The 72,089-nt window shown below is 42.7% G+C and overlaps 3 protein-coding genes across 3 annotated transcripts; 2 read left to right on the top strand and 1 right to left on the bottom strand.

The window, feature by feature from the left end:
- Window positions 1-12,141: 12,141 nt before the first annotated feature.
- On the bottom strand, window positions 12,142-26,139 carry LOC117462603 (adhesion G-protein coupled receptor G5-like). Its single transcript, XM_071206156.1, has 13 exons — window positions 25,619-26,139; window positions 25,477-25,534; window positions 25,157-25,298; window positions 24,490-24,612; window positions 21,376-21,495; window positions 21,236-21,281; window positions 21,020-21,114; window positions 20,758-20,876; window positions 19,389-19,657; window positions 16,619-16,715; window positions 15,212-15,341; window positions 13,801-13,957; window positions 12,142-13,521 (listed from the first exon to the last, which is right to left on the bottom strand). The coding sequence occupies exons 2-13, from the start codon at window positions 25,518-25,520 to the stop codon at window positions 13,430-13,432; spliced, it is 1,434 nt and encodes a 477-aa protein (XP_071062257.1). The 5' UTR covers window positions 25,521-25,534; window positions 25,619-26,139; the 3' UTR covers window positions 12,142-13,429.
- On the top strand, window positions 26,067-27,065 carry LOC139433540 (fap1 adhesin-like; the record flags this gene model as incomplete). The annotated part of the gene is made up of 1 exon (XM_071202583.1): window positions 26,067-27,065. A coding segment is annotated over one exon (999 nt), but the record flags the coding sequence as incomplete, so codon positions are not given.
- A 2,802-nt stretch (window positions 27,066-29,867) lies between these two features.
- On the top strand, window positions 29,868-68,878 carry mmp15b (matrix metallopeptidase 15b). The gene is made up of 10 exons (XM_034104868.2): window positions 29,868-30,900; window positions 39,622-39,770; window positions 40,518-40,640; window positions 40,736-41,043; window positions 44,363-44,524; window positions 45,507-45,703; window positions 56,577-56,715; window positions 60,524-60,674; window positions 66,015-66,133; window positions 67,623-68,878. The coding sequence occupies exons 1-10, from the start codon at window positions 30,778-30,780 to the stop codon at window positions 68,129-68,131; spliced, it is 1,980 nt and encodes a 659-aa protein (XP_033960759.1). The 5' UTR covers window positions 29,868-30,777; the 3' UTR covers window positions 68,132-68,878.
- Window positions 68,879-72,089: the final 3,211 nt, after the last annotated feature.

The following is a 72,089-nucleotide window of genomic DNA, read 5'->3' as shown; positions in this document are numbered from 1 at the left end:
AGTAGTCGAGAGTCCTGAGATCCTGAGGGAAGAAGAGACCAAGAGTCTGACTCAGGAAGTAAAGGCGGAGACCAGGGATACAACTGCAACGAGGAGAGAAGTTCTCGAGTGGTGGAAGTGGGACAGCATCGGTGCAGCCTGTGAACCCATGTGTGGTGGGTGTCGCTGCGTCACATGCCAGCCAGGAGGAAAGGAAATGACCCTGGCAGAAGAAAGGGAGCTGGACGTGATTAAAGAGGGGCTGTCCTACATGGCCAAAGATGAATACTGCCTGACTCCGCACTGGGACGCATCTTACCCATGGACCGAGGACCCAGCCTCACTTCCAAACAACAGAAGAGGAGTGGAGGCCACCTTCCTGAAAACAGAGAAGCAGCCCAGTTTCGCGCACATGGTGGAAGATCGCAGGGTCCTGGAGGAGGACAGTTATGTGGACGACATCTTAACGTCCCACAATGACCCAAAGAGACTGGAGGAAATCACAGAGGGGGTAGAAGAGATCCTGAGCACCGGAGGCTCCTCCCTCAAACCATGGGTCGGGTCAGGCCAAAGTGGGAGGCAGAGGACTGCGGAGCAGGTCCAAGCTGGAGCAGTAGCAGAGCCAGGGGTCAGGTTGGTGGAGTCAAAGGCAAAGCTAACACCTCTCGACCAAAAGGGAGACGTAGTCAAAGCTGAGATGTGCGGTGCGGTCTTTGCAGCTCGATTAAAGACTTACATCGTAACAAGAGGAACAACTCCTGAAGACCAGGGAGAGGGCTCAGAGTGGCAGAGGGGACCTGAGTTCCTGGTGAGGCAGCTAGAGGAATGGCCCATGAAGTCGGCCGCGGAGGTGGCAACCGGTGCCAGAGAGAGTGTGGGCAAGCGTCAAAGAAAGGCATTCTCTGTAATACTCACCAGAGTCCAGTCAAACAAAACCCCTATCCATGACGACACCAGTGGAAAGGACGCAGAGGCTGAGGAGTCCCTAGTTAAGGTTGGCGGATCCCCAGAAACCTCAGAAAGGGAAGAATCTTCAGTCTTGACAGAGAGAAGACCGGAAAGGAAGTTTCGGAGCATTGCTGTTCTGAACCTGGTGAAACTAGAGAGGTTCAGCAGTCTGGCTAGGCTATGTGGAGTGGTCGCATGGGTCAGGCGAGCTGCAGAGAAATGGCTGACTAGAAGAGGCCGAGCGGCGGGTCAAGCAAAGTGGGAGGCAAGAGTCCTGGACAACAGAAAAGTCAAACCTGTACCTCTGCAGAGGAACCTGGCTTCGGGGTTGTTGAAGATTCCGAAGTGGAGAACTAAGAAGAAGGAACCTCTTCAGACACCACCACCAGAGCAAGGTTATTTAGGTTGGTGGCCACCTTGGGTCATCCGACCAGGAGGCCAAGTGGGAGGTGTGCTGTAAATTCATGGGTTTGTGTTGGGTGTATGAGGGTTAAATTAATGGGGTTCATTTTATGTGAGTGTGACTTTAAATCTGGATGGAGATTCGCGGGGGTTTATTGAGATGTATAAATAGAGGGGAAACATACATTAACGTCATTGAGATTGAGGAATCAGGAGAGGCCACTAGTAAGTGTGATTATTATATTGAATGTGATTTAATGTGTATGGGATATGTGTGATCCTAATTGGTGTATTGTTGTTGTCCTTTTTCTTCTAAGGTTAACAACCTATTTGGATTTTGATTAAATAATCAAAACTAGGAGTTGTTTCCGTCCATCTTGATTCCACCCATACTGTCGGGAGATAGACAGTACAGTTACTATAGGACGAGTTGGGAGTGAGAATGTGTTGTACTGGATGACCAACTGTACAACATCAGGAGACTAGTCCTCTACTGACCCAGAAGGCAACGCAGGTCCTGGTCCAAGTTCTTGTCATTTAATGCCTTGACTACTGCAACTCCCTCCTGGAGCGGATCGATTGGTTTTCAACCTACCCTACCTAAGTTCTCTAACACTAGATCCTTCCCCTCCTCCCTTCACTGATTACCAGTAGCTGCCCGGATCCACTTCAAGACAGCGGTACTGGCGTTCCAGTTCTACCTGCAACCAGAATATGTTTAAGCTATACATTCCAGCAAGTTCACCTCTTTCTGCATTGGCCAATCAGCTTGTCACCCCTTCACTGCCAGTTAGAACCAGGTATAGCTCAACAAATACATTCATGTTTGCGAACCTGGCACCAAAATTGTGGATCGAGCTCCCCATTTCAGCCTGTCCTCCTGCAAAAAACGACCATATAGGCCGATTGTTCATGCTCTTATTACGACCCAGAGACACATTTTAAAGGGTATGTGGTCGTGTAAGAAACAACATGCTCCCGGCCCGTTCATTGCAAACGCTCCGGAGGGACGTTTATTCACAAATAACCCTCTCTGGAAAACCCTAAATTGTGGAATAGTTTGGTCATTAAAATGCTTTTTGATTCGATTTCTGGCGAGTAGTGTATATTGTACTCTTAGAAACCACATCCAGTCGATGTGTAGGATCTATAGTTTGATAGATATTACGAAGATGATTTGAGGTCTCGCCAGGAGAACGTTTATGCGGCTTCCATGTAAAGTTAGCGTGGGTGAAAACAGTTTTTCCGGTCTCGAAGTTTTCATAATAAAACCAGATATATTCCCCTCACTGTCAAATGATTACACAGTGATATCTGCATTACTCATCCACTAAAAAACATCAGTTTATCCTTGTTAATTACACAATATTGATTGGTTTAAATTGTGTACAATGCTTTTGTGTTTTTAACCTTCGATTCAGAGAAATAAATAGTTTTTTCGGAGTTAAGACACTTCAGTTTCCGAAGACACTACACTACCCAGAATCCCCAGCTATCGTTTGGGACTACAACATCCACCTTGCTTTACAATCCCCGTGATTAGTCATCAAGCCCTGTGATTGGATGTTGGAGTGGCAGTACGACAAGGTTACGCTGAGCGTCAAACAGCTCTATGAAATGGAATGGAACCACGGCAGACTTTCCAAAACTGGAATTGGACGGGTCCAACCCCCGGCTCCAGCCCCCCCCCACCCCAGAACCACTGGCTATTGTGTGTTTTGCAACATGTTCTATGGTACGTCTCTTTCTAAGATGTTTTCGTATTTCCCACAAATAGAAGTTGCCAGTATTAAACTGTGTACACCCTGGAGGTTTAGGGGATACGAAACACAGTGGTGTTATCAAATTTAAAACATATAATTAATAAATGGGTGAATTAATATACCCACATGAAACCTAAGGTCAGAAGAGCTTTATTTAACAGCTGGTCTTATGTCTGTGACCCCTCCTGTTGTTCATTGATAAGCCTGACACATGCACTTGTCAAGGTTCAGAGGCACATTTTGCAAATATGGCAGTAGCCATCGATCATCTTAAGATAAGATAAGATAAGATATACTTTATTGATCCCAAGTTGGGAAATGTTTTTGTTACAGCAGCATGTACTACTTTGTTCTACTCCACTACAATTCAGAGGTTAACCTGGTATTTTTACTCCACTACATTTATTTTAATTTACTTTGCAGATTCTGATTAATGATGTGAAATATAAACACCTGAGTCAAATTTAGGGAAGGTGATTGTCAAGTGCCAAAATAAACTATGTAATATATTGGACGTTAAGTACTTTGTCAGACTTCATATTTATCTGTGGATAACCACAACGTTTTTTTCTTATTCAAAAGAAGACCTTAACTTAAACTATTCTTTAATGTTTAAATAAAGCCTTATTCGTTTGTCTGTTTTGCACATCCTCCTGTTTTGACATCCTGCACTAAACTGTTTTATTGTAGAGATCACTACAGTATCTTATTGATATTTTATATTCTATATTTCTATCATGACTTCTACTTCCCCCCAATTTTGTATGGGTACTCTTAATATTTAAATGTTTTCATCAAATAAAACGTATTCAACAACAAAATTCAATAACGTGCTTTAACCATAAAGCCATAGCTCGATTGAGCCTTCTATTCCCATAGCACTCAGTCGTAATGTGCTTTTTTAACGATAAAATTGTTTCTCTTAGAAACAAAATTAATGACCTCTTGCCTTTGACCAGTATAGTGTTATCAACAGCTCCCGGAAACACAAGTTCTAATATTACACTAGATAGTAAATTAGAAAGCTTTTCAGCCATAAACCTTGAACAATTCAATTCAATGATTCTCTCTTCTAAACCATCAACGTGTATGTTAGACCCAATTCCAACTACGCTGTTGAAAGAAGTTTTTCCATTAATTAGCACTTCTTTATTAAATATTATGAATATGTCTTTATTATCAGGCTATGTTCCACAATCATTCAAAGTAGCAGTGATAAAACTGCTTCTTAAAAAGCACAACCTCGATCCAGAGGTTTTAGCCAACTATAGACCTATTTCTAATCTTCCGTTCCTCTCAAAAATTCTTGAGAAAGCGGTCGCAAAACAGCTGTGTGATTACTTAATAAACAATAATTTATTTGAAGATTTTCAGTCTGGCTTTAGAACACATCATAGCACAGAAACAGCTCTGGTTAAAGTCACAAATGACATTCGAATAGCCTCAGACAAGGGATTTGTCTCTATTCTTGTCTTGCTCGATCTTAGTGAGCTGCATTTGATACTATCGACCATGATATCCTATTGCAAAGACTAGAGCACCTAGTTGGCATACAGGGAACTGCTTTAGGCTGGTTTAGGTCCTATCTATCTGAACGCTCTCAGTTTGTACGTGGCAACGATGAATCTTCCATGCAAACCAAAGTTAGCCATGGAGTGCCACAGGGCTCAGTGCTCGGACCTATTTTGTTCACATTATAAATGCTTCCGTTAGGCAATATTATAAGGAATAATTCTGTACATTTTTATTGTTATGCGGATGATACTCAACTATATTTTATCAATCAAGCCTGATGAAATGAATCATCTAAATAAAATTCAAGACTGCCTTAAGGACTTAAAAATGTGGATGAGCTTACATTTTTTGATGTTAAACACGACCAAAACTGAAGTTATTGTACTTGGCCCGAAGAATCTACGAAACAAATTATCTAAAGATATACTAACTATGGATGGCATTAATTTGGCCTCCAGTGAGACTGTAAGGAATCTTGGTGTTATATTTGATCAGGATTTATCCTTTAACGCCCACATACAATCAATTTCAAGGACCGCCTACTTCCATTTACGTAACATTGTAAAAATCAGGTATATCTTGCCTCAAAACAATGCAGAGAAACTAGTCCATGCATTTGTTACGTCCAGGCTTGATTATTGTAACTCCTTATTATCAGGGTGTACCAAGAAGTCAGTCAAGTCGCTTCAGCTGATTCAAAATGCTGCAGCTCGTGTACTAACCAGAGTTAGGAAAAGGGACCACATTACCTCTATTCTGGCTGCCTTACACTGGCTCCCTTTAGAACACAGGATAGAATTTAAAATTCTTCTTCTCGCCTACAAAGCCCTTAATGGGCAGGCGCCATCTTACCTTAAATAACTCATTATACCCTACTGTCCTACTAGGGCAGGGGTCTGCAACCTTTTTGACCAAAAGAGCCATTTCGCTTCTTTTTCCAAAACATTTTTTTGTGTGGAGCCGCAAAACATATTTCATAGTTTTTTATTGTTATATCAGACAAAAACTACAGTTTTTTGCATTTATTATGCTATTTATTACATGATATAAAACTGTTAACCTCTAATAAGAAACAAAGAACTCTTATAAGGAGAATTAAAAATACTACACAGGCCTACTTTAAAATAAATTAAACACAGCACTTGGGGAGTCCTCTGCACATTTGAAGGGAAAAAAAGCGTAGGTAAGAATGGAGAAACCAGCTTGAGTGCGCTAGAATTTGAAAATACACAACCGGAAAATACACAACCTCTTCCTTCACGGAGCGTCCACACTACAGCTCCAAAAATAGCTTGGAGCTGGGCGTGTCTGGAGCTTGGGGATTTTATTCAAGCAACACGGCCAACAACCAATCACATGAATCTCCCGCCCCCAACATACAAAGCAAAAACCCCCGGGGATTGTATGGGAGCAATATATATATAAACTCCCCAAACAGGCGAAAACCTACCAGTTTCCCCCACTGTCTCTGCCACCTCCCTCCATGCCTGGTTCCTCCGGTTTGTATCCCGGTAGGTGAAGAGGGTCTGGTCATACAAAACCGGGTGATTCGCTACAGCGATAGTTAGTTTCTCCTCCGACTTTTTTTGAAATATAGAAATGAACGGCGGGATATCTCTCCGAGCTTAGACGCGGTTTGATTGGCTACAGCTGTCAGATTTTGGGAAACGGGATTTGATTGGCTGGCGCTGGCTACTCCGGCGTCCAGGCGACCAGAAGTTGAACAATGTTCAACTTCTGGTCGCCTGGGACGCCTGAGACGCCTCGCTCTGCTACCCACAATTCAGTTCGGCGAAAAAGCGCGGCTACGTGACGTCACCCCATTGAAAGTGAATGGGCAGCTTGGAGCAGCTTGGAGCTTTCGACGCTGTCGACGCTGTAGTGTAGACGGGCCGTCAGACTTTCTTACAGAGTCCCTCCTCCAACACACACGAACGCGCACATGACCAATGAGGGCACGAGATAAGTTTGTGCACAGATGGAAGGCTGACAGGCAGGTAGGCCATCCAGTTATTTTAGCCGGGCTGAGGCAGATGATTGGTCGTGCTTTGTACAGTGCTACGGCTTCCACAGATTCATTTTTGTATGTATTTATTGTCAAAGCATTTCATATATTCATTGCTATCGGGACGTTAAGAGTATTCCATGGAATATAACAAAAAGTGTTTTCTCAAATAAATTACATACCCCATTGAATTATGACTGACGATCGTCAGCTGTCTTCCTCTCCCTCGTAAAGGCTGCACCACCGTTGACAACTTCTCTCTACATATCAGACATACCGGTAAACCAGCATCGTTTGCTGTGAAAGCAGATAACTCTGTCCACGCAGAATTAAATCCTGTGTTCCTCCGGTACTTTTCTTTTATTTAGCCATAGTTCTCTCATCGAGCCGGGGGTTATTCGCCTCCAAGAAAAGGCGCTCGCGCGGGACCGGAGCAGGATGTGACGCATATTTTAGTTGACCTAATTAAAACCGTTTTGTTTTTTATTTATGTGTCACAGTATCACCTCAAAATACAAGATACGAAACATTTTCAACCATGCAACAAAATATAAATAGTCCTACAAATACTTTTATTTTATTTCCTTCTTATTTTTGTCTAAACTCAAGGGAGCCAGAGCAGAGGGCTTAAAGGGCCGCATGCGGCCCGTGGGCCGCGGGTTGCCGACCCCTGTACTAGGGCATTGCGTTCCAATAATTCAGGGTTGTTGGTTGTTCCTAGAGTCTCTAAAAGTACAATGGGAGCCAGAGCCTTTTCTTATCAAGCTCCACATTTGTGGAATCAGCTTCCAGTTTGTGTTCGGGCGGCAGACACCCTATCCGTTTTTAAGAGTGCGCTTAAGACCTTCCTTTTTGATAAAGCTTATAGTTAGGGCTGATTAGATTCAGCCCCTAGTTTTGCTGATATAGGCTTAGTTTGTCGGGGGACATCTTACTTCTTCCTTCTCTCTGTCTATACCTGTGTACTCTCATGTTCCAATTAACCCAGCTTCCCCAAATGTCTTTCTTTTTGGTGTCTATATACGCCGGGATCCGGAGTCATGGATGATCGAAAGATGCAGCGTGTCCGTGAGGCCCCGCCCCCGCACGCAGATGAGAGAGAGAGAGAGAGAGTTCTCTTTCAAAATATATTGAAAGATAGAAACGGAGATGGTTAGATAAAATGTGGAAGATAACGTTTATGTAGCATTTATTTATTGTCGAAATGATGACATTTATAACGGGATCAAATCAAAGTGAATGGCCTGCTGAATGCATGGGGCAAGTGACTGAAAAAAAGTTATTACATCGTTTCAGATAATAAATAATAATGATAATTCATTCTATTTAGGGGCGCTTTTCAAAGCACCCAAGGACACCTTACAATGCATAACATATTCCAAGGAAAGGTTTTAAGACTGTACAAGAATGCAGTATGGGTGAGTTTTACGTGTGGTGCAGATGAGAGCTGTCCAGAATGACACTAAGATGTCGTGTTGTGCTCTTGATAAAACAGTAAAATACGTGTCTCCCGTTCACCAAAACATACCCATCGTTATGGAAAAGAAAGTATTCCAAAGAAAAAGAAGAAGAAGAAGAAGAAGAAGAAGAAGAAGAAGAAGAAGAAGAAGAAGAAGAAGAAGAAGAAGAAGAAGAAGAAGAAGAAGGAAAGAAAAGAAAAAAGAAGAAGAAAGAAAGAAGAGGAAAGAGAAGAAAGGAACTTGGAAGTATTCTAAAAGTAATCTGCCAAAAATCTGGCCCACCCTATATTTTTACAGGCCCACCCTAAAGTACATTTCTGCCTACGCTACTGTTTTTTTTTTTTGCGAGCAACGTGACCAACAACCAATCACATGAATCTCTTGCCCCCGAGATACAATAGCAATAGCAATGTTAAAAAAATTTTTTTTTAAAAATTGAACATTGCTCAACTTTTGAAGCGAGCAACACCAGCAACGCTCCACGTCGCTTTCCAAAATACAGTTCTGCTAAAAGTGACGTCACCCTATTCAAAGTGAATGGGCAGGAGCGTTGGAAGCTTTAACGCACGCCACCGTGTGGACGGGCCGTCACAGTAGCACTGCGCCAGAAACCTTGCGGAGGGGGAAAGAAACAAAAATAAATAAATTGGAATATCACTCCTCCACTCCCATTATCATCCCTCAGCTAGCAGCTGCGCTATCTACTCACCCAGATTCCGTGTTTGTTGACTATCTCCTGTCAGGGCTCTCCCAAGGCTTCAGGGTAGGGGTCCTCTCATCCGCCACAGTGACTTTCATAGCAAGAAACGTACAGTCAGCCGCTAAAGAACCCAACATAGTTTCCCAGCTCATCGACAAAGAACTTCTCAAAGGATATATAATCGGCCCTTTTAGCTCCTCCCCCTTCTCAGTGTTCCGTTCAAATTCCATCGGAATAAGCCACACGTAAATAAAAGGCTGATTTTCGATCTGTCCGCTCCCCGCTCCGGCCATTCGGCAGCGTCAATAGCATCATCCCTCCAGATCAGTTCTCCCTTCACCATGCCTCAGTGGATAATGCAATAAAGATGATCAAGTTCACAGGGCACGGAGCTCGGCTCTCCAAAGCGGATATTACCGATGCCTTCAAAATCATCCTCATTCATCCGTCTCAGTGGAATTCGTTCGGTATTAAGTGGGAGTCCAAACTCTATTTTCACCGTTCGCAGAAGCAGCCCCTGCATCTTCAATTCCTTCTCGGAAGCGCTCTGCTGGATCCTGCTGAACATCGTCAGAATCCCCTCCGTCCTTCACCTACTGGACGACTCCTCCCCATAGACCCGCCACAGGACAGCTCAGGGACCTCACTGGCCAAGCTTAAACACTGCTTCAGGAGTTAGGTGTCCCTCTCTCCGAAGAGAAAATGTTAGGTCCCGACACACGCTTAGAGTTCTTAGGCATCATCCTCGACTCCATAGACATGAAGGCGTCTCTCCCCTCCGACAAATTGCAGCGCATCCGGGACATCACCAAGTCATACTGCGAGCAACAAGTTATCACAAAACAACAGTTGCTCTCCCTTCCCGGACACCTCAACTTCGCCATGCACGTCATCCCCCAGGGGCGCTCGTTCATCCCCCGCCTCCTGGACGCAGCATCAGCGGTCGACAAACTCCATGACTGCGTTTTCTTAGACGAAGGCTGCCGCTCAGACCTACGTTTCTGGTCCCTCCTACTCTGGTCCACTGGAACGGAGTTACTTTCTTTTACGATGACCTCGTGCGTTCCTCTGACTCAATGAGGTTCTTCACGGATGCCGCCCCATCCGTGGGTTTTGGGGGTTTCTTCCAGGGAGAGTGGTTTGCAGGGTCATGGCCCCTGTCAATTTCTACCTCAAGCAAGTTCTCATTAAATTCGGCCTATCACCTATATCATACCCGGGACATTCCTTCAGGATAGGTGCAGCCACCTCTGCTGCTAATCAAGGTCTCTCTACCTCATCCCTACAACAACTAGGACAGTGGTCCTCCTCCGCCTTCACAACCTACATTCGCCCGGACATCAGCGCCGTACTGGCTCCCCAAAGATCTCTCAGACCCTAACTATGGTATCTATGCATATAACTGGTGGTGGCTCATAAACATATTCACAAGTATACATGTCTCACTAAGGTACCTGATATTCAAACTGCATTCCTGTCCGAATTCCGCAGGCCCCGCCCACAGGGAATAATGTCTCGTCTCACGCTGCAACTACATGTAACGGGCTTCATCTCCGGCACACAGGTATTTCATTCCCAGGCCTTGCTCAAACGTATCAGTGTAAAATGTATTTCCTGCAGTCAGGCGTGGACTCGGGCCACCGTACACCCCCGTGGCAGTTACAAAACAAATAAAATAAAGAAAGAGTAAAGAAGGAAAAGAAAGAGATATCCTGTGAAGTCAGGCATGGACTCAGGCCACCGTACACTCCGGTGCCAGTTACAAAACTAAGGAAAAAGAAAGAAAGAGAAAAGAGTAAAGAAAAAGAGATATATATATATATATATATATATAGCCTGTGAAGTCATGCGTGGCGGAAGGCCACCGTACACTTCGGTGTCAGTTACAAAACAAAGGAAAGAAAGAAAGAGAAAAGAGTAAAGAAAAAAATATATATATAGCCTGCGAAGTCAGGCGTGGCGGAAGGCCACCGTACACTTCGGTGTCGTAGCTTCGGGCTACCGTACACTTCGGTGTCAGTTACAAAACAAAGGAGAAAGAGAAAAGAGTAAAGAAAAAAGATATATGTATATATAGCCTGCGAAGTCAGGCGTGGCGGAAGGCCACCGTACACTTCGGTGTCAGTTACAAAAGAAACAAAGAGAAAAGATATATATATATATATATATATATATAGCCTGCGAATTTCAGGCGTGGCGGAAGGCCACCGTACACTTCGGTGTCGTAGCTGCAGGCTACCGTACACTTCGGTGTCGTGGACGTTGGGCCACCGTTACAAAACGAAACCGCTCGCTCCTCGGTGTAGTCAAGCCCTGCTGGCCAGGCATGCGACCCGCAGGTCGTTTTCAGGTAAGACCGGCACTGATTTCGGCAGTCAGAGTCTCAGCATGACCCATAAGCTCCGGCAGTGATTCCGGCACTATGTCGCTCATATATGTGTTAATCTATTATCTTTCCTTCCCAGATCACCAGTCACCCCACAAGGTAAGCAACTCAGTTCATCTCAGTATTTCATACTTCACTGGTTTTGGGGATTTCATCGGAGCGGTGCTTTCCCTCCTGAATGATGATCCTGCAAACCGGGGCCTAATCGCCAAACACCATTACATTCTCCTGTTGTATTATCATGGCAATCATTTTATTCATATGACGTGTAAACAATAAATATGTAATTCTTACATCACGTCTCTCCGGTTTGAACTGATATTCTGTACAAACTGTGAAGACCACTGGGACAAATGTAACATTTGTGATATTGGGCTATATAAATAAACATTGATTGATTGATTGATTGATTGATAACCACTAGGTGGTGCGGGTTAAAAAAACAGTGGTGTAGTTAATAAAACATAATAATATCAAACACAATATGACTATTAACTTTATTGTGAAATTAAAACAAAACGGTAAAGGAAAATACAGTTTCAGTCTCTCGATTTGAAGCTTATGCATTGTACCATGAACCTGTATAAACCTGCAACAGTCAACTGCATGAGGAGTTGGAAAGGTAGTAAATAATATCTTTAAAAACTAAAAAAAAAATCTCTTTCCATCAGCTGTGCACCGTTATGGTGTAAATACAGCCTATCTACCAATTGGATCAAATATAAAAGTCAGCCAAATTAGTGTTGATACTGCAAGGAGATGTATTGTGTGAAAATAAATGGAAGATGTTGTTTAATTGCTAATATATTTATGATCCACGTCACGTATTCAGTTTTGGCGGCATTTCTTACAGTTCGTCAAAAGGTCTTCTGATCAGGGCTCTATAAATAAATATCTACGGCAGATATGTAATATTTAATGCAGCCGAACCGTGTATTACAATGTCGTTATGTGATGACTTCCAAAGAGAAAAGCAAGAACACTCGGAATAAAGTATTATTTTATTTTTTTTTAAAAATCCCGATTTCATATCATATAAACACCATCTCCCAACATGCATTGCGGCTAAAACAATCGATGTTTTAGCCTATCAAAACCTCTGAAAAAAGAAAGGTGTCTCTCAGAATCGAAAGAGAAAATCCTATGGGAAAAACACAAAAGCATTGTACACAATTCAAACCAATAAATGTTGTATAATTAAAAGATAAACTGATGTTTTTTAGTGGATGAGTACTGCAGATATCACTGTTATACCATTTGATCATTGGTTTTATTATGAAAACGTCGAGACCGGAAATACTGTTTTCAACTTTTCATGGAGGCTGCCGCATACCTCAAATCATCTTCGCTAGAAATCTAATCAAAAAGCGTTTTAATGGCCAAACTATCCTACAATTTAGGATTTTACAGAGAGGGTTATTTGTGAATAAACGACCATCTGTAACGTTAGCATTCAACGGGAGCACTAGAGGGTGAAAACTTTAAAACGTAATTATAGGACGTATTAAGCGCTTGAACAAACAACCTATTTGGTCGTAATAAGGGCCTGAACAATCAGCCCATTCGGTCGTATGAGTTGGAGGACTTGTTGCCCCATTTACATCAGGACAGGAGAAATTCCACAAACCCTCAATCGCACACTAAAAACCCATCTGTTTTGCTTGCACTGTGGTCATTAAATAAAAAAATAAAAATTAAATAACAAAGGAAGAAGTAATATTGCTTCACCATCCTATGCAAGTGTGCTTTAAGGGTGGTAATTGGTAATGTCAAAATATGTTACAATGAATATCTACAACTTAAGTTACCCTAAGCAATAAAGTGTAGTTGGTACAGTAGCAAAACCTCAAACCAGACATGTGTAATCGTCTAGACTTCTATTCTGAATGTCCTTCGTACACTAAGACATGTTGTGGTTCAAATCTGGATTTGTTTATCTGTGCCAAAGTAGTTTGCATGTTTTTTCCTGTTTAATTATGTGTGCACAGAATTGAAGTATGAATAATGGCTTTTGCCAGGTATGGACGATGAAATTAAACACCAATACATTCATTTATTAAAACACCAGGGTATGACAATGACAACACTTAAAAAAGGGCACTTAACCAGTTATCTGCCCAAGTTAACCCCTTTCTACTTGTGTGTAAATGCAATTAATGATTTAAAGAAAAAAAGAATAGTATCAAACTTTACAGCATTGCTCTATAAATCCACACAACACACACACATACATGCACGCACACAATCACAAAAAAGTCTCTGGTGTGGTGCTTAGGTGTTGGTGCTGCGTGTTGCACTACTCTTAGTAGATGGATCTCCTTTCTTTCTCAAAGACATCACGAACCACAGGAAGATGAAGAAACCTGCGTTGAAGGAGTGACACGAAAAGTGTTAGAGAGAGCGAAGGAGGTCGTGTTTCCATCAGACATTCACAGTGGTCTGGCTTGGATCAAGTATTAAAGTCCCTGCTCTCAACCACCTTTGTTTTGTATCAGCTTTCTGTATTTATGAAAGTGTCATACTGTTGTGCCCCATCCTAAATGTAAACCCAAGAGGACCAACTTTGCATACAAGTGTCAATCAAATATACAGCCAATATTAACGTCATCACATAGAGCTGAACACGATCAGGTGGAGCAGACCTTGCAGTGAGTTGAGGATGCAGAAGAGGTAGAGGCCAGGCGTGGTCAGGTAGCCAAAGGAGAAGAAGACCAGGCCCCAGGTAATGCCCAGCAGCGCGGTGACTCCCAGCAGCGTACAGATGTCCTTCTTGGCTCTGTTACCGTCACTCTGCCCAAACTGACTCACAAAACAAAGTACACAAGGACACATCAGCAGGTCATAGAACATTGGAGAGTACGTACCATGAAGTTCATATTGTTGAGTAGAGGGGAAATCATAACTGTTTTTAAGTACAATACACAAGAAAATATTGCTTTCTTTAATTTCTTTAAAACTGTGCCCCAAGGAGTCATGACATGTTTTCTTCTAGAAGGTGTGTATACAAGAGAAAACAATGTTTAGGTTGCATGCAAATGATCAGAAATAAATACAGTGTGTGTTGATTGTAATAAAGGAACATGTCATCCACTGCAAGAGTGGGGCTCATCGAGTGTTTTGAATAGCTTTTGGACATCAATGTAGCTCTTTGACACAGAGGACTCAATGATGTCAGGCTTTAAATGTACACACAATGTTTGGAAGAACATCGATTCAATAGAATTGTGCAGGAATGAGTCTTCCACCTAAACAACAAGTTAGAATTTTACCAGCGGAGGGACTTTTACCTTTTGTCCTAGGATGTTAAAGTTGTCAGTAAATACCCCACTGGTGAATGTCTGATGCTTCTATGTTACATCAACATTAAGGTTGCTAACAAGTGACTAAAATGACTACTAAATGTGGTCACGTTGAACAGCAGCTGCTCTTAGCTTAGCGAAGGTAACAGGAAGCCTTGCGACTGTGGAAAGATTCAAATGTATTTTTGGCGTGGGAGCCCTTACATGCTAACTTCTGGGTCGGCCTCCAGAAATACATACAATACAGCTTTATTTATAAAGCAATTTAAACCTCCGCACCAAAGTGCTGTACAGTCAAATAAACAAAACAAAACATAAAATACAGCTCACACACCATAAAATAAGTACAAGTAAAAACAATAGACAATTTAAAAGCAATAACAGCAACACTCTAAAAGATGTCAATACGCTATGGAGAAGAGGTGGGTTTTAAGAAGCGATTTAAAAAGCAGGCAGTTTGGAGGCCTGTCTGATGTGCAGGGGCAGATCGTTCCAGTGTGGGAGCCGCCACAGAGAAGCAACGGTCCCCTCTGAGCTTTGACTTGGTTCTGGGCACATTCAGGAGCAGTTGATCAGCTGACCTGAGAGCGTGTTGATTCAGTAGTGCAGATCAACACTGCACTACTGTAATGGTTGTTGGTTTGGATGGGATACACCAACAGCTAAAGCTTTATGGAATTAACTGGATTCCTCCTTTAAGAGCATATTTACAGACGAGTAGAGTAGAATGCAAAGAGTGCAGGTTGAGTCCTACCTTTTTGCTGTGGTGAAGTCTCACAACGCTTCTTACTGTCACCCCCAACATGATCGCGTTAAAGAGGAAAACCAAGCCAAACACTCCCAATGTAGTCACCAGCTTCACTGTGGTGTTCCCGATATAGCATCTGCAAAGAGAAAGAAAGAGTGTAGATGAAGGTTTTCTCTAATAAATCGATAAAAAAAAGCATATATTCAGGTGACTAATAATTCTGGACCTCCTCCTTGTCGGCTAACTTATAGATGTCGCTGATAAGGCCAACCATATTGGTGTCATCTGCAAACTTAATAATGGCGTTGGAAATATGCACAGGAATGCAGTCATGGGGAGAAGAGGAATGAGCCGAGCACACAACCCTGTGGAACGCCGGTGTTCAGGGTCAGAATGGAAGAAGTGAGGTTGTTTAACTTCAAAGACTGGGGTCTGTTGGTCAGGATGTCCACTGTCTAGTTGCAGAGGGAAGTGCTGATGCCAAGATTCCCACCTTTGATACACTATATGAACTGTCGGGGATGAATATGTTGATTGTGGATCTAAAATCAATAAATAACATCTTAGTAATAATACATTGTATTTCTTAAGCGCTTTATCAGGTGCTGAAAGACACTTTACCGTGGTAAAAATAATATAATTTAAAAAAGATAAAATACTGATGGTTATCCTCTTCAGGCACGTGGGACAGAGATATTTACGTACTGTACGAATAACGACTTTGGATAACCTCACACAAAACGTGTGAGGTTATGTAAAGACGTAATTTGTCCAGTTTATTTACCAAGGACTGAAAGTTGGCAAGTTGAATGCTAGGCAGAGGTTGTTTGTGGGGGTTTAGCTTTAACCTAGCCTAGCCCGTGGGACTGCTTTGCCTTTGCCTTTGTTCCAGTCTTGTCGCCACCGTTTTCTTCCCGTCAGCGAGACTGGTTCACTGGGCTTTGGTGCCCTGGCTTACTCCGGTGGTAGCTGAACGTTGTTTACAAAATGTAAGTTACACAGAGAACTAAGGTTCAAGAGTTATTGTCAGCGTAGCTGTCTGAAAAAACTTGAAACTAGTAAGAGGTAACTACTAATTCTTAGAAACTGGAGAGACTCAGAGCCTCATGTAGTGCACGCGCCATCCTAAGTATATTTTATGTGAGAGGAGGCTGGAATGTAAAAGCAACAACTACACTGTACAATCAAGCCTTAACATATTGAATCCACTGTTAAGGAAATAGAACATATCAGTATCCAAGCTATTATTTCCTTACATTCATTATAACTGTATGTCACTGTAAATGGTGTTTTTGCAACCTTTCCCATTACATTCTAATAGACAGAAATGCTAACGCATATTCAAAACAATTAATATAATTAGTTACCTATTAGTTGAAATTGTTCATGCTTGAAAATGTGCTTCTCCCTTACATTTGTGTGCTGTTGGGGTTAGAAGAGACCAGAGGGACGCGTCCATACGAGCTTATGTCGATGATGACCACCAGGGCCACAATGACTGCAGGGAGACCTGAAACACAAGCATTAGACAAGACCTTGGAACGTTTTTAAAGTATTATACTTGAAATAATATTATTTAAATAATTATTTAAACAAAGTATGATGGATAACTAATTTTATCAGAATCATCAAATGCGAATACTTTATTTATCCACAGGGTAATTGTGACACCATCTTAGAATGAAATTGTGACAATGGTGAGGATATCAGAAGATAAATGCAAAATTGGGGGATGGGAGGCAGGTATAGATGTATACAAAATAAGCAAACTATATTAAATATGCTGGCACAAAAAATTGAAGAGCAGGCAAGGTAAAACCAAAGGAAACTTAGCAAAACAAACCAGCAAGACACAGGAGGGAGGAAAATACGAGAGGGGTTCTTATTATACATCCATGGGGTCTGCCTGCAGACCTCCACTCTCAGGACAGTTCCGGTGCAGACCTCCACTCTCAGGACACCTCCACTGTCAGTACAGGAAGTGCACGCTAAGAATTCCAAAATAAAATCACCACTATCAGTACAGTGCCACTTTTCAAACAGGAAATGCACGCAAATACAAAATAAAATCGGATCGTGACACTTATTATATACATATGTATATATCTATATATATATATATATATAGATATATACGGACACCTTGTATTGTAGTTACTATCAGTACAGCCGCAGCGCCACTTTCCGAACAGGAAATGCACGCAAATACAAAATAAAATCGTACTGACACTTATTATATACATAAAGTATATATAGATATTAGGGCTGTCAAACGATTACAATTTTTAATCAGATTAATCACAGCTTAAAAATTAATTAATCATGATTAATCACCATTCGAACTATGTCCAAAATATGCCATTTATTTATGTATATTGTTGTGGGAATGGAAAGATAAATGAAAGCAGGCGGATATATCCATTTAACATACAGTATCTATGTTTATTATAAAAAAATTCTGCTTGTCAAAATGAAAGACAACCCACACACCTATCAATCATCAAACCGTGGGGTCTTAATTCATTACGTGTTGATTTCTATCAACGGGGGAGTACTTCAGGAAAGTCGACAGAGGGGGGGGGGGGCTAGTGGAGTACTTCGTGACCCGCTGTTTTAGCGCAGTTCTCCAGTGATGGGGGGAGTCTCCCTCCGCAGCCGGTTGGCGTAGTTTTGGCACAGTTCCGTTGTACAGACCGACGTTAACAGCAGCCCTGTCTGTGCACACGGAGACCGACTCTGTCGTCCGGTGATCCGCCTTCTGGAAAAGCTTCACAAGTACGTCGGTACGCAAATGCGCTTTGTGACACAAGTGATGGTACGCATTTCAGATTACGCACATAACCTGCGTACCAGTTATGTGCACCCCTGTACCAGAGCCATATTATTACTATTATATGGCTCTGCCCTGTACTACAGCAAAAGTATTCTGCGTCGGGACTTCCTGCAACAACACCACGCCGTTATCAAAGATGTTCTATTGAGAAGACGATCACTACGTGACAAAAGTTTTCAAAACCGTGGCTACTGAAATCAATCTTACTAACTGCTGTCTGTGCAATTTACTCCGCGCGACTTGGCAGACTTTATTTGGCTTACTTTAACATTATTTTTCATGGTGGGGCTAAGCCATTTCTTGGTATGGGTGTAGCCTACCCCAGCCATACCCTGGCGCTGCCACTGGTGGCACGTATGGGGCGGGCCATTCTGCACATGCGTTAAATGCGTTAAATATTTTAACGCAATTAATTCAAAAAATTAATTACCGCCGTTAACGCGATAATTTTGACAGCACTAATAGATATATATAAAAATAGGGACACCACACCTTGTATTGTTTACTCTCAGTACAGCACCTCTTTCCGAACAGGAAATGCACGCTAATACAACATAAAATAGCACTGACACTTATTATCTATATATATATATATCACACAGGCCGTGGGGGGACACCCGAGACCGGGCAATGTCCCCGGTAGAAACCGGGTGAAATAGCCAAAAAAATAATAAAACCGGGGAAAAGTGAAAGAAAGTGTCCGAAAATAGGCACTCGTGAGGAGGGCAGAGTCCCCTGTCAACTCCCGTTACATTCCTCCATGGTGTCATTTGAGCGAAAAACTTTTACGAGAACCAGGCTGGGGGGGTCAAAAGGGCTTGACCAAGGCCGACCCAAAGTGCACGGTGGTCGGACTCATCACCTCCGTGATGAGTCTCCATTGTGATTTGAAAACTTCCATCAAACGAGTCCTTGGGTGGGCGGGAAAAAAACGCTTCAGAATCGTCACTTCCTGTACTGACAGTGGAGGTGTCCTGAGAGTGGAGGTCTGCAGGCAGGCTCCCATGGAAAATACAGAATACAGACAGGAAACCAGGAACTGTGATAGGCTGAACCGAACCGGGGAAACATTGATGACAAACTGTCAGAGAACACAAGGGAAGACGGGCATATATATTCTCACAAGACTAATCACAAAGACAAGACACAGCTGGGGAGGGCATGCAAACACAAGGGATAGCAGGAAAGAATAATTGGACAATCAAATAGGCGGGTAATCACAGAGACAGGAAGTAAAAACAAGACACAATGACAAAATACGTTTAAAAATAAAACAGGAAACAAAATAAAAGCAGAATCAGATGTTGCCACCTGTTGATACCTGGCCTTTGCGTTTGCGACTCTACTCACCCCATCCCACCAAGCTGAGCTTGAGCAAGTATTTCCGGATATAAATGTTGAAGACTCTGACTAAGAGAAGGTAGAGGTGTAAGCCCTCCAGGCCCATCCAGCTGAAAGTGGCCAGCAGAGAGTAGTGAAGAGAGACGGCCATGTAGAAGCAGAGCCCGGTGGAGGACGATGCTGCCACAGTCTGGCAGGGGAGGAAGTGCAGGTTGAGGAGGATCAGGGCAATGGCCAGGTTGATGTGGACCCTCATAGAGATATCTGCTCGGACTTTTCTGGAGGAGAATTGTTCCGTGGTAAGTGTTACATTTGTATTTTGTTAAAGGATTTCATGACATATAAGGGAAGAAAAGGGACAACATATGATAATAAAGGAGTGAGAAAAGAACATTGCATTTAAAAGTAGAAATAAGGCTCAAATTTACAAGTTAAAGGGCCCATGTCTTGGCCATTTCTACTGATCATAATTTCATTGTTGAGGTCTACTAGAATAGATTTACATTGTTCAATGTTCCAAACTCACATTGGTTTCTCATACAGCATCTCTGTATAGTATGTTCACCCTCTGTCCTACACACCTTGTTGGAGCTCCTGCCCCCCCCTCCCTATGAGCCCACTGTGCTCTGATTGGTCAGCTCGCCCACTCTGTTCTGATGAGTCCAACACCGTTACGGCGGAACATCAGTGGTTATGTGTTACAATGGCATTTGTTAGCAACCAGGAAATGACACCAGTAACGACAAACAGATGAGAATGCTGCGTTGGGTCTGGGTGCCGTGTTTGCGGGACGTTGCGGGGCTCGCTGCTCCGCCCTTTGGGGCTCGAGGAGCCGACAGTGTGAGGCGGATTACTGGTGTCGTTTCCTGGTTGCTGGGTGACGTGGGGTCTGAGCACCGCGGCTGAGAAAAGATAAGGCTGAGTGAGTGTGTGTGTGTGTGTGCGGAGCTCCGCGGACCAATTGGTCCATTTGGACTCAGTGACGTCAACCTGCCCCGCAAGAAAAAAATGGAAAAAGAAAAATCTCCAACGATGCGTTCTGGGGCAGCAGACAGGTCTTTTCTGTGTTAGAGTTTTACTCGCTACAGGGTGTACTTTGAGGGTTTGTGACTTTGCAGACCGTTTACATGCAGAAAAAGCTACATAACACACAAGGGGACGGGTAATAACCGGAAATGCATATGATTGGACCTTTAAGAAACAACAGCAAGAAGTTGTCATACAAGGGAGGAAAAGGGAGCCCAGGAGCAGAACAAATGATGGAAGCAAAGACAGAAGCATGCTGCTGGATCTGAGCGTTATGTTAGATGGTGGACTGAAGGTAAAGATGGATGAAAGACAAATATCATCAACATGGGAAGACATTTATTTTTTGTACCTTTTTGCGATGAAGAGCAGAACAGTGATGATCAGGGCAAACAGAGAAAGACTACAACCAATCAGAGTGATGTATGTCAGAATCTGCAGGTCGTTTTGAGAGAGGGAGTCAGAAGATACCTGAGGAGAAAGGACAACATTACAAACATTGTTACTGATTAAACGAGACCCTACTCTAAACCAAAATATCATGTATGTCGACTATCCACTATATTTACACACAGTACACTGCTTTCTTTGCATTATGACAAGGACAAGCCTACCACGAGCACGCCAAAGTATGTGAGGTGGTCACAGGAGCAGATGATGTTTCTCTGCCCAGGTTCCCACAGAGTCAGACAGCCATCAGTGCTAAAGTCTGCCAGGTCGAACAAACGTAGACAGACAGATCCATTATGAGAGATCCTGACACATGTGTAAACTTTTCATATTCATTATCAAAATTAAATAAAAAACTTGTCTTTGTTCTTCACACTCACCTTTTGTGAAAACATTTAAGAACACACAGCTGGGCTTTTGCGTATCCTGTGACACAACACAAGAAACAGTTTACACTATTGTTTGTTCATGTGTGTGTTCCTCTCTACTTAAAATATTTGAGATGAGAAGTTGTAGTTACATTCACACTAACAGCCAATGTGATGTTGACACGCTCCTGAAGTCCTGAGATATTCTTTCCCCGCACACTCAGGCCAACCAGTCTGCTCTCATGTAATTCAGCCGAGGCTTCACGTATGGTCTACACAGCATACAATAAAGTATTAGTTTAACAGTTTAGACAAGTAAAGTGAAAGTTTCCTGAAGTTCCTTTACTGTGTTTAAAGTAAAAGTCACACTGCTTCATAATATCAGTTTGGGTGTGCCCACTCTTCTTCATACAACTATATTTAACTAACAATTAGGTTGCGAGCACCGACATCAGGTTGTCAAAGAACCCATTGAAATCATAAAAGGGTAATTAGTATACAGTATTTCTTCTGGCAAAGGAATCATAGATTTGAGGGCTGAAACATTTTTCTCAAACACAATTTTTTTTTGCCAAAAACATAAATCATTGGCATGGCAAAATGACCCAACCTAGAATGCGGCCCCATTATTTGCAAATGTCCTATATGTATGACATTTGCTGGGTATATGTAACTCACGGAAAAGACAAAAACAGAGAAAGACCGTAAAACCAACAGGAAGTCGGCCATTCTACATTTTATTGCTTTTTATTGCTCCCTACTGCTAAGAGGAAATAAGGAGATTTGTACTTTTAATTTCTCGTCCTCCCATACTTTTCTAAACTATCTTAAATGTTGCGAAAAACGCCTCAAGACATGGGGGAAGCTCTATAGATAAACTTTTGCATCTGCATTTTTCCCCATGAGCAAAGAGTCAAAAGCAAAAAGGCTTGGAAAAGCAGCAGAATATTTGAACTGCAAACTTTTGAACTAACTTGATGGTGAATGATCTGTCGCCATGCCAACGGCATTTGATGACATCCCATAATACGCTTAGATGCGTTGATGGCTGCATCGTTACCAAACCTGTGAAGTCTTGGGCCATTTGGAGCATTTTCACTGAAGTTATGAGAAAACCGTGTTTCATGGCAACGGCATGTCCCATAGATGTCTGCACGGCTGGACTGTTATCACACATGTGAAGTTTGAGCACTTTTTGAACATTTTCATAGGAGTTATAGCGACATCGTATTTTATGGCGAGGGATGCGTTTCCATGGAAACGGCATATGGTGAGATCTCAGATTTGGCGTAGAGCTGTTGAGGCATAGACCGGTGATATACAAGTGAAGATTGGGGGACGATTGGACCGTGTCCATTGGACTTACAGCGACATCGTGTTTCATGGCGAGTGGTCTGTCATGGCAACAGCATTTGATGACACCCCATAATATGCTTAGATACGTTGATGGCTGCATCATTACCAAACCTGTGAAGTTTTGGGCCGTTTGGAGCATTTTCACTGAAGTTATGAGAAAACAGTGTGTCATGGCGAGCATTGTGTTGCCATGGCAACAACATTTGAAGAAATCTCAAAACTGTCCTGTAGATGTCTTGACGGCAGATGACGGCTGGACTGTTAGCACACATGTGAAGTTTGAGCACTTTTTGAACATTTTCATATGAGTTAATGTATAGCGACATCGTCTTTTATAGCGAGGGAAACGGAAACGGAATATGATGACACCCCATAATTGACGTAGAGCTGTTGAGGGCAGGACCATTAACCATTATCTGAAGTCTGCTGCTCTGATTATGTCAGTTGGAGTTATGACATCATCGTGTTCCATGACACAGGTGTTTATATTTGAGCTAACGATGTGTCCAGAGATCAAAGGTTTCTATTGTTCTGAATGAGAGATAAACCTGTTACATGTGAACGTTTTGTTGAAGAACCGTAACAGAGTAATGTAATGTCGACTCAATTGGTCCAGTTTCCAACGGTCAGGGCAACAACACTACTGCGTCAACCTACGTCCCACAACTATCCCGACACACATATAGGGGGCGATAGGACCCATTCAATTCTGCTTTCAGCCATAATGTTTTGCATGTTACAGCAGGTGGCAATGGTGAAAAGCAAAAGAGCAACAACTCTGTTTCAGTTGTACCATAACATTTGAGGATATTGTATGTTGTCAGAAACGAACATCACTTCCTCTTTGTGAAGCATTTCTGTTGTTGAGCATTTGTAACTAAAAAGCTGACCGTGGGAGACTTTTTGGGGGTTAGAAAAAAAAGAAGAAGAATAAACACATCTAGAGTTTATGGGAAAAATAATTACAATAGTTTTCCTTTTAATATACAAAAGCAGCTGTTCTTATTGTTTGTGTAAGCTATATAATCTAAATGTAATAACATAGGAACAGGAATACAAAAAAAGTTAAGATCAAAGGGTGAATGTGGTTTGTAGTACACTAGCTCTACTAGCTGAGAACTGTTTGATACAAATAAATGAAAGAAACCAAACCTGGTCATATTATTGGTCATATTGTTATACTTAAATTAACTTTTAACATTTGAAGCAATGTGGCTGGTTATGACAGACCAAGTTAGCATTCTGTACCTCCTGATCCAAGGTGGATTTTTTGTTTATCTGCTTTAATTTAGATTGTGTGACAATTGACTTTGAGCTGCACCTTGTGTCTGTGATGTGCTATATAAATAAAGCTTATCAGCATTTTCAAAAGTTTGAGTTGGTGGTCAGTTGTAGAAGAAACCATGTGGCCATTCCAAAATCTAAGAATTGGAAAATATTAGGGCATTTAGTTTGGAAAATGACCACATGCCAGCAACACATGCAGATTTTCAAAATCTCATAGTGTTAGTCTTTTAATCTACTGCGCTCAAACCTTACTCACTCCTGTGAACCACACCCAACCCACTTCCTAAATCATGCAGCAGGTTTAGGGAAGCTCTTACTGGCAACACAATCAACGTTATATACTTCCAAGAAATGTAACATGACACCACTAAAATGTTACTGACAAAAAAACTTGCAAAAAGAAAAACATGAATTCTTTAGGTTTATGGTTTGAACTGGGAGTTTAAAATGTGATTTAAAGTGTTGTTCTACTTAGCAGTCATTTTTGTAAACCTTAAAGGGGCTTAAACATGCTAAACTTTAATACAACATTTAAATACAATGCAAAGTGACTAATATAAAATTGGACCATAGATATTCAGATTGTTTATTACAAGATTTGACATAAAAGCAATGTCTCTCACCCAGTTTGCGTCAGGCCAGCTAAGCATGCAGAACACAATGGTGTTTTCTGATCCAGCATCCAGCTCTCTCGGCAGTTGAACGCTCACTTTGTCACTATCGTTGACAGAATTGCCTGATCTTACCTATATCAGAGGCACAGAGTGAAGAACGGAAACCTTACATTTTAAATACCTGTAACATAATAACAGAACTCTCAGACATTTGTATCGAAGAGTAGTTTCACAGAATGGTCAACTACCCAACTATCAGGAGCAACTGTCGTGAATTGAGGGTTTTATAATTAGATGTGTCCAGGGATATTAAGACTTAGAGTAGGTCCTTAGTTAAATAAAATAAGAAGTATTCAAGAAGAAAAAGGGCCCATTCAACCATGCTAGCAGCTCATTTGAGATTGTACATAAGCATGTCAGAGTATTGAGCAAAATGCTAATGTTGGCATTATGTGATCTTTGAAGTTGGTTTTGAAATGATTATATGTTTGTTTAGTTTTCATCTAACCATGCTAACATTTGCTAATCATGACTTATGATGGGAGTAAATGTGCTGGTAGAAAAGTCAGGGATCACAAAAGTGATAACAGTTGGATCAAGGGAACATGGATGTGCCTTCAACATTTCTCCATTCATTTCAGACATTGCTATGCCATACCCTAATACTATTACTTACCTTTTTATCACTAGCATGAATTTCAAGGCCTTTGAAGGGGACCTTTGGTTTGTACAGGAAGGCCACCGAATTGTTGAAAGACAGTGATATAGACTCATTCACCTCTATTTCCTCCAGAAGCCGTTCAAGGGTCTCAATGGCTCTTGTTGACATTAAAGGACAAACTATTTTAAATAGCATTCTGATTTTACAACTGTTTCCCTTAAATCATATCTGGTGAACTATTAGTTTTGTACATATCACTCTACCTAGATGCAAACACAAACATAACCCCTCAACAAATATAAAATGTTTTCTTATAAATAAATTGAGATGTTTACTCGATAGGGTTGCCGTGGTGTCTGTGTTCCATAATTCCTTCCATGGTGTCTTGATACCCTGTAGAGTAAAACAAATATTTATTGAAATATAATATATTCTCAAGAAGTGTATTTAAAATAAAATAAATATTTGAGATCTTACTTTGTATCTTTTTTTTGGGACGTGAACCTGTATTGGAACCCTCATCTGAACTTGTATTGGAACCTTTATTGGAACCCTTATTGGAACCTTTATTGGAACCCTTATTGGAACCTTTATCGGAACCCTTATTGGAACCTTTATTGGAACCCTCATCTGAACCTTTATTGGAACCCTCATCTGAACTTGTATTGGAACCTTTATTGGAACCCTTATTGGAACCTTTATTGGAACCCTTATTGGAACCTTTATCGGAACCCTTATTGGAACCTTTATTGGAACCCTTATTGGAACCTTTATCGGAACCCTTATTGGAACCCTTATTGGAACCTTTATTGGAACCCTCATCTGAACTTTTATTGGAACCCTCATCTGAACCTTTATTGGAACCCTCATCTGAACCTTTATTGGAACCCTCATCTGAACTTTTATTGGAACCCTCATCTGAACTTGTATTGGAACCTTTATCGGAACCCTTATTGGAACCTTATTGGAACCCTTATTGGAACCTTTATCGGAACCCTTATTGGAACCTTTATTGGAACCCTCATCTGAACTTTTATTGGAACCCTCATCTGAACCTTTATTGGAACCCTCATCTGAACCTTTATTGGAACCCTCATCTGAACTTTTATTGGAACCCTCATCTGAACTTGTATTGGAACCTTTATCGGAACCCTTATTGGAACCTTTATTGGAACCCTTATTGGAACCTTTATCGGAACCCTTATTGGAACCTTTATTGGAACCCTCATCTGAACTTTTATTGGAACCCTCATCTGAACCTTTATTGGAACCCTCATCTGAACCTTTATTGGAACCCTCATCTGAACTTTTATTGGAACCCTCATCTGAACCCTCATCTGAACCTTTATTGGAACCCTCATCTGAACTTTTATTGGAACCCTCATCTGAACCTTTATTGGAACCCTCATCTGAACTTTTATTGGAACCCTCATCTGAACCTTTATTGGAACCCTCATCTGAACTTTTATTGGAACCCTCATCTGAACTTTTATTGGAACCCTCATCTGAACCCTCATCTGAACCTTTATTGGAACCCTCATCTGAACCTTTATTGGAACCCTCATCTGAACCTTTATTGGAACCCTCATCTGAACCTTTATTGGAACCCTCATCTGAACCCTTATTGGAACCCTCATCTGAACCCTTATTGGAACCCTCATCTGAACCTTTATTGGAACCCTCATCTGAACCTTTATTGGAACCCTCATCTGAACCTTTATTGGAACCCTCATCTGAACTTTTATTGGAACCCCCATCTGAACCTTTATTGGAACCCTCATCTGAACCTTTATTGGAACCCTCATCTGAACCTTTATTGGAACCCTTATTGGAACCTTTATTGGAACCCTCATCTGAACCTTTATTGGAACCATATAGCAAAGACAAGACCAGCCAACAGAGGAACCAACTCTTCATTCTGTGAAAGGAAGAGGATTCATTTAGAACAACAACCTCTCTGGGCTTTTCAAAAACACACGTCATAAATGAACGACAAATGAATAGTCATTCAGTAGAATAGTCCCCCACACTCACACAACTTAAGACACCACTGTATAGTAATACCAAAGTGCAATAACATTACAAACAAGACTACGACAAATACTGTTGTGCAATAACACATGTGTAATTTGTAAGTTAGTAGATTGTACTTTGAATGTAACTTGACCATTTTAGTCACTTTTAAAATTGTCTTTTTATTTGATCTTGATTGATGTTGATATTTTTTTGTCTCTATCTTCACTTTTGTTGTAACAATTAAAATGTCCCCTCTGTAGGATGGATAAAGGTATTCTGATTCTGACTAAATATTGACCTCTGTGATTTCCTTTACTTGAGCCTTACAAAGGCAAAGAGGGAAGTTCCAAAAATCATTAAGACTTTTATCAGCACAAAAAGCTAAATGTTATGGTTCTGAAGTAAGAGTATCAAAACAAAGCCTACCTTTTCATGTTGCTGGATCAGTGTAGAAATGGTTTTGCCGTAAGGATATTCAGAATACAGCAGATGTGACTACAGGACAAAAGCAAGTGAGGAAAGCTAAATGTTGGGGCTTTATGGGAAGTAAAGCAACAAAAAAAACATAACAACATGTAAATGGTATTCTATATTAAAGAGGAAGCAGCCACAAACCAATGCAAAAAATACCTATTGTGTCACTTACTTCTGTTACCTCCAAATATGGGCTTACATTAAATAATTGAGGGAAGATTGTACTTAGCATTGAACACTTGTCTTGCATTCTGTACACACATTAGGCCCTAACTCACAGTTTTGATTAGAAGCTGGTTTATCCTAAACAGTACAATATGCAACACGTCACTTGGTTTATGGCTGCACGTCACAACTCCCACCAACAGAGGGGAGTAGAGCGTTTAAAGAAAAATCTAGTGAGACAAGCTGTTTAAAGTGGAAAGCAAGCGACCCATCCTTGTTTTTTTACAGGGTGTTAACTCTGCCTTTGTCAGACCACTACGTTTCCAGCCCTAATTGTCTTGCTTTGGACAGCCACCGTTAGTAAGGCTGCTAGAAGAAGCCTGTGGTAATGTTTACAAGAAGTAGAAGTTGCACAGTTAAAAAAGAAACAAATTGTAGCCTTTGTTGTTGGTAGCTGAGGAAAACATAAAGCGATCTAACAGTGCGTCAACTTTAATACCACTATGAAACACTAGAGGGAAAAGTTACCTTTTTCTGTGTTAATTAAATATATTTGACGCATAACAGTACATCAACATACTAAAGGCTGTAAAGAGATATGGGTGTCATTCCTAATTCGATCACTGGTGTGTGGGCAGGTGTTGACTGATGTTAGCCTCTGGGGTTCAAACCTACCTGAGACAAACATCATACAAAGAGACCATTGAAGCAGAGTGACTGACATAAAGCAGGTGCTGATCCTTATGAGTAACTGGAAAACCCTAAGTGATAAAACATCGCTTTTATTTGTAAGTACATTTGCCTTTTTAGTTGTCAGCAAAAGTCACACAAATTATACAATGGGGATTTCCAAGAAGTCAAATTATTACCACTATTTTTTCTCCAAACAAGTTGGATTGCTTGAAAATGTCACGTGTTGTTTCCATTTGTCAAAGGTAACACGGATAACAATTGCTGAGTAACATTTCAATGTATTAAATGAACTGAAGCTAAAAAAAAGAGGCTTACCAACAACCTTTGTGTGTGTTCAGTAAACTGTGACACCTCCCGTTTTGACCTCAGGCCAAAATTCATTTAGCCTTTTAGACATATTTCCCTGCAATACCAAGCAGGGGTAAGTCGTAAGTGAATTGCAAAAGGCAAGACAGCATTGACAAATGCAAACAGGTACCGATACAAGTTGTTCTTTTTTAATTCTATAGACTTAACAAAACAACTTTGTTTCGCATCTACGTCTTTATGCATCTCACTATTAAGCTTATGTCTTTATTTACTTTTCATACTCATTTTGGCCACAAGAGGCTGCAATGCACTACTAAGCAATGTATCCATGTGTTCTTAAACATAATTATGAATAACTTTAAATTATCTGTTTTCACAGATGAAAAAAAAGTCACTTTGACAAATTATCCTGTCAAAACTTATTGTATGTGGCAACATCGTTTCAAAATGGAGTGAAACAAACAGTAACACCATGGTCATATCAGTTAGTGAATTGGGTTAATACCCCTTTTATTATGTTTATCTGTCTAATGGTGACTTCAAATCTCATAGCTTATCAGTACATGTACCTGTTACATTCAGTATGTGTACGTGTGTGAGCTCTTACACACATTGGGGGGAGGGTCATGGTTGCTGGCGTCCGTCTCGGGCTCTTCCTCCGCTCCCTCCCCACTTCCACCTCCATCCGTCCGGTTGTGAAGCATTGTAGTGGTCAGCTCCATCAAGTCAGCCACTGGAAAATAGGACAAAACCGGAAATGATATGCCTTCAAAATAAGAGACAACTAAAATATCAGACCTGGCAGGAAACTTTAATAGTTAATAAAAACAAATATTATTCCTGAGTCATTATGCTACTTGTACGTGAGCTCCCTCAAACATTTACATTTGTTTAACTGTTAAAAGGCCAATATAATTGAGAAGGAAAAAAAGTCACATTCTGCATGGAGAAAATAACTTTCTTTATTATACAGCATTCCCTGTTTCTTCTACTTTCAAACCCGTCAGAGACGACAGAATGATTCAGACTGCGTACCTTTTATTTTGGCAGCCATGACAGGGACACCTCGCTGATGTGCTGCCACGCTTGACGCTCTCATCTCCACGTTAGGTACAGAAACCCCACCAACAGAGGACCACTGTCCGTGCTGCTTCGGTAGGAACACAACACAGCCACGGAATCAGGATAAGACTGATAGCAACTAAGTATCGGCTTCCGAGACGGTTTCCTCTGTTAAAAGGGAACAACTGGACGTAGAGGGCTCTTTTTTTTTTTTACAAGAGGTAGCGAGCTATAACTGCCGTTGCCGCTTACAGCTACGACACTGCTCGAGCTGCTGCTGAAGGAGTCAAGTGCGGTGAACTTTCATGTTGTCGCTGTTTCAGATTTCTAAACTTTCTCAGGGTACATTTGAATGCACCCGAATAGGCATCAACACGACATGAGTTCATTTACCCACTGTATTTGAACATGTCAGCAGTACAATATTTACTCAAAAGCATTTATGGGTTATGCCCACTTTGATTGTGGGCACTGCTGGAGACATTGTTGCTCTTTTGAAGTGCACTTTCAAGGTTACTAACAGGGCAGCGACTTTGATGTTAATTAAATGAGTCGGGCGCTCTAGTGGGTAACTCCCGCTAGAGATAACAGAGCACAGTAGTCAAAGAAAGGTGAGACGGACTGTTAACGCTGTTAAAACAACTTAAAGGAGAACCCTGCATGGAGGTTCACATATGACAAGTCGCGGACATTTATGGAGGGTCAGTTTGTAGTGCGGCTCTGGCTGTAAAACTGAAATGGGGCTCTTTTCCAGGATACAAGTGCACAGTTGAAGACCGTCGTATAATTCTCACTTGGGAATAGTTTACAACCATTGTATCAGGGTTTTTACCACTAAACCAACAGTACTGTAAAAACCTTTCAAAGTCACCCTAGTTTATCCTCTGGGATTTACTGATTTCCCTCGCGCCCGGACCATGGCCTCCTCCTCGCGGAACAGCTGCTTCTGGTTGCTCTGGAGACGCACCTTCCTCGCGATGGGGCTGTACGCGCTCGTGGCGCGTGGAGCAGCGGAGGGTGACAGCGCCTTCAACTCAGAGGTAAATACACAGCAGCGTTATTAGTGACTATACTGACTGACTAATGCTCTATGCTTAGGCTACTAACTGCGATGAAACCATGATGCTGGTTCTTACTTTTGCTATAAGCAGTCACTAAAGTTGTGTATAGAACTAGTGCTAGGCCTATTAATGTAATTTAGTTTCTTATTTAAATCCACTAATACAAACCAGTGTAACAGCTTCAGACATGAGCAAGTCATCAACAATGATGCAGGACCACCCAGTGCACACCAGCTGGTTGATGATACTTGTATTCATTATATTATTGTAATAATACTCTAACTAAATGCATATTTTCCCGTAAAGTGCACATGGTGAGGAAAACATATTGATTGGCAGGTGTGCAGTCTTTTTTTTGTCTGTAAGGGACATTCACATCTATAATATCCACCTCTTTAATGGAACATGTTTTAGGTAAGATGATTTTTTTTAATTCTGGGCGCCCCCATCACACCATTCTCAAAAACAATTCTTTGGACCCCCCTTTCATATTTGCTGTGCTAGAAAAAACACATGCTATAGCAAAACTGATCTCCACATAGTAGCCATTGTAAAGGTAAGTACTTAGAATATTACCCCATAAGGAACACATGTTTTAGCATTATTTAGGCGCGCCATTAGACGCCAAAGTGTGCCATAGTAACAAGTTTGAACTTGAACCAGCACTTCATTTTCCTTTCACCCGTCCAGCTGTTATCTAGAACACTTGACTGCTTCAGAGTATTGAAAGGTGATTAATGGTGGAGCTTTTGTTTGTTGTTTGCCAAAGAGGTCATTAGTCATTAGAGGTGACCAAGCATTTCCAAACTCACTGACCAGGGGGTCTGCTTGTTAGCCAGGTCACAACATACAGTGTGTGTGTGTGTGTGTGTGTGTGTGTGTGTGTGTGTGTGTGTGTGTGTGTGTGTGTGTGTGTGCGCTAATGTGTCTCGCTGACAAGAGATGGAGGGTTTTACACAATGTGTGGACTGAGGAGAAATTCCTAATCGCTTGTTGCTAAATGTGTGTGTTTGTGTGTGCCAACTGAAATAGTAACAACACATGTTGACACATCTGGAATGCTCCATGCTCCGAAGGTAAAGTGCATCCTGAACGGAGTGCACGTCAACTTTATTAATGGCTGCTGTTCCAACTAAAGTAAACGAAGGCTGATGGATTAGAAAGACTTGCCAACCTACCAAATAGGATATTCTTGAACTGAACGGCATCAACCGATATTGTTTCCACCTGTCAGTTCTTTACTGGATGGCTATGTTTATAATAACAAACATATTGCACAACATGGGTCAAATGGAGAGAACAGCAATACCTCAGGTACAGAACACTGTTGAGTAGGGCTGCTCGATTATGGCACAAATCATAATCTCCATTATTTGGGTCAATAATTGATCACGATTATTAAAAACGATTATCCATTTACTAAAAAAAATGTGAACAGTATGTTTTTAACAGTTGATTACCCTGAACTTTAAGTATAATTCAACTGAAAAAAAAAAAAGTTGATCAATAATCGTTTTATTTCAATGATGTTGTTTTCATAATCGTTGCAAGCCAACATCGTAATTGCGATTCAAATACGATTAATTGAGCAGCCCTACAGTTGATTGCCTTCAAGGGGCCCTATTATGCTTTTTGGGGGTTCCCCTTTACTGTAGTGACTTATATTGTTGTTTCTTTTGCATGTAAATGGTCCGCAAAGGCTTATCCTTGGATTGTGCTGTTAGACACAGCAACATGTTGTTGTGTTGCCTCAGTGGAGAAATGTAATAAGCGCCTGTTGCTTTTATTCTGACAATTTACGATGATTTCAATGTGATTTGCCGTATCGTGTACTTTCTAAAATAAAGAACGGGTAAAGGACGGACTTAGATCAACATATAACATATAAAAAGTGTTGTTTAGTTTGGTTCACAGCAGCCTCTGTGACACACACCCACACTGTGTCGGATGGTGTTGAGTCTACATTACACCTACTCTACCGTTTCTTCACAAACTGACATCTCAAATTAAATCTGATCCTCGCAGTCAGTTGTGGTTTAATGCATGTGTTGAGGAGTTGGCCCGAGACCTTTACTCCCACTCTGTCTGGACAAAAAGGATGAAGTGGGAAGGAAGAAGAATGACGGAAAAGGGAGAGATGTTGTGTGTGGCGAGCGCTTTAGAGATCTCGACTAAAAAAGGGGAAATGCCGCGGCACATTTATTTATCAAAGCCGGAAAGAGAGACCAAGATGGATATAGAAAGTTGACGATCAGGCTCAGCTGTGCAGCATGTGATGGCTGAATGTGACAGCTGTTCTCTAACTGACACACACACACACACACACACACACACACACACACACACACACACACACACACACACACACACACACACACACACACACACACACACACACACACACACACACACACACACACACACACACACACACACACACACACACACACACACACACACACACACACACACACACACACACACACACACACACACACACGCGCACACACACAGACAGTGCACAGGCATGCTGGGTCTGGGACTCCAGGGCATCTTAGGAAATACAATGGACCCTCTTGTCTGAAGAGAAAGAACTGTGAGAGAAAACTTGCCAATCGGAGAAAGAGAGCGGATAAGCCCATAACGAAACGTGATAAGGGAAAGCTGTAGAAAGAGTATGCAAAAGGTGTTCAACCACGACATGTGAAAGCAGAGTAACAGAGGGAAGTGGTAATCAGTGACTTAACACGACAACTTGTATTCATGTAATCTGCAACGTGCTGTCCCTCCACATTCCAGCCCCTTTCCCCCCCTGTGATTGGCTATCACCACTTCCACAACTCTGACTTTGCTTAAGGGATGGGATGGGGCAGGGGGTGATATGAGATGGGAACGGGAGTCTCTGAGCATGTCATCGTGTTATGCATTGGGCATTTCTGCTTTTTGCCAAATCATGTTTTTCAAAAGGGCCGAGTCATCGGGGATTCAGAGCAACTGTTCTACCGCTGGTGCTGCTAACGTGGGAGTGTGGTGTCCATGAGAGGAGCGCTCTCTGGGAACTTTGGGATTTAGACTTTGCAGACCATTGGCGTTCACATAAAACAATATAACACAAAACAGCAAAGGGAAAACCCCAAAAAGCACAACAGAGCCCCTTTAAGTATACATAATACTTTTATACTAGTACAATTCTGTAGCAAATATTGTACTTTTTACAACATTTAAATGATAACTTAATAATACAAAACGATAAACATCAAGAGAGTATTTGTACACGAATGCTAGAGTAATTAGCTTGCAGTCTCGAGCCTTGAATCCGTGTTCCTCTAACTCCATGTGTGCCGTGTGAAATCTTCAAATGTAACAAGTGAAATTCCCTTCCTCCTGCTATCTTTGCCTCGCTCTCAAAAGTCCATTTGCATATCCGTCCCGTTGGTAGGACTTTGAGGGGTAGGAGATGGCAGCGTGCCAAGCCTTAAAATAAAAGCTCTGTTAGTATCTTGGCTGACATTGGGGTGGACACACACACACACACACACACACACACACACACACACACACACACACACACACACACACACACACACACACACACACACACACACACACACACACACACACACACACACACACACACACACACACACACACACACACACACACACACACACACACACACACACACACACACACACACACACACACACACACACACTCCTGGCAGGTTTTATAACTCCTTGTATATTGCTGGGTCTGGTTTTGGCAGGTAAGCTCAAGGACTCTTTGAAAGACCATTTAATATACGAGGCCAAGCGTGCACACACACACACACACACACACACACACACACACACACACTCCTATTCCTCCTGTTGTCTAAAACTGGCTTTGTATTCCGCCCAGCTTATGAGGGAAGGTGAGTGGCCGTACTGAGACTTGACTGTTGAAGACGAATGGGTTTGAGGAGGGGGGGTTCAAATACCTCCATACGTCTTCCAAACAGCACTATAGCTCTTCCCTTGTCCAGACCCCAACCTGTTGTAAACACAGGGAACAGAGAAAGGGTGTGTAGTAGATACCAGATCAGATTCAGCGAACATAAAGGCATTTCCCTTTTGTATCAAGTGCAATCACTGCAGCAATGAGTACCATGTGGAGACGCTGATCACAGAGGAGCAGGGAAGGAAGCAGCTGGACAAAGACACGTGTAGGAGATTACACAGGACACTAGCTTGGCTTCTTCTTTTGATTACCTTTATGGGAATTGGGGACTAGAGTGGCGCAGTATTGAGTTCTAAAACTCTAACACAAGCTAGAGATTTTCCCTTTGAGTTGTAAAACACGTACAACACAAAATATCTCAGTAAGTACACCGCTAGCGAATGTCTGAAGCTTCTATCTGTCATAAAAACGGCAGTTGCTAACAAGTTAAACGAGACGACTAAACGTCATCCCGCCGAAGTTTAGCCGCCTTTAGCTTAGCCGCCTTTAGCTTAGCCGCCTTTAGCCTAGCCGCCGTTAGCTTAGCCGCCTTTAGCTTAGCCGCCTTTAGCTTAGCCGCCTTTAGCCTAGCCGCCTTTAGCTTAGCGATGGTGACGTGAAGTCATGTGACAGTTTGTTTATAGCTGTTAGCTTAACACGTCGTCTGCTGTATGCATTTACCCTCAATAATCATAGTCGGATTAATATGTGGAGATTTTCCTGTGATACTTAAACAACCTAATGTGTATGTATCATAAACGTGTGTTTGCTGGAGATTTTACACAGGACAAGCAGCTTTGCGACACAACACACAACTCTTTGTTTTAGGCGTTATAACGGCTGCTAACATTATCCAAACAAAAAAAGCCTACTCACCACACTCGTCTATTTCTCCCAAACAACCAGATTTCACTTATTCACAATAGACAGGCTGATGACTTGGATCACCTGAAACACAAAGTAAGAGCCAGTGAGCAGAGAACACACACACACACAGACCCCTAGTGGAGTGGAGGGGTCGTAACACTTACATTCTGTCATTGTTCACAGTCCAATGGAAAGACACATCGCTTTTTGTCAATGGAGCCGTTGCAATGCTAACTTCTGCGTTGGCCTTCAAAGATACGTCCTGACTGCAGCTCTCTATAACAATTTGAAACTGCTTTGGTTGGATGACCGTTAGCGGGTGCATTTCAGCGAGTGCTTTGTTTTTAACTTTAGGCAGTATGAAATATGAAGTGCATTAGCTGACATGAACATCCAATCAATAATGCTTATTACTAATCAGCTCTATAAAGATTTTCTGTCTTTTGGGGACATGTTTGTTAAATCTATCCTAGTGGAATTGTAAACATTTTGTTATTCGATTACAGCTGCTGTGATTACATTATTTGACCATTGACTGCAACCCTCCCTTTTACAGTGAGTGTCCACTCCTAGCATTGCAAATATAAACCAGGTACAGAGTCCACCACGTTGCCATTCCAGGGCCTGTGTCCAAATACTGCCTATTTCTGAGTGACAGCGTACTTTAGTTGTTTTCACTGAGTGAGCACGTACGTCCACCGCAACCAGCAACCTTTTTCTGACCCCTTTTGTTGCTGTCGCTCCAAGAGCTTCAAGTTAAAACATTTTATTTTTCAATTCAAGTGCTGGTGAGGTGACGGTAGAAATGAGAGAAGAAGCCTGTTTTTGGCCATGTCTGTCAGACCAAAACTATCACAACTAACATTGAAATAACTCTGTTTGCCTCTGTCTGAAATGAATGACCTGTGGTCAAACATTCATTAAAGTTCAGAATGGTTCATCTGCCACAGCTATCATTGTTACGTGCATTTTATGCCGGGAAAGAATGGAAAACTTCATGGGCATAACAACAGAAACTGAAGGGGCGGGGCTTATCAACCAGTTGTTTGTGTTGAGTTCATGTTAGCCTGGTACACTGTTGTGATGTTTGTGTTGTCTTAGCTATTCTGTAGCGGTAACTACATGTATGATTACGTTTCATGCGATGAATAGAGGTTTTTTGTGAACCCTGCTACCTGTTTTCCCCTAGCTTGTGTGCCTGTTCGTGAGAGAGTATTAAGATAGTGTTTCAGGTGTGTGTGTGTGTGTGTGTGTGTGTGTGTGTGTGTGTGTGTGTGTGTGTGTGTGTGTGTGTGTGTGTGTGTGTGTGTGTGTGTGTGTGTGTGTGTGTGTGTGTGTGTGTGTGTGTGAGCTTCCTTATCTAAAGGCAGAGGTGGGTCAGGGTCACGTCCAGTTTACCCTCTCCTACACACTCATTCACAGAGCTGCATCTGCAAGAAAGAGAAACATTGAATATGAGAAACAGAGAGGGAATAATGCAAACATACATAACAGTGTTTTCCATACATTGATTTATTTGTGGCGGGCTGCTACAATTAAATATGGTCCGCCACAAATGGATCTGATAAAAAAATAAAAATTATAATAATATTTAATTTTTTGTTTAATTTTGGTGGTCTAATGGATAGTGAGGTGGGCTGATGATCGGAAGGTTGCGAGTTCAAATCCCGCCAGGAACACCACTACTAGTGTGCCCTTGAGCAGAGGTGGGGACTCGAGTCACATGACTTGACTCGAGTCGCATTTCTTTTGACTTGAGACTTGCTTGACTAACATTGATAAAAGACTTGATTTGACTTTGACTTGGTATTCATGGGGGGGGGGGGGGGAACACTGCATAACATTAAGAGTTTTTCTCATTTCTTTCTGCAAAGGAAATAAGAAACAATTAAAATGAACACTTAAATGCTTGACAATATTGTACATGAGTGTGTCTCAATGTTCAATAATAAGAGATATGTAAAAGATTAAAGTGTAGTGAAACAATAGATTTACAATAATAACTACAGTATAGGACAAAAGAATATAGAAAAGGGACAGAAAAACATGTATGTAGTACAGTTACTAAATTAACTAACAGGAGCTAAAGTGACAAAAGTGAAGTATTTACGTAAATATCGAGTAGTATATATATTCAATAAGTGTTTAGTTTATGATTGTGCGTTGTTTAATAATGGCATACTAGAAGGTAAAACCATATCTACAAATAATAATAATGATGATGATGATGATGATCAACCTGAAGAGGAGATATCGCTCAGCACATCGAAGCATGCCCTTATTGTTTGGAGATATAACCGAAATATGAAAAGCTCCAAAGCCTGAGGACTCAAACACTATGTGTTTACCTCCCTTGAGCTCCTGTTGGCCAGTATATCTGTTAGTTACTTGTGTGTACTGCAGTTGTGTGGATGCCGAGACATTTGAAGCCGCATGTTAAGGCAAACTGACTGCATCTTTTACAGAAACAACCGGCTCAGTTAGTGATTCAAAGCTGGTGTTTTTAACGTCAGTAGCTCTGCGATGATCATTAAACTCCTCTTATCAATGTGTGTTTTTAAAGAAGAGCACAGTTCCACAGCGTTGCCTTTATAACAGTCATATTGTAGTTGTGTAGACATTGGATGACACTTCCAGGGATTGGTTGGACTGTAGGGACATTTTGTTTGTTCAGGACACACGTACAGCAAACACAACGTATCGTCTAGGGGGGTACCTCCTACACTAAGACATTTAGTGGGTGGCACTTCTACATGACGAGAGCTCTTATTATTTACAGTTTGTATAAGATGTGCGCCGAGTATATGTGTACGAGGGAGAAAGACTGAAAGATTGTTGGTGTCTCTTAAGGAGTGGATAAGTAAACACAGATATTAAAGCAGTATCTTTCATTGTGTAGATGGGCGTATATTTGACGAATGCACACACAGATACCCACACTGCTTTATGTGTGCACTCAGACACTCCCTTTTACATTCCCTGCACCACCATGGATAGGGTGTCCATGCGTGGGCGTATCTAGTATCCCAGACTACCCAGTGTGCAAGTGGTTGCCCGTGTGTGCGTGCGTGTGATATTAGGTTTCGTCTTAACAGGTGGGATAGACTTTGCGTCATCTGTGATTGGCTCAAATATCACGTTTTCTCCATCAAGTCTGTCATCAACACCCACCCCCCACTTACATGCTCCCAGAGACCAGATGAGGTAGGGCTCACAGTCAGCTCTGAAACTAATGTCCTGCCTGCCTTCTGAGTACCAAGTCAAATCTCTGTCATACCATCATGTTACAAAAGCTGTGGTATCTGCGCCTGGCTATGGAAGGGTATTTCTGCCAGTAAAAAAATACAGATAAGAAAACGATAAAAAAAACTCTTTGCCCTGTGATGAAACAAAAGGTTAATGTAAGACATTATGGTTAGAAACGTTGTACAAATAATAACGTAGTATGTCAAATTACAGAAAAACTTTTTTTTAAATGATGACGTATGAAAGCTTCTAATTTTTCCGAGATATGAAAGTCATTATTTTGAGATTCAAGGTAATTATTTTAACACAATTTCTTACCTACTCATCATTCAGTCATTGTTTTAAGTTAAATGTGTCATTATTTTCTCCATCCCTTTGGCAGAAATGGCTTCCATAAAAAAAACATTCAAAATCCTGACATAGATCGCCCAAATGCTCGAAAAACTAATGACTTTCATAATGACGAAAGTGTACTTTTGAGATAGTGTCATGTCTGTGTAGCGTAAGCTTTTGGCAATTTAATTGTTGATGATGGCCACTTCCATTGCAGCCAACCAAAATGATATTTCTAAAAGGTTCCTTATGTGTTTTTCTTCCTGTCTCCAGTCATGGCTGAAGATGTACGGTTACCTGCCCCAGGCCAGCAGACAGATGTCCACCATGCGATCGGCTCAGATCCTGTCCAATGCCATCAGCGACATGCAGCGCTTCTACAGCCTGCAGGTCACTGGACAGATGGACCAACACACAGTCAGGTTAGCCTGGATCAACTGGAATGTTTGTTGTATGTTAAGACTCACACCAACTCTCAAGATGATATGGACCAGTCCCTTAAAGCAACGACCACGTCTCAACAGCGTGTTAAAGACTTAGAGACATGTCATGTAAGTAGAAAGAGGTGAAGAAGGACAAGTGATTTAGTCTATAGGGCTGGTCTGGAGGACAAACTGAAGTCCAGGCAGAGGGAGACTCAGGGTGGGGGGGGTACAAGCCCCCAGACGATCCCTGGGTTGAGACAAAAAGTATGATTATACCAGATGAAATAGACAGCAGTAGGGAATGAAGGGATGGTGTGAAAGAGTGGACTAAAGAATGAGAAATGAAGTCATGAAGGAGGTGAAGGGTGAATGGATGGAAGAGAGGAAGGGATGTAGGCAAGACATTATTAATAGCAGAAGGATGGAAGGAATGAAGATGAAGGGCTGTAAGGAAGAATTAAGTGTTGCCGAGATGTGGGGAGGACGGGATGAATGGGAGAAGGAATGGGGGGATGTAGGGCTGTGGACGGGGAATGGGTAGATGTTAGGAAAGGGTGTGTGTTTATTGAAATGGGAGACAAAGTTGACCCGATGTCTTTACCGGTTAGAAGTAGCTTAGCGGGTGATACGAGTTGTGATTGGTGCCTTGCTTGATTTAGTCTAAATGTCACTGTTCGTGCTGCGATGATAAATGCACGATAACACATTGATTCCCTGCCACGCGTGTGTTGCTTGCTCCTTCAGTGCCATGAGGAGGCCCCGCTGTGGTGTGCCTGACAAGTTTGGAGGCCCGATCAAAACCAACGTGCGGCGGAAACGCTATGCCCTCACGGGGCATAGATGGAACAAGAGCCACCTCACTTACAGGTAACACCAGAACCTTCTGTTTGTAAAGAAAATCAAACCGGTAACTGTTCAACTTTAAAAAAAAAAGTTTCCCTCTTCCTCTCTTTTTACCACAGTATCCAGAACTACACTCCCAAGATTGGAGAGTATAACTCATACGAAGCCATCCGTCGGGCGTTTAAAGTCTGGCAGCAGGTGACCCCATTGACCTTCGACGAAATCCCCTACCAGGAGATCAAATATGGACGCCGCAAGGAGCCCGACATTATGATCTTTTTCGCTTCGGGTTTCCATGGAGACAGCTCTCCTTTTGATGGGGAGGGAGGCTTCCTAGCTCACGCCTACTTCCCTGGACCTGGAATGGGCGGGGACACACACTTTGACTCCGATGAACCATGGACCATAGGAAACCACAACGTACAAGGTAAACGCTCACTGACGGTATCATTTCTATTGTTTGGCCAAATGTAGATAAACAAGGAACAACATCTTATTCTACAACAAACGTCTTGGAGAGGCTTTTAGGAAGCACCGTCTGATGCTTCAGTCGGGTGGATGTTTTGCCGCAAAATGTTAGTTGGTGTGTTGGACGTGTTTTTTGTGTGTGCAGCTGCTCACATAGGCTTGCTGTGTTATGAAGGCTTTTGTTGAGCGAGGAGTCCTTGCCTTCTTTCTTTGGGACCTTCTTTCTTTGGTAGAAATGAGGATACAGGTTATTAGGCCCTTAATCATTTCAGCTGATGGGCTGTTCGGAGTCCAACAGTTATGTTGAAGGGTTTTAGTGCTGGTGGATTTATCACATTTTATTTTCAATTACAATTTTGGCTTATAATAATAAGAAAATAGAGATAAAACATTTGCAATGCTCTCATTTTGTGTCGTGTTAGAAATCCAGTGCACCCTTTTTCATTACAGTCGCGAGCTGCCCCTGATTGTACAATAAACAGCTGTTCCAAACACATCACCAGAGTTGGCTCAACTAAGACATTATAAATGGTGTTTTTGTGCTTACGGGGAATATTGCTGTTGAAATCATTGCCTTGACCTATGGATTAACATTTAACTTAAAATGACCCAATTACAACTCTTTGCAAAAGTGAGGATTAAGAAAATGTATTCATTTTGAAGAACATTCTAGAAGAGTCTGTTTTCCTTGCTGTGCACTCATCAACCCTGCTCACCAGAGAGGGGTTTGAGTGACAATAGGCTTTCCTCCCCTGTTATCCACAGACACAGCAGACTGCTAAACGTGTGTGTGTGTGTGTGTGTGTGTGTGTGTGTGTGTGTGTGTGTGTGTGTGTGTGTGTGTGTGTGTGTGTGTGTGTGTGTGTGGACAGTGGAATGCCACAGTAAGTGGGTGTGTGTTCCACTTGGAAGGACTGGTCCCTTTGTTGCACCACGCTACTTACACAGCTCAACAGCAGAGTACAACCGAATTACAATCGTGTCTGACTTCAGTTGGACACATGTCTAATTAGTCAAACTTTTTGCAGATGCAATCTTCTTTCAACTTCAGCATGTTTACTTCCTGTTGCTGAAACAGCCCTTACTCTTCGTTACATTTGAATGTTCAGATTTCCTTCCAGCATAACTCATGCAGATTGATCCAGCAATTGGCTGTTGGAGAGATATTGCACAATACAGTCAACATTGAGAGCTGACACAGCGACAATTCATTCAGTTAATTATTTAAGGCAGTATATAGTACGTTTCTACCTAGAGAAATCACAAAATGGAAATGTGAAATATCCAAATCGTGCAATATCTGGCAAATGAAGGCGACATATGTGAAAATATCTGAATAAAGTACCGTGTTACTGCCGAAAAGCAGCAGTCGACAAACGATATTCTGCAGACTTCATCAAAAATCCTTGTTTGGTATCGATTTTCTTAAAGAGGCCCTATTATGCTTTTCAGGGTTTTCCACGTGAATGATCTGTAAAGGCCAAACTCCCCATTTGCCCTCCAACGTTTCTCTCCCACCTCCCCCACCGCCTCAAACGACTCCATTGGACTCCTTTGTTTAATTCTGTAACATGGTGACATCACTATGTAACACTCACTCTTCTATTGGCTAGCTCTCCAACACATTGTACGTGACATCCTTAAACGGTTAACCAATCACAACTGAGCCGGCCAGCTAACCAATCAGAGCAGACAGAGTTGTCTGGTTTCAGACAGAGGGTGAAAGCGAGTGCTCATATATTGTCTTCTTTAATATATAGTGAGAGTTGCAGAGCCATGTTAAAGCCTTATTCGTCAGCTCTGCTCAAGTGTCCTTGAAACAGAATCAGCTTTGACCTCTGACCTCCTTTTGGGTGGGGTCAAACAGACACACACTTTAGCTTAGAGATCAATAGTTCCACATAAAAAATGTATACGACAGATTGACAGTAAAAGCCTGAAACCCATTCAGTCCACTCTTTGCAGTTACGGGGTTTCCCTATCCTTGACCTCAGTGTCGCGGGTTAGTGAAGAACAATGCTTTGAGGACCTTATGATTCACGGTGTGATTAATCAGCTGCTCGCTGTGACTTGCTGACACACACGCTCAAAGCCACCGTGCACGGAAACACCACTGCAGGCCCGTAGCGATAATAGCCCAGGAGCTTGTGTCTTTCTGTGCGGTCAGATGAGACCAATGTGAGAAAGTCCCTGGCACAAAGGAGGGCCCTTTGGTTGTCAGGGGTCTGCTTTAATGTCCTTCACAGGAACAAGTGAACAACGCTTCAGAGTGGAAATAAGGATGACAAAATGTCTGTTTTAGTGTACAAGGTAGTCAGAAATAGCAGTAGTCTCATTGGCTGAACTTCTAACTTTGCCAAGACTTTGAAGTTTTGAACAGTTGTCACAGTTACCACACAAAGGCCTCTTTATCCACTCGGCTATCTCTAGCACTCTGTGTTGCCCTCTGCTGTGAGCTGCAGTCCACCATGAGGACATTCATGTGACTCTGAAATTATAGATCGTAGGGGAGATGAACTGTGTGTCTCCTCCTGTGTGTGTTCCTTTGTGTGTGTGTGTGTGTGTGTGTGTGTGTGTGTGTGTGTGTGTGTGTGTTCGAGGGGAAGCTCAAGGACATCTCCCATTCCCTTGCATGACACACAGCAGTGACTTCCACGGGTCCCATTCCCCCCCCCCCCCCTAACGGCATGACGTAACTAGCACAAATCCGACCAATCAGCATCACACGAGACAAAATGGCAAATGTAAAGTTGCACAGGAAACACAATGGTATTCACACAGGGGGGGGGGGAGGGGAAGCACCTACATAGGTTTGGATTCACTTTAGAAATCAACTTCTTTTTGGTGACTTTTTAACTGTGGTTTTACTTTTCTCAAAAAAGAAAGTCTGTCAGAAGACCTTCATGCAGAGAGGAAGTTGATGCAGGGGTCAGTGTGTCACAGCTGTGTGGCGGTGGACAATGACATGCCTTGATTGGTTAGAAATGTATGTTGCTTCATAGCAGCAATCATTTGCATTCCTGTGCGTGTGTGATATGCCAGATCCACTGAGATGTTCTTTGACATCATAACTGGGAGAGAACAATGGACAGCCATTGTTCTCCATTGACTGCATGGATGTATTGGGAATATCTGCTGACTGTGGCCTTCAGCTGGGGTGGAATGTAACCAAGAACATGTACTCAAGTATTATTTTTAATATCTTTAATAGATTTTAAGTGTCAAAATGAAATGTGCCTATTTTTATTTCCCCTTACCTCATGTCTTTGCCTCATCAGGTAACGACCTCTTCCTGGTTGCAGTCCATGAGCTGGGCCACGCCCTTGGTTTAGAGCACTCCAACAACCCACTGGCCATCATGGCTCCCTTTTACCAGTGGATGGAGACGGAGAATTTCCAACTGCCAGATGACGACCTGCGAGGCATCCAGCAGATCTATGGTAGGAGGGTTTTCGGAAGACCAGAGCATAGAATCCTTGCGGTTTTGCAATCATGATATGATCATTTGCGCCATCTATAAAATGTAATACATATTTTTACATAAATGTATTTCAGCAACACAACCACCGCTCTCTCAGACACATTTTTCTTTTTATTTCGACACAAAATCCATTCCCAACATATGACGTCTTCACTATTTGCACAAGGCACATGGTGAAAGGCACACTCAGGACAACACATTCAAAAACACGGTCACGCACTGCAATGACAGTTGAATTCTTGCTGGACATCTGTAAAATAATCACTTTAAATATTATTATCAATAGGGGAAAAACTCAATTATTCAATACTTGGACCATACCATGTACTGCATGGGCACGGGTGACAATCATTTCTTATACATTAAAAAATAATTGTTAGGGCTTTAATTGTTAAAAATAGTAGCATATGATGACTTCTTTGATTTATTGTGTTTAATAATTTTAAGATACCTTTCTAATTTTGGACTGGACGTGTGTGTCATTTACATTTTTCACAATTTTTCTGTAAATAAAAGCATGTAAATATATGTTATGCGACTCAAGCCATCTTATACATTGTCTTAGTAATTACCAACACATGTTGTAACATACGGTCTCTGAAGTGGGATAGCTTTCCTCGGCGCAGACTCATCATCAGTAGAGTCGTCCAAATCCACGGTCACATTAAGGCCACCACCTTTTTCTACAGGCATGGTGATCACAGAGCGCTCAGTATCCACAGGCACGTCCAAGCAAGCAGCAGCCTTCTGTAATAGGTCAACTTCATTCTTCTGGGAAACATTGTGTTTACTGAGGGTTGGATGATAACCTTGTTAACACTCGGCGGTGGTTAGCTTAGTCACCACAAATGAACAACAAATTAAGTTTACACCATTCCTAATTTAATTGTAAGTGTTGATTTATAATTGTTGTATTTACCCCCATCTGTTTGTCCCTGCAGGTCAGCGGAACAGCAGCCCCACCGTGGCCCTGCCCACCGTGACGCCTCGTCGCCCGGAGCCCCGCCCCCCACAAACTCCCCCCCGTCATCCTGACCACCCCAGGACCACTGAGAGGCCGGATCACTACGGGCCCAATATCTGCGAAGGGAACTTTGACTCTGTGGCCATGCTCCGAGGGGAGATGTTTGTTTTCAAGGTAAGTTGGAACGCTATCTTCAGGCTCTGCCATAGCCTGCTAACTTTTTTTTTTTTTTTTTTTTTAACTGTTTATTTTCCTTTTAACAAAACAAGACAAGACATATCCTGACATAGGACGTTTTCATTCAAATGGCAGATGATGACAAAGCAAAGTATAGTTAATATTGAAATAAAGCAAATCCAGTATAAATTGAAATAATTGATTGATATACTTTATTACTTTATTAATCCCCGCGGGGAAATTGTTTCTCTGCATTTGACCCATCCTAGTGTTAGGAGCAGTGTGCTGCCATTTTGAACAGCGCCCGGGGAGCAGTGTAGGGAACGGTGCCTTGCTCGGGGACACCTCGGTAGCACTTGGTCTTGCCGGGACTTGAACTGGTGACCTTCCAGTTACCAAGCCAAGTCCCTATCTACTTCGCCACCACCGCCCCAATAATCAATAATCAATAATATAATAAATACAAACTGGGATATAAAAATAAATAAAGTAAAATCAAATAAATATGAATGAAAGCATTTTACATAGGGACAGACATCTTTGGCACAGCAGGATCAGTTACACAGGGACTTTCCCCCTAGTATTCGTCTTAAGTTCAGTTCAGTTCCAACAACCCTCTTCAACCAGCGATACATCCAGATATGTTTTAATACAGTTCCATCTTTGGGTAAAAGAGTCCATTTGTATCTGCAGGCTCGCCGTCATTCTTTCCATCGTGTCGACTGGTTTAAGTCTGTGCTTCCACTGAATGATTGTCGGAGATTTTGCATTTTTCCAGTTCACAGTTATAATCTTTTTGCCAATTAATAACAGTATCCGTAATATGTACCTCTGGTCTGAATGGTAAGTGTCTGTAGGTATAGCTCCGAGCAAGAACAACATGGGCTCCAGAGGAACAGTCATTTCCACGATGTTCCTAATCTCCTCTTTAACAGATTTCCAAAATCCTTCAATTACTGGGCAATCCCAAAAGATATGTGTATGATCCCCGATTGTTCCGCGTTTCCTCCAACATAATGCGACCGATGGTCCTTGTACATATTTAGAAATTAAAAAAGGAGTGTTAAAACATCTGATTTTCAGCTTCCAATCAAACTCTTTCCATAACTGACTATCAATTCCTTTATGGCTGCCCACACATAAGCTTTCCCAGACTGCATCTTCGATTATAATGTTTAGTTCCAATTCCCATTCATCTCTAACATTCCAGGTGCTTTGGGAGTCGTCTGCCATAAGCCTTTTATATAAGTGAGAGACATGTTTCTTGTTTGGGAAGCATTTTTCTGCAATACTAATCAAATATTCTTCTATAATGTTTGGATTTTTTTGGATTGCTTCTCTTTCCTTGTGGCTTGTAATATAGTGTCTTATCTGGAAGTACCTACTGGATATAAATCATCTGACGGGAGCCCATATTGTTCTTGAAGTTGGGAGAAGGATTTGACATCTGTTCCATCAAACATGTGGTTAATTGTGATAAGACCTTTATCAGCCCATCTTTTAAAACCTCCATCCCTTACAGATGGAAGAAACTCCATATTGCCTATAATTGGCATGGCTCTTGATATTGATTCTGGGCTCCTGAAAAAAAATGTAACTGCCGTCCACAACTTCAAGGTATGCCCTATCCATTCGTTCTCAATCTTAACTTTCTTGACAGATTTGATATCAATAAAAGGCCAAATTGATAAGGACAAACCCTTAGTTGCACTCTGCTCAATCTGTGCCCATCCTGTTTCCTCGTCCTTTCTAATCCAGGCCACTATCGCCGTTAACTGAGCAGCCCAATCATAATATTTCAAATTTGGCAGGCTTAATCCTCCCTTCTCTTTTGGTAGAAAAAGAGTTTTAAGTCTTACTCTGGGTCTCTTATTCTGCCAAATAAACTTAGATATAAGTCTATTTAACATGTTGAAGATGGAGGCTGGAATTCCCCCATACTTAGACACGCACTGCATACGAGCTGGAATAGAAGATAGGGGGTGTTTTCTAAAGAGTAAAATGTCATCTGCAAGTAAAGATATTTTATGTATTGACCCTCCCTCGTCCGCTATTCCTTGAATCTGTTTATTTTGGCGTATAGCCTCGGCTAAGGGTTCAATACTGAGTGCGAAAAGAAGAGGTGACATTGAGTCGCCCTGCCTCACCCCCCTCTCTACTTTAAAAAAATCCGAACAATGCCCATTTACTCTTATTGATTTAGGATCCTTATAAAGCAAACTAATCCATGTAGTAAATGTTTCTCCAAAACCCATTTCCAATAATGTTTGTTTAAGAAACAGCCAGTCCACTCTATCAAAGGCTTTCTCAGCATCTAGGCTGAGAAGCATTGAAGGTTGTTTATCTTTTGCCGCTATTGACTGAAGGTTCAAAGCTCCCCTCACATTATTTGTCCCTTGACGACCTGAAATGAATCCTGTCTGGTCCGGTTTGATCAACTTCTTTAAAATATGTTGTACTCTGGTTGCTAAGATTGAAGTTAATATTTTGTAATCAACGCATACAAGGCTTATGGGGCGATAACTAGTGCACTGTATGGGGTCCTTTCCCTCTTTATGCAGGACTGTGATGATAGCATCTGACCACGACTTTGGGGGGGTCTCTTGTATTTAATACATAATTATATACTCTACATAATATAGGGGAAAGATCATTTATGAAGGCTCTATAATATTCACCTGCAAACCCATCTACTCCCGGTGATTTGTTGTTTTTTAGTTTAGTAATAGTTTCCTTAATTTCCTCCTCTCTGATAGGCAACTTAGATGCTTCGTCAGTTGCCAGTTTATTCATATTGAGGGGCTTTAAAAATTCACTAATTCTTTCTTCCTTAAATTCCTGATCTTCGCTTTCATACAGTTGCGCATAATATTTTTCAAAAGCATCTGATATTTTCCTAGGGTCTGTTTCTGCCTAGTTAGTTTCAGGATGTTTAATAATGCGGATAATGCGGCTGGACTGGGCTTTTCTAAGTTGAAAGGCCAATAATCTGCTCGCCTTATTTTCCATTTCGTAATATTTTCTATTTATGAACCTGAGGGCTCCCTCTGCTTTGTTAATTCTGCATCTAGCTTCATTCTAACTTCCTTCAACTTTTTGAGTACTTCCTCTTTTCTAGATGTCTTATGTTCCCTCTCTAATCTTTTAATTTCTGTTTCCAATTCTTGTTGTTTCGCCAGTCTTTGTTTCTTTAATTTAGATCCTATAGAAATAATGTTGCCCCTAATCGTGGCCTTACCAGCGTCCCATAGCACCGAGGGGGAGACCTCACCATTATCATTCAAGACAAAGTATTCAGATATTGCAGAACGTATTTCCTGTTTTATCCGGTTATCTGCCAATAGTGAGACGTTAAGTCTCCAGTTCTTAAACCATTTATCTAACCCCAGATTCATTTTCATAGAGACAGGACTGTGGTCTGAGATTATTATTGGTTCAATTACACTATCTTTTATCTGGTATGTATCCTTTTTCGACACCGAAAAGTAATCTATTCTTGAATAACTTCCATGTACATGGGACATGAACGTAAAGTCTTTGTCACTTGGGTGTAGGTGTCGCCAGATATCAACTAATCCCAGCTCCTTCATCAGGTTTAAGACATGTCTGGACATTTTAGGCAGGGGTTTTATTGTTACGGGTAATCTATCCATGTTGTTGTTCAATGTGCAATTGAAGTCCCCCCCTATGAGTATTATTCCCTCTCCATTATCTGCCACTAGGGCTGCAATCTTTAAAATAAATAAATCGCAGTCTTCATTTGGTGCATACACATTTAAGATAGTTATTTTTAGGCCAGCTATTGTTCCAATTACCATTACATAACGACCCTCAATATCCTGGAGGACTTTCTCATTGTTATAGTGAACTGTTTGTTCATTAAAATAGCTACTCCTCGTTTTTTACTCTTCCCGCACGATAGATTTGATCCACCCATTCTCTCTTTCATTTGAAATGTTCTATTTCAGATAAGTGAGTTTCTTGAATCAGAGCTACCGAGCATTCCATTTTCTTTAATTGTCCCAGAATCTTTTTCCTTTTAATCGGGTTGTTAATTCCCCTTACATTATAGCTAACACTATTTAAGTAAGCCATAATCTCTGTTTAGCATTAGAGTAAATAGCCCTGCCTGCTTGAAGACACATGCAAAAACGTTGCCTAAATCGCATAAACAAAAACAAACTGTAGAATGCAACATATGTCAGGAGAAACATACAAAAAACACTTAAAACATAAAACTGAACTTCCACCTGTCCAATCAGCCACAGCAAACGAACTATAGCTGTGACGGATCCCCACTGGTGCTGGGGCAGAGAGTGGGTGTGACCAGCCCTCTCTGTGGGAAAAAGCACATATGGCGCGTTTCCTGCAGGCCTCGCTCGGCCTCGCTCGGTTTGGTTAGGCCTTATTAGGCCCGGCTCACTTTAATGCTGCGCTTCCATTACGGTACGTCCACACAGCAGCTTTTCAAAAATCTTGAAAAGCTTGGAGCTGGGCGTGTCTGAAAGCATTGGGATTTTTTGCGAGCAACGCGACCAACAACCAATCACATGAATCTCCCGCCCCCGACATACAAAGCAAAAAACCCCGGGGATTTTATGCGAGCAATATATATATAAACTCCCCAAACAGGCGAAAACCTACCAGTTTCACCCACTGTCTCTGCCACCTCCCTCCATGCCTGGTTCTGGTCCTCTCACATTATTTCTTCTCAGTCTATTCTGCAAGTCGTCGCAGGTGGCTGAGAGGGCAATATCACGGTGGATCAGGTATCGGAGCGCCCTCTGATGCCGCACAGCTACGTCCTCGGCCACGCCGACTCTGTCCTCCAACTTTCCAATCCTCCCTTCATGTTTGCCCATTTGAACTGTTATATCTAGCACCGTCTGTTCCAGTCGATCCAGAGACATTTTTGTTTGATTATGCCCCTCTTGATTTTCCTTGCGGAGTTTCCCCAGCTCCTCCAGCAACGTAACTTCGCGGTCCGACTCGCACATGTTGCTATCTGTTGTCAAGCTAGCGCTAGCTGGGCTGGCCGGTCTCCCTTTGAGATATCTTGTTTGTTGGGGGCTTTGTTTCTGGTTGACGAGCTCATCATACAGGAGTGCTCTTTCTTATTTTTTAAAACGTCTTATATTACTAGTTGTCTCTATTTTTGTGTATAGTCTGGCAGAGCTCCATTTATAAGCTGCTGCTTCTCCCATGACGTCACCGGAAGCCATAGCCTGCTAACTTGATCTAAGTTTGAACATAAAACATAAGGAGAGATATGCGAACCTTCGCAGAGCTTTATTACATGTCCTTGCTTGGAAATTCAATCGACTTCCAGCAGAGGAGCTGTCCTGACAACTTAACTCTGTCATTAAATTAGTTATTCTTTTCTGTGGAATCACTTTGAGACAAATGGCGTGTGCACTGCCAACAAGGCGTCTGTTTTCAATCCGGTCCTTGTGGATTGTAAACCAACAGGCCAGTGTTTTTTATGAGGCGGAACACTGTTAAAGGGCGGGGTGCGGTCAGGTGTTTGTCTTAAAGAGCCTCTGGACCCACACTAAACATTCAATAAGCGCTGAAGCAGCAGTTGGCCATTTGCTGGGTTTTACCTGATGTTCTACAAGTACCGGTCAGTGCACTGCTGTTGCTGAACTTGCTGTCAGCTGGGTTGTATGATCTATTAAATATTTAAGATATTTCTATATTATGCAACTCCGTGCTGGGTTAATGTGTTATTATACATCTGCAAATGATTTCCCTTTATCCTGGGGGTAGTGGTTCTTGGTCATTACATTACATTACATTGCATTTAGCTGACGCTTTTATCCAAAGCGACTTAGTTACAATAAGTACATTCGACCAGGTCAGAGTTGATGATGCAACACATTTATTTGGTCATTTTGGTTACATTTCAGAAACCTCGTGTGTTGTCTCCTCTTCATAATGTGTTCAGTGATGCTTTATACCAGTGGCGAGCCGTCAGGTATGAAGGTAGATATGGTGCAAAATGCGAGAGCGTGTAAAACCTGATGTGAGCACTTTCAGAAAAAAAATCTGAGCTTGTGTGCATACATTTACACTTGTATAAAATATCCACGTAACTGTGAATCAAATGTACACTTGTATAAAATATCCACGTAACTGTGAACCTAATTTGAAGTCACAGACGAAAAAAAAAAGTTTTGTAGCTTGTAGAAAAAAAATGAACTTCTTGCGATAAATGTGTCGCAAAAGTAATTTTCACCTGTAGATGTGGGGGGAGAGAGGGGGGTTGGAGCGAAGGGGCGGAGCTATCAGAACAACGAGGCTTGGGTCAGTCACACAGTCACGGCCCCTACACACGGCGGCGTGCGTTGCCGCTTCAACGCTTCTGCCCATTCACTTTGAATGGGGTGATGTCATGATTCGCCGAACTGCATTGTGGGAGCAAAGCGTAGCTTCTCTCGCGGTGCTCGCTGCAAAAGTAGAGCAATGTTCTACTTTTGACGCCTCGATGGAGGCGTCAGCCAATCGAATCATATGCCAGTACAAGCTCTAGCCAATAAAACCGTGTGCTTGTGTGTCCGGGGCGGGAGATGCATGTGATTGGTTGTTGGTCGAGTTTCAGCCCCCTCCGCCGGCAAGCGACAACGCACGCCGCCGTGTGTAGGGGCCGTCACGGTACGTCCACACAGCAGCTTCAGAAGAAACTTCCACCGCTTCTAACGCTTCTCTGCCCATTGACTTTGAATGGGGATGACGTCACTTTGCCTCGCTTTTCGCCAAACTGCATTGTGGGGGAGCGAAGCGAAGATTTACCAGGATGTCCAGGATTCCAAAGTTGAGCAATGTTCAACTTTTGAAGCTGAGCTGGAAGCGTCAGCCAATCAAACACGTTTATGCAAATCTGACAGTAGAAGCGCTAGCCAATCAAACCGCGTGTAAGCAGGGAGAACCAGACCAGTTCATTTCCTCATATTGCAAACGAGAAATTACGGTAGCAAATCACCCAGTTCTTTACGACCAGAACTATTAACGGGATACAAACCGGAGGAACCAGGCATGGAGGGAGGTGGCAGAGACAGTGGGTGAAACTGGTAGGTTTTCGCCTGTTTGGGGAGTTTATATATATATTGCTCGCATAAAATCCCCGGGGTTTTTTGCTTTGCATGTCGGGGGCGGGAGATTCATGTGATTGGTTGTTGGTCGCATTGCTCGCAAAAAATCCCCAAGCTGTCAGACACGCCCAGCTCCAAGATGTTCAAGATTTTTGAAAAGTTGCTGTGTGGACGTACCGTTAGCCCCACAGTCATCCGGGTCGACCTGACTGGCTGTGACTGTGTGACTGACCCAGCTGGACTGACCCAAGCCTTGTTGTTCTGATAGCTCCGCCCCTTCGCTCCAACCCCCCTCCCTCCCCCCACATCTACAGGTGAAAATTACTTTTGCGACACATTTATCGCAAGAAGTGTAGCAAAAGTCAAGACCGCAGATTCGTCGATTTATACTGCCACAGAGCAGATTCGTCAAGTTGTAATGACTGATTTGAGAGGTTGTAATAACCAAGTTGCAGTTGTAATGGAAAAAGTGAACATTTCATCACTAAGTACATTTTTTTTCTACAAGCTACAACATTTTTTTTTTCCGTCTGTGACTTAAAATTAGGTTCACAGTTACGTGGATATTTTATACAAATGTAAATGTATGCACACAAGCTCAGATTTTTTTTCTGCAAGTGCTCACATCAGGTTCTACACGCTCTCGCATTGTGCACCATATCTACCTTCATAGAGGGATGCTGTCATTGATGCGTTTTGCAACCCGGGTCGTTGTTTTGATATTCCGCTGAAGTCTACGCTGTGACGTAATATCTATTTTTTTTCTCGAGGGAAGGGGGGTCAGAGGGCCTAGGTATAAAAGTCACGGCTGGCCACTGCTTTATACATAGTGCAGCTCTGCAAAGCTAAGTAATAATGAGTTTCAGTGGGGGAGGTCAGAGGGGGGTGTCCCGTGCTGGCAGCGTTGAAGAGGTTGGCAGATATTAGACGGGACGGAGAACACCCAGGGTTCACTGTAATGGAGCTTCTGCTTTACTTTCAGAAATGTTGTCATGATATCTGAAATGCTGGGGCCACAGTAGGGATTTAAATTGCTGAACATATTCAACAGTATCAATCTATCAACCACATCACGTTAACAGTTTGACATGTCATCGGCGAAATATAAAACTACTAAGATCTGAAAATGAAAAAACAGATACAGATGAGCTCTGGGCATTATTGCATGCGTTCGTAAAAAGTCACTCTTAGCGTATGAGCGCATGTGCACAAAGGTGATTGTTCATGAACTCAGAGAACTTACTGTCATGCTGTATTCACATGATATGCAATTTGCTCTTTGTTCAATGCGATGTTGGCGTAGCCTTGCAGTGAAAACAGCCAGCTAAGATGTGTCTTTATGCTTACCTCCGTTGCTAGCTTCTGCTGTTTCATAGCTGTCATCTGATTGGTTGCAGTTTGAAAGGTTAGCGGTAAACAAGGTCAAAGATAATTTAGTAATTTGACCTTTGAGTGCAGCGCGAGGCTAAGGCTAGTCGGTCTGCAACACTGTTTCCAAAGAAACACAACAGCAACGTCACTGCAGAGCTGTTTTACCGCGCATCATGTAAATGCAGCTTGAGTGTGCTAGCTAACTTTAGCTTTAGCCTATTATACACACTTGAATCATGTCTCATCATAATCATCTCTTACATTGTCCTCCTCACTGGCAGTCTGGCACTCAATAGAAATATTTTTCTTTCATGCGTTTTAACAAAGCTCTTCGCTAATACATGTAGAACAGAACGCTTCGCTTTGAACAATGCTCTCGTTTGATTGGATAAACGAATGCACACGTTATTTTGGCAAAGTATAATATAGCAGAGCCGTGTCTGTGAATCTGCTATCTTTGACTCGTAAGTGCTTCAGACACTGACCAGTGAGTCTGGACTTTGGCTGCACACGGTCAAACAGTTGTGTCTGTGCTCTTGGGTTTCATCTCAGACAGTCATGTCTCTGTGCTTGGGTTTCATGAAGCTCGTCTGGACAGCCTTAATCACTGTCCCAAATTCACTTTGTCCATGCCCACCAGTGGTTCTGGAACTTTGTCTTGATCCGAGTAGATCCAGACAAGATGCAATCACTATAATTACCATGTCCTGGGCAAACAATTATATTTGATTAAACTAAATTAAATAGGGGAATCCATCATTGCTAATTATTATTGGATATATTTCGTTTTTTATTTTCAAGCAGTGTGGCTCTATAGATAATGAACCCCCTCCTTTTTATGAGACTAAAATATCTCAACAGTGTTTTTGCCATATCGATTGCCATAACATCTTGTACAGACATTCGTGGTCCCCAGAAGAAGAATCCTAATCACGTTGGCGACCCCCTGATTTCTCCTGTCGTGCCACCAGCGGCTTTGCTTTTTCTTTTAGGGAAATGTCCCAACAAGTAGCGGCTGGACTGGATTCATCTGACATTCATTAGAACACCCTTCTTCCAATTCTCTGGTTTATGGCGGCAAAGCGAAATGTGCACATTTAAGTGGGCGGCAATCCCTTATTACCAATACCATAGCGACATAATACGCATCCCCCCGTTGAAAAGACTGGACATGCTGCTACCTTGTGTCTCCTTTTTTGTCTTCTTTGAAGTCTAGATGGTGCTATATTCCAAAAGTGTGTAGGAAAAGACAAAGACAGACATGTGAAGTATACACGTCAGATGTACATTTCCCCAAAATGTTGTTGACTGATATTGAGCACTTGAGTTGTGACACGTTTATGTTGGTTCTCCTCCTGTGAATTTGGAAGTAGTGCCCCCTCCACTCTTATGCAAAGTAGAAATGGTTCTTCTCTGATATGACTATGCACAGGAAAAACGACGTACTTAATGCACTGCGAGTGGGAGTCATCTGTAGCACATCAGCGCCACTTTCTCCACAGTTCATTCAGATAAGAAAGGAGCTGTCATTGTATTCACTTTGCTCACAGCAGAGGGCTGGATCTGCAGAGCTCAACATCCAAACTCCCGCTCTGAGATCTGTTCTGCTGACGACTAATATGGTCAACTCCGTCTTAATCTGGTCAACACAAAGCGGCCGTCGGGCCACACAAATCGAAAAGCATGCCGTGTGTTCGGCCTTCCGCTCTCCCATCCAATCTCCTTTCTATTCCATCCCGTGCCGCGCCACGCCGCCTTGTCTGCTAGCGTGTCCTACGTGAAGGACATACCTAGGTGTGCTTGCCAGAAAGAAGCAGCACTGAGCATTTTGCTGTTACATTATCCAGGACAAGCAGGGACACTGACTCACCACTCACGAATGAGTCTGAGCGCTGCTGGTGTAAATCTGCCTGCCGGCCCGTGTGCACGGCATACAGAGTGTATGGATGTCCTTAGGATCAAATGTGCTGTTTCACTGCCTTGATATTGAAATCACTCTATAAAAGTGACTGTATCAGGCTGTGATCAACAGAGAGTGCAACACGAAGACCTGACGAGCCACCGGAGCGGAAACTGACTATTATTAGCCTGCCAGGGTTCCACTATTGTTAGTGTAGTGCACGCTCCGGTTCAGCTCTGCTGCAGACTGCTTGGTGAAACAGCTCGAACCAGTTGACTTATGAAAAGAGAATACCCTTCTCACAGCAGCAAAACACATATTCCTGCGCATATGCATGTTTTGAAAAGGAAAAATATTTAATTTAAGATATGAAGCCCTATGTTTCGAACTTATTTGGGCATTGGTTTGCGCTTGGAGTAACAGGAATAAGAAAACAGAAGCAACAACAGAGTATTTTAAGCGTACAATAAGAAGTGATGCACTCTCAAGCATACGTGTGTCCCCTCAGGGTCGGTGGTTCTGGCGCGTGCGCAGGAACAGGGTCCTGGATAACTACCCCATGCCCATCGGTCACTTCTGGAGGGGGCTGCCGGGAGACATAGACTCTGCCTACGAGAGACACGACGGCAGGTTCGTCTTCTTTAAAGGTGAGCAACAAAGACACACTCACATTTTCAGAATGAGGGATTTAATTATCCCCTGGGGAAATGTTATAAAATATAATACACACAAAGGTAAGATAAGTGCCAGCATATTGAGTGCCTGACGCTCCGTTAAACAGTCTGATGCCCACAGGCAGCACTGAAGTTGTGTGGCGCTCTGTGGTGCTTCTAGGGGGAAGGAGTCGTCTCTGAAGGACATCTCTCACTAGCTGGCCCAGTATGTTATTCAACATGCATCCAAGAGGCTGTTTTCTTGGGCCCAGCTTACGCAATTTTCAAGGCTCCATAACCATATCCATTTCAGATATGTATTTTCGCAACGCCCGGACAAATCCCAAGTACCCCAAACATGCAATCAAAGAGGTCAAATAAAGATAATATAAGAACAAAAGAATCCAATCACTTTCAATTACGGACTGATTTCTGTGCTTTGTATTTAAGTCTCTACTAAATATTTGATGTGGATTCTCCTCAAATAACGATTGACCTTTAGCGATGGGCGCTTTGTGTTTTAATGGCTGGCCTTGTATCATTTTGCCTGGCTTCTTATGCTGTTGTCAGGTAGCTTCTCGCAACAGATGTTACATTCTAGCCAACATACTTAAATGAAACCAAAGTTAAGGTAACTCCAGCTAGCTTTAGTAATACCGATGAGTCATCATCACTTTGTTTCTCAGACTTTCTGTTCTATTCTTAAAATAGTGATGCTCTGACTGCAGGTAACATGAGGAGTATCTGTCATCTCGTTGACACAAGGGAATGAGAGCACTGAGGTGTAGCCTAATAAGTACCCTACTATTTTTGAGAAAGGACATAAAACATTTTTAGTAGCTATATACAGAATTTTGTATCCGGTACGTTTCTAATTGATATGATTGAATCAAATCTGACTTCCTAGAGCCAAGAGCGGACACATCATGGTACACAGCCTTTGATATAGAACAAACGTTTTTTTAAATACATTTTTGATTTGCATCAAAGCTTTTAGGTTTTTACAAAAGTGGTCAGAATTGGAAGCTGGACTATACTTCTCTTATCCTGCTTTGCTCACTGTCCTTCAGGGAATGAACATGCATGTCTCTGGCTATTGCTGCTGTAAAAACAGGCCAGTTCTAAATAATCTTCTTTTGGTATTATTACCCGTCACATTTGGAGCATGACAAGACGTCCAGATTAGCAACAACAGACTTTGAGAATATACCCAGTTCTGAAAGGAGGCTCCCAGCTTGAGAGCAACATGCAGTCTGCTTAAGTAGCAACAATGATGAAGCAGCACTGTGTACTCTGCCATGCTAATACACATCACACGACCCAGCTTTTATCATACGTTAGTCTGACTTGCATGTCAGCCCCTAACGGTCAAATATGTATCACGAGCATATGAAATATAAGTATTTCCTTTGACTTAAGTATTAACTCCCGCATTGAAATCATGCCCATATGGTTTCTTCTTTACAAACTCTAAACATTATTCATCCTCCATAGTCATTTTAAACCACCAGGTCTGTCATAGTTCAACTATAAAGCAAACCGCAGAACCTTTTTCATCATCTTCAGATTATGAAAATAATAAACATGCCCCCCCCTCCTCGAATAAAGTACATAATGCATTCTACATGCCGAGCATACATCTCTTTTGGAGCGGATCATGATTGCACTGCGAGTCACCGAGTGTTTTCCGGCGGTGGATAAAGTTAGTTGAAGGAAAAAGAAAAGAAGCGGTGTTTGATACAGCTTGACTCTGCTCAGCTGCTGCTGACGATGAGGAGGAGGAGGAGGATGATGTCATCGGCAAGGCTCTCTGTGTGACACTTGGCTGCGAGCCGTTAGCGAAGGAAGAACAAGAGAAGTGCAGAGGAAGGACAGAGAAAGGAAGGAAGCAAGAACTGAGAGCACAGGGGAAGGAGAGACACACACAGCTGAAGCTAAGACCTTTAAGTGGGTCATGGCAGTCCAGAACTAGAAGGACCATCGAGCCCGAAGACTCCTTTATCAATGCTTGTGCTTCTGTTGGACTTGTGACCTTTGCTGAGCTAAACGTGTTCAAAAGTACTCTTCTTTTTGGAGAATGGTTAAATATATTATTCTTAATCTTGGGAAGTGGTGGAAAAAGACTCAACCTTGTGGCTGATGCTGCTAAGATCAAGAAGGGTTTATCTTAAAGGCCAAAAACTAATCTAACAAACAATGCTGCGAAAACTGGACTGCCTGATTGTCCATACTTAAGGAAACAACAAAAATACACTAAGACATATTAAAGAGAAAAGTCCTTTACTAAGGCTGAATGAGTGCTGCAGAGTCTGACAGCACAGAGACCCTTCTCTCAAGCATTCCCTTTATGTCAGTGATGAGTGCAGAGGAGAGAGAGAGAACCAAGGGGAGAGCTTTACAGTCCCCAGCAATGCACCCCCAAGTGCATTCAGATGGATGGTTCTCACTATATGAACACACATACATAGATATTCCTTAGTCTATAGTTAAAGGGGCCCTACAGTAGTATGCTCATTTCCAGGCTCATATTTGTATTTTGTGACATATTTACATTATTTTATGCTCAAAACCTTCTCATACTGCCTGTGCTGCAGCGCCTCTTTTCACCCCCGTTAACAGGAACAATCAATATAATACAGAATAGAAAAGAGAAAACCAGAGAAAGCATAATATGGCCTCTTTAAAAAATGCTTACTTGTCTTCTCTGCTCACAAGGCAAGCTAGCTCGAGCAGGTCTAAGTAGATCATAATAATGTCTTCAGTAATCCATAGTAACAATGAATACTCGTTGTAAATAAAGGCAGTTCATTAATGACAACCTATTTGTTAAGTTGCAAAAACACAGTTCATATTTGTACAAATAGTCTTACTGATATCGTGATGTCAACAATAACTTGTTGTTCTAATTATAAATGAAGTATCCTTCTGTTAATGTTTGGAAATTGAATCGCAATTTTGGACTGCGGACCTTAGGAAGACCTGCAGGGAATATATTAAACAACGACCACTTCATGGACTCATGTTCTAAAAGTTGTAGTCCAGACAGAACATATCCATCCATTGAAGTGAGTCCCTTTAGACCAGTTACACAGCAGGAGTAGAATCTATAGGTCACTGCATCCCTGGAAAGTCTTGGAATAAGTCATGGGATTTGACTCTAAGTCGTGTGCACCGCAGGGACACTGGAAGCATTGCGTCAACCTCTCGTTCGCTCCAGATGCTGAGTGGAGAGCTTTCGTTTTAAAAAGGGAGCAAGGGGCCAGAGGTGGGTGGATAGATGGGTGGGTATGAGGGGGGGGATGGAGGGGAAGGTGGATTGAAGCCAAGAGGAGAGATGTGCCAAGAGGAACGGAGTCCCCCTGTCTGACACAGTAAAAACAATAAAACCCTCCCTTAGGCGAGAAACCTGCTTCAGCCCGAGACACGCCGCTGCTAATGGGTCGTTACGAGTCAATGATACACTCGTGTTTTCTGATATCTTGCCAGCAAATCATTATAACATTCATAGAATTTACAAGCTCTGGTTTGGTTTCTCTGATTGTTCTCTTTTTATTCCTCGTTTATTTTCAATCATTTAACACATTCCGTGCCAGAAGATACAATGTGCGTGCATACGCAGCATCTGTAGGGCAACATCTGTTCTCTTGGCTGTGTGTGTGTAACCGAGTGAACATGACATATCCAGTATGATTGTGTGTGTGCTCACATTTTCCAGAGTCCATAAGGGTGGTGAGTGGGGGTGGATAGGGATGTACAGATGTGTGGGCCATGTAGGATCATTAAACACTCCTCCTCTCCCCAGGAACCAGATTCTGGCTCTTCAGGGAGGCCAACCTGGAACAGGGCTATCCAATGGAACTGGTCGATTATGGCCTAGGTATTCCCTATGACCGAATAGACACAGCCATCTGGTGGGAGCCATCCGGCTACACCTACTTCTTCCAAGGAGACAGGTAATGTAGCCTGCACCCAGCCAGACTCACACACATGGCTCTACATCACCTGCCTCCAACGATATTGATAGAGCAGCGATATGATAGACGGACATTCAAACCTCAATCTGGGTTAATCCTTTTAGAGACTTTTTATCTGGTTACATTATCAGGTTTCAATTTGTCCAATGTTTTGGTTTATGACCTGACATTTATTTCAGTCTAGTGCTGTTTTTGTTACTCAATGATTACATATGTGGTCCATGTCCTACGGTAAGACGATGAGAAGAAGGCTCAGAGTTCAACACTCACTGTGACTTTATCAACATTAAACATTGTTGATGAAAAAGGACATGAAGGACAACATGTAGTTAAACACTTTTGTCACATCTCTCTCGATGCTCCTTTCGTTATCCTGTGTTGCATGCCGTGAGCTCTATCATTTTTCCAACCTATTCAAATTTCAGTCAGCCTGAACACCAGCACCAGGTATCACAGCTGGTTCTGGACCGTCCAGACTCCACTCTAGATACAAAAAAAGAAAAAAAAGTCTGTTGCTGCCGGTCAGCGGTGGGGTTTGCGCTAGCTGGATTTGCATTGCGACAACACTGACATATTTTTGGATAAAGAAAATTGTGAGATTTTAGCTAGAGTAGATTGAAATGGAAGTAGACTGTATTGTATTCTTAAAACTAAAATTGTTTTCCAATCACTCAAATTATGCTAAAACAGTTGCTAAAATGTTGATGCCCAGAAATGTAGTCAATCAAGACCTGATTTAAAAAACAGATGAGATTGACTATGATTTATAACAACATTTGACACAGTACTGATACTACATCAAAGAAAAGCTGACAAGTAACGCAACATTAACCTCAGCTATAGCCTACTCCGTGTCAGCTGCAGTATGTTGGCATGCTAACATGTTCAAATAAGACATGGTAAACATCATACATGGACACATCAGTATGAAAGCATTACTAATCCGAGCATGTTAAGGTTAACATTTAGTTTAAAGCATTATCAAGCCTTAGTACAACTTCACAGGTATGACTTATTAAACCATAACCACTGTTGCCCTTTAACTCAGACTTTTCCAATTTAGAAAATAAGTTCACTTGATGAAGTACAGTGTCAATGTTTTGAATCTAGATGGAGTTTTTGTGTTTGTTTCCATATAAAGACTCAAATGACTGAGATCACTGGACCACTTTATGTTCCAGCAATGCCCTATGAGTAATGCACTTTACCAGAGGAAAAGCAGCAGCTGTGTTTGTACAGCTCTTTGTAACAAGTTAAACACCTCTGTGGACAAAACAAACATACTGAACCCACTTCTGCTAACAATAAATGCAAGGGTAACATGTTCGTTGTTGCCAGGGATTTTAACACCGCTAACATGAAGAAGGTCCTTCCGAAGTACGATCAACACATCAGCTGCCTGACGCGCGGGGGAAACATACTGGACCATGTTTATTCCCCTTTTCGACATGGATATAAGGCTCTACCTCGCCCTCCCTTCGGCAAATCAGACCACATCTCACTGCTGCTGCTGCCGCCTGCCAGGCAGAAACTAAAATGGGACAGACCGGTAACAAGTGGCGCGTTCACACCGGAGTACTTTTACCCATACTTTTCCCGTTTAGTTCCGTTAGTGCCTGGAATTTTGCGTTCACAGCAAAAAGAGTACTTACTTCCCGAGAACTTTTACCCCCATTTTTAGTGCCTGCTAGAGAGGTGGTACTATCCTGGGGAGAAAAAAGTACCAATTTCGATTGGCTGGGCGAATTGCAAACCACGCCCCGTAAAACTCTGAAAAGTTTTGTGAAGCCGCCATTGTATTTGCTGGCATTAGCATTATTAGCATTAGCATTAGCACCGCACACCAACGGAGAGAGAATAACTTATGGCAACACAAAAAAAATATGGGAGCGGTGGAGATGAGGAGGTGTCGGCGTTCTGGCGATTTACTCGGGAGTCCCAGCAGCTTCTACTGAAGCCAGACCCCAACTTCCGGCCGGGCAGTGATGTACCTGAACGCATTCAATGAACGATCGTTCATGAACGCGTTCATATTTTGGGCGAACATGAACTGAAGGTACTGTATTTCCGCTAGATGAACGTAATTGAGAACGCGTTCATTCTCAGCGCTGTATAACGGCGTTCAAAAGTGCGTTCATTCTCAGTACTGTATTATAACGGCGTTCAAAAGTGTGCCAGATTTCATATGCCTTTCAGCCGAAAACCCAGTTAAAACACACCGTAAACAGGCTTCAAAATAATGCGGAAAACCACCCAATCTGGCAACAGCAAGCTGCCTGTGACGCGTACGCGCCTGTCACCCCTGGCTGTCGCACTAAAATATAAATATACTAAATATATCAGACTCCTCACAACAAACAATGTGGAACCGCGGAACCGGCGAGCATTGAATGAATGAATGAATTAGTATGGACGAAGCCGAGAGCAGCTGCAGCAGCACACGCTCAGAGTGAGACTCTACGGCGTCGGCGTATGAGCAAAAAGACAAAAATCACCAGCCTCAACGACTACCGCCCAGTAGCACTCACCTCCATCATAATGAAGTGCTTTGAGCGGTTAGTCAAAACCTTCATCTCCTCCTCCCTCCCTGACTCTCTGGACCCCCTGCAGTTTGCCTACAGAGCAAACAGGTCCACAGACGACGCCATAGCCCTCACCATCCACACTGCCCTCTCACACCTGGACCAGAGGAACATGTGAGAATGCTGTTCATTGACTACAGTTCAGCCTTCAACACCATTGTGCCCTCAAAGCTGGTCATCAAGCTCAACAGCGCCCTCTGTGACTGGATCCTGAACTTCCTGACGGGCAGACCCCAGGCAGTGCGGGTGGGAAACATCACATCCTCCACCCTGATCCTCAACACCGGAGCCCCTCAAGGCTGCGTGCTCAGCCCTCTCCTCTACTCCCTGTTCACTCACGACTGCGTGGCCACACACAGCTCCAACACCATCGTGAAGTTTGCTGACGACACGACCGTCATCGGCCAAATCACAGACGACGACAAGGCGGCGTACAGGGAGGAGGTCGAAAACCTGACATCTTGGTGCCAGGATAACAACCTCCATCTCAACGTCAGCAAAACAAAGGAGCTGATTGTTGATTACAGGAAGCAGCAGAGAGAGGGACACACCCCCATCGCCATCAATGGGACTGCGGTGGAGAGAGTCAGCGGCTTCAGGTTCCTCTGTGTCCACATCACTGAGGACCTGACATGGACTCTTCACACCACCACCATCACCAAAACAGCTCGACAGCGGCTCTTCTTCCTCCCCAGGCTGAGGAGGTTCAACATGGACTCCAGGATACTCTGCAACTTCTACAGGTATAGAGGATAGATACATAGAGAGGATCCTGACCTTCTACAGGTGCACCATGGAGAGGATCCTGACCTTCTACAGGTGCTCCATAGAGAGCATCCTGACCTTCTACAGGTGCACCATGGAGAGGATCCTGACCTTCTACAGGTGCACCATAGAGAGCATCCTGACCTTCTACAGGTGCACCATAGAGAGCATCCTGACCTTCTACAGGTGCACCATAGAGAGGATGACTGGCTGCATCACGGCCTGGTACGGCAGCTGCACCGCCCTCAATCGTAAGGCTTTACAGAGGGTGGTGAAAACTGCACAGAACATCACCAGGATGGAGCTGTCATCCATGCAGGACCTCTACTCCCAGCGGCTCAGGAAGAAAGCCCTCAGGATGATCAAAGACGCCCATCACCCCAGCCACAAACTGTTCTGTCTGCTGCCGTCTGGCAGGCGGTACCGCAGCATCTGGACTAAAACCACCAGACTCATGCGGCTTTCACACCAGCGCTTTTCAGTTTCTAGCTCCGAGCGGGAGCTTTTCTGGTTCAGCTCCGGTTTCCCTTTTCAGCTCCCGCTCTGTGCACACCGCCCACTGGCGCCCCAGAGCTGCCCTTGCTGCGTCATGGCGTCACCGTTTACATCGCTGATTTGCTCCCCAACGGCACCCATTACTGCGCTCACAACAACAACAACTGCGTCGGGTCGATGATCGTGTTGCTTTTAATCACACGAAGCCAGAATAAATTGAATAACGACTTCTCCAACCTTATACTTTGCTCCAGAGTGCCGTGGTTCATTGTTTATTAATGTGTTTCTGCAGCATTCACCGACCGCTGCAGTGCTGGCTGCTCTTCCACGGGAGTTTATTCTCCCGTTAGCTCCCGGTTAGCTCACACTGCAGCGGCCGCTCTAAAGTATTCACTGTCCGACTCACACAAGCAGCTGATGCATATCCCCAGTTCCCTTAGCCTAAGTGAATGTGTGTCAGTCTGAATTGACACTGTTTGGTATCACAACGCTGTTATGAAAGTTTCTCTGGTATAAAACGGGTGATGTTAGCATAGCAACCGAAGCTAAACTGACTACTTGCATCCGATAGCTGCAATAATACAAAACAACACGTCTGCCTCTCTCCACAATGATCGATAACAGCGAACGGATGGTCAAAGTAAGGCACAAATAAACAGAATCACACGAAGCCTGGTTAGTGCTGCCTGACTTTATAAAGTGTGTTTATAGGCACTACTGCTTGTAGGCAGGCATGACAGTCGACCCATGGGAGGTGGGTTTAGTTTCCTGCACGCCTCGACGTAAGAGAGACGTAAGTGACGTCGCCTCTTAGCTCCAAAGCTCTTGCCTCTGGACCGACAATTTTTTGGAGCTGGAAATGAAGCGGATTCCGGAGCTAAGAGCCGGCGCCGCTGCGGTGTGAACAGGAAAACCCGGCGCTTTTCAGGCTCTAGCTCCGAGCCGGAGCTGAAAAGGCGCTGGTGTGAAAGGGAGAGTTTCATCCCACAGGCAATAAGACTGTTAAACACCTGAACTGTTGAAACAACATCCATAACGTTCATCTGCTACTTAGTAATTATTTATCTAATATATCGTATTGAACTATTTCACTTTTTTAAACTATTTTTCTTTTTCTTTTTGTATTTACTATTTACTATTTCTTGCACTATATTTTTCTGTTTATCTGTGTTATTGTGTTGCACTGTTGGAGAAGCCTGTGACCTAAGATTTTCATCGGCATAACTACACTGTAGCTATGTTCGTAGGACAAAATAAAGAACATTGAACCTTGAACCTTTATTTAAGTAGAAACATAGTTACACTTAAGGTCTGTATTTTGAAAGAGACCTTACACACTGTCTTTTTGTAGTTGCACTAGTGCATTACCAGTAAGGACAGTTATTATACACACACCATGCACTGCACTTTGTAAGAATTCTGCTCTTTACTTGTTTAGACAGTTACAGTAACAACTGGTTCTGACTGCTGTCTGCAGGTACTGGCGCTTCAACGAGCAGTCCCGCCACACGGACCAAGGATACCCGAAATCAATCAGTGTCTGGGGATCCTCAGTACCCTCCTCCCCCAAAGGGGCCTTCCTCAGCGATGATGGAGGTGAGCTCACTCAAGAAGAGTGGTTGTATCGAATGTGAATGTGTGTTTGAGTGTGTGCGTGTGTGTATGTGTGAAAAAGCCAGAAAGGGCTGGGGCCCACTGATGCATGGAACAAAGAATCAGGGTGTGGTCACACAATCATCAGGAGAGAAAGGGGATGCAGTGTGTGTGTGAATTTGAGCACATACATGTGAAGTGCTTTGTGCTTGGCTGTGCTTGGTTACAGTGACAATAGAGAGGAGTGGTTCGATCTACGGTAGACAGTCGACAAAGCAAGACAACTTTATTTGTACCTTTTTTTTTTATTGGGCATTTCAATGCACTTTATAGGGTTTTATAATAACAGCAAAAGTAATGGATTGCAGTGCAAAATCGTATATGCACGTGACAAGAGATACACTCAGTAGACATTTTTAAATATACAGCCAATCAATTTAAAGTAAACAAGTTTGCGATTTTTTTAGGTTATGTAAGGACAAGTTTTTGGAATTACATTTATTGGCTTTCTTGCCGAGATATAGATGAGGTGGTTGAGGCCACTTTCATATAACACTACCGCAAATATGAAGCTATGGCCAGCAGTGACTTGGTTAGCGTAGCTTAGCCTAAAAACTGGAAACAGCTTGCCTTGCTCAGTCTCAAGGCAACATCTATATGGTAAATATGTACAAAAAAAAAAGGTGTAAAAACGATTTATTTACAGAAGTTGTGTGCAGGGAAAATGATTGCTTTGTCGCCCTAGCCTCCCAGCTGTCTGGCCTTTATGCTAAGCTAATATTCCCTGCTGATGGCTCTAGCTTTGTATAGAATGAGTCCTAAAACCTGGAGACGAGTTAGCATTTTACCATTTCAGGTTCCTTCGTCTCGGAGTTAAAATTGTTTTGAAAGTGCCTTTGGTTAGATGCCTGAATTAGGGTCTTTGGTTAACGCAAGCCAAAGAGATTTTAACGTTTTGGTCTATGACACAAAATACGTCAGTTAATACCCTATTCAAACATTTCAGAAGCTTCTATGTGTCTTTATAACAGAGGATGCTAACTAGTAACTGAATAAGAAAACTTAACGTCATAACCCAGACACGAGTCAGCCTTTAGCCTAGCCATGCTAATGTGAAGCCATGCGACATGATGTAGTTTGTTTACAGCCTAACTTTGGTTTATTACTTCTGGTGATTGCATTTACGCTTCAATAATCATAAAAGTGGTGTTATTATGTGGAGGTTATTCTGCTGAACAAAACATGTGAGCATCATAAACGTGTGTCTGCCACAGATCTTATTTATTGCAAAATCCCATAGCTTGTTGTCGCGGGAGCCCTAGTGAAAATCGAAATCGCTGCACCACTCTATTGAACCGACAGATAAGAGTGGTATCAGTCGCACCATCTAACTCTTGGCAAGAGTTGGAACATTTTGAAACTATTCCTTTCATTTGTGCGTCTTCAAATCTTCATGTTATTTGACGTATTGTGCTCTCCTTGCTTTCTCCAGCGTACACCTTCTTCTACAAGGGTTCCAAGTACTGGAAGTTTGACAACCACCGCATGAAGAGCGAGCCGGGCTACCCCAAGTCCATCTTGAGAGACTTCATGGGCTGCAGTGCGGACCAGGACCCAGACCGAGACACGGACGCAGACGCGGGGCGCAAATACCCCGACGTGAACCGGCCCCCGTTCAACCCCGACGCAACCGGACGCGACGGAGACAAGGGCAAAGACGGGGATCGCGACGTGACGGACAACGACGCGGGCAAAGGGTCGGACGGCGACAAAGACGAGGACTACCGGGAGGGCCGTGAGGAAGACACCAACGAGGTGGACGTGGTGCTGAAGGTGGACGACAGCGAGGAGCGGACCATGAACATCCTGATGGTGACCATCCCTCTGGCCCTGGTGCTGTGCATCCTGGGACTCGTCTACGCCATCATCAACACGCTGCAGAGCAAAGGGGCTCCGCGGCTGCTGGTGCACTGCAAGCGCTCGCTGCAGGACTGGGTCTGACCCTGAACAAGAGCAGAAACTGAACTTTTAACTTAAATTGGAACCTTAGACACTGCGCTCCTCTAATCCAAGCCTCTTTCCACCGACCCATCCGTCTCTGGCAACTCGTAGAACCTGTGGTAGTAGATCCAATACTGTACACAAACACTAGAAGCAAGCATTAATGATGTCTTACTTCTACACACACACACCATCCTAACCGCCTCCTGTCTCCCATGGTGCTCTACAATGCGTCGACTGTAGTCTATTTATATGAGAGAAGTTTGCACATTGTTTTTTTTTATTATTTCTGTTCATTTTGTGTGACATTCTAAACCAGGAAGGCTGTTCAATTCTCCGCCTCTTTATATACCGCCTCCCCCCCTGGTCTAATCTTAGCAGGGTCTTTGTCCTTGCCGATACCTTCCTATGTGCTCATGCTATCACAGTCGGCACAAAGAAAATCCAAAGGGTTAGTAAAGAAAAACGGATCACTATGGAAGGGTTCAGTATATTGTCTTCCCCTTCTCACCGTCTTCTTCTCGATGTCTTCGCCTGGTTCTGCGGTACAGTTTGTCGTTTCAGTCCAATACAGTGGTTAAAACAATCCCTCTAACATCGCGTCTATTTAAAGGAAAAGTGAAATATTGGGCATTTTTTGTTAGCAAATAGAAATTGTGGCTTGGAAAATATAGCCTGCTAAGTGGAATCAACAGTATCCGTATCCTTTACATTCAGAGTACCACTGCCTTGTTTCCAGTCTTCATCTATAGCACAATCGGTCTGCCTTCTTTTGTTTCCTTATTTGGAGAGCATTTAAAGTCCTCTTTGGCTGAAAGGCCTCAGACTGTATCTCTTCCTTTAACCATCATTTATGAGGCTAATTCTCAGAGAGCTTCCTTTCTGTCAGCAGCAATATATTTTCTTTGCACAGGAGAGCAGAGAGACTAATGGTCCATTTTAAAAAGTCAGCTCAGTGTTAAATAACACAGGAGAAGTAGCATCTTTGACATAACACCATGGAGGAACAAACGAAGCCCTGGCCTTTAACTCAAGAACGGGAAGCGGTCTGAGCGTGCAGCTAATGTACCGTGCACTCCGTAATGGACTTTTTACTCCTCGTGTTTTTGGTTTTTTCAATTGAAGTTCACACATGGGGTCTATCTACTGCACACACTGGAGCTGTGAGCACCAGGGTGGGCTTGGCTCATGTGAACACAGACTAATCCTGTTCATTAAGAAACAGCAGGTGTGTGCAAATGCTGTTAACCCCTGCGACACCTAAACTAAACCTTGAACTCCCAGAAACAAAACACTCTCCTCTCCCTTTCATCTTGGAAGTGTAGTGTGGGCAGAATAAAAATGTCCAATTAAACTACTCATTATAAAAGTAAAAAAAAAATATTCCTGGCAGCCATTGGTTTCCATTTATTTTGTCGTGTATAAAAATCACAGACACGCAAAAATAAGTCACTTAAGATGCCAACGAAGAGACATAACGCACAAAAAACAAAGTGAAAAATCAATATGAATTAAAAATATAAATGTTCTTAATTTATGCAGCCGCATAGCTTACTCAGGCTCAAACCTGTTGACCCTTTACATCTGTCCTAAAAATGTATCTAAAAAACATTTTGTATAGACATTGCAACAGGGCAACTTGAAAATCGTATATCATGACAGATCCACACGTTTTTTTGGAGTTCAAATACAGAATGTTGTACTGTAAAGAAATGAATGGAAACCTATGGCTGCCATGGAAACATTAATTGAAGAAAAAAGGCGTAAGAGCAATGTGAATAATCTAATCATTACTCGATGTTCTAGAAAAATCTGATCAATAAGAGTCTAGAAACCGGATGAGAGAGAGTGTAGGAGTGCAGCTGCAATATGAATGGGAGGAAGCCTATCTGACGGCACATTAAGGACCAAGCTGCCAATCTGAGCAGACGGGTCTCAGCCGGATCGGGTTACAGATGTGGAGGGGGGGGTTGACGGGGGTGAGGAGACACAAGAGAAAGGGGGAGGGACGCTGACCTCGTCTCCCTGAGCTCTCACAGCTTGGATCACAGGAATAAGGAGGGGTGAGAGAGAGAGGGAGATAGGGGACTTTGATGGCTCTGTTCCACTGGCAACCGCTCATGTGACCCACATTCTCCTGCTAGCTCAACCGCAGTGCTAGCCAAAGAGGACACTTCAGCCGACAGGAGGTGACGGTCTTTTGCTGTATGTGCTTAGTAGCTGTGAAGAGACCCCATCACATGTTTAAAAAGGTGCTAAAAATATTAATACATTTGGGAAATAGTAAGTGAATCGGGAACAATTATTATATTGATCTCAAAATATTTGATTGACTGATTAAGGAAAAAGTTAAATGATTTGACTCCAGCTTTCTACATCGAATTCTAAAAGTAGTTTGTGTGAGTTGTGGGGAAACAATGGAAATACCCAGAACATAAATTACAGATGAATCAACAAAGACAATAAGTAGTTGCAGTGCTAGTTTAAAACCTGCTTTCCAGCTGCGCCTCACAATTTAGCTTCGTCTGCTTTCGTTCAGTGCCAGTCAGACTGCATGTTGACAGACGGTGCGGAAACACAACACCGCCGTTCTCTTCCTTCACCTCCAGCTGCAGGTGCAGACAGGTGGAGGTGGGACACCGCTCAGAAGGAGGTAAAGTTAACAGCACACTCGCTGAGTGGAAGAAAAGGAAGAGCATAATCTTCTGTCACCAGAAGTCTGCAGATTGATCTGTGGCCGGTCAATAGCGGTTGCCAGGAAACAGTGTCCTGTGTCCATCGCTCACCTCCTCTCCATCAGCGTTGGAGGGGGAGGGGGATTGGCGGGCGTAGCTAATCAGTGTTAAAAGCCCCCCCCCAAACCCCCTCTGCTTTCTCCTCCCCTGTCCTGCTCTTCCTACAGGCACATCCATGCTTAGACCGCCCCGTGTCTGGACAGGCTCACAAAATGTCGACTCATTGTATTAGAGGCAGCGCTTTGTGTGGAGTTGTTATCATCAGTTCTCCTTTGTGACCTCCACACAGCAAGCCCACGTGCAGTTAACCGCGTTAAAGTGTAAAACGTTAATTGTACTGGCGTTTCTTTACTTTAAACCATATTCTCTTGCCAGTTTGAGAGCTCCTTTTTGGCAGGACAATGTGGGCCCTTCTGTACTTAGAAGTGCACAAGTGCGTCCTTTTGCATGGTTTGGCACTTTTAACCGTCAAAAACTGGAATCAAGAAAGCAGATAAAGGTTTTGCTAAGTAAAAGTTATACCTTAGTTTTGTTCAGTATTTTATAAAGGTAATACTATACTAGTGTCAAAAATGTGCCCCCGTTAATTGTATTGGGTGAATTAGTCTGTAATGATTCGCTACAGCAAACGATTACATTGAGAAGCTAACTAGCTAGCTAGCTAGCTAGCTAATAGTGGTCTTTGCAACTTCCTGTGAGGGTAGAGCAGCTGTTTGTGATTTAAGACAACACTACAGGGTATACATTCACACAGTGTTCACAGTGCACAACATGCAGCGGACTAAGGAACGTTTCCCAATTGAGACACAGTAATGTTCTTAGGACAGCTAGCAGAAGAGAAATATGGTAACGGTTGAGAAAGGAAGCGAGGCAGGCTGATTGATGCCTGCTTGTGTGTGTCGAGGTGTTTAGTTAATCAGCTCTACTCTCCATAAGCGAGGCCTGTTCTCTCTGACTGTAAATCTCCCACACTCTCTCTATCTGCCCCCCCCCCCCACCATGCTCAGCCCAGCCCTCCACGCCCCAGGGGAACGTAATAATAACAATGGCCTTCTCTCTCTCACACTCTCTCCTCCCCCTATATACTCTCTATAATACACACACACAAACACATTATTGTCTTCCCTAACCTCACCTTCCTTTCGCCTCTCCCACCCCCCGATAGGAAACTAGTCAAGGCTAAGACCAAGCCTTTTTTCTATCGTTGTTCAGCAACTTTGAAT

The sequence above is a fragment of the Pseudochaenichthys georgianus genome, chromosome 3, assembly GCF_902827115.2.
Source record: "Pseudochaenichthys georgianus chromosome 3, fPseGeo1.2, whole genome shotgun sequence".
In the NCBI taxonomy this organism is placed as follows: Eukaryota; Metazoa; Chordata; class Actinopteri; order Perciformes; family Channichthyidae; genus Pseudochaenichthys; species Pseudochaenichthys georgianus.
The sequence above is the reverse complement of the archived record's forward strand: the minus strand, read 5'-3'. Positions and strand labels throughout refer to the sequence as shown.

What these genes read in the sequence shown, in the direction of transcription:
- LOC117462603 (XM_071206156.1), bottom strand. Translation starts at nt 25,520, where the DNA reads ATGGAAGGAATTATGGAACACAGACACCACGGCAACCCTATCGA. An exon ending in CTGCTCTTCATCGCAAAAAG is followed by an intron (nt 19,658 to 20,757) that starts GTACAAAAAATA and finishes ATTCTCCTCCAG; the next exon opens with AAAAGTCCGAGCAGATATCT. An exon ending in AACCCCAACAGCACACAAAT is followed by an intron (nt 15,342 to 16,618) that starts GTAAGGGAGAAG and finishes TTCTCTTTGCAG; the next exon opens with ATGCTATATCGGGAACACCA.
- mmp15b (XM_034104868.2), top strand. Translation starts at nt 30,778, where the DNA reads ATGGCCTCCTCCTCGCGGAACAGCTGCTTCTGGTTGCTCTGGAGACGC. An exon ending in ATGGACCAACACACAGTCAG is followed by an intron (nt 39,771 to 40,517) that starts GTTAGCCTGGAT and finishes TTGCTCCTTCAG; the next exon opens with TGCCATGAGGAGGCCCCGCT. An exon ending in AGGAAACCACAACGTACAAG is followed by an intron (nt 41,044 to 44,362) that starts GTAAACGCTCAC and finishes TTGCCTCATCAG; the next exon opens with GTAACGACCTCTTCCTGGTT.